This window comes from Cydia fagiglandana, chromosome 2 (assembly GCF_963556715.1).
Source record: "Cydia fagiglandana chromosome 2, ilCydFagi1.1, whole genome shotgun sequence".
Lineage (NCBI taxonomy): Eukaryota > Metazoa > Arthropoda > Insecta > Lepidoptera > Tortricidae > Cydia > Cydia fagiglandana.
Genome location: NC_085933.1, coordinates 25,801,261 through 25,873,349, shown reverse-complemented (window position 1 = coordinate 25,873,349; position 72,089 = coordinate 25,801,261). Strand labels below are relative to the sequence as shown.

At 38.2% G+C, this 72,089-nt stretch overlaps 2 protein-coding genes and 1 pseudogene across 4 annotated transcripts; 2 read left to right on the top strand and 1 right to left on the bottom strand.

The window, feature by feature from the left end:
- Positions 1-28,998: 28,998 nt before the first annotated feature.
- LOC134679534 (uncharacterized) lies at positions 28,999-46,332 on the top strand. Of its 3 annotated transcripts, none has more exons than XM_063538491.1 (4): positions 28,999-29,404; positions 44,016-44,092; positions 44,304-44,340; positions 45,180-46,332. In XM_063538491.1, the coding sequence occupies exons 2-4, from the start codon at positions 44,016-44,018 to the stop codon at positions 46,245-46,247; spliced, it is 1,182 nt and encodes a 393-aa protein (XP_063394561.1). In that variant the 5' UTR covers positions 28,999-29,404; the 3' UTR covers positions 46,248-46,332. The 3 variants fall into 3 exon arrangements, with proteins under 3 accessions (XP_063394561.1, XP_063394560.1, XP_063394559.1); XM_063538489.1 differs by lacking the exons at positions 44,016-44,092; positions 44,304-44,340; positions 45,180-46,332 and adding exons at positions 31,499-31,621; positions 33,061-34,092; positions 35,070-35,191 and having other exon boundaries at positions 29,295-29,404; XM_063538490.1 differs by lacking the exon at positions 44,304-44,340 and having other exon boundaries at positions 44,016-44,129; positions 45,180-46,331.
- Positions 35,925-39,179, top strand: LOC134679535 (uncharacterized; annotated as a pseudogene).
- A 1,071-nt stretch (positions 46,333-47,403) lies between the features above and the next one.
- Positions 47,404-60,686, bottom strand: LOC134679324 (protein SAND). The gene is made up of 9 exons (XM_063538230.1): positions 60,322-60,686; positions 59,467-59,621; positions 58,531-58,731; positions 57,565-57,725; positions 56,571-56,829; positions 56,050-56,220; positions 55,339-55,468; positions 54,247-54,423; positions 47,404-53,220 (listed from the first exon to the last, which is right to left on the bottom strand). The coding sequence occupies exons 1-9, from the start codon at positions 60,598-60,600 to the stop codon at positions 53,080-53,082; spliced, it is 1,674 nt and encodes a 557-aa protein (XP_063394300.1). The 5' UTR covers positions 60,601-60,686; the 3' UTR covers positions 47,404-53,079.
- Positions 60,687-72,089: the final 11,403 nt, after the last annotated feature.

The window sequence follows — 72,089 nt, the reverse complement described above, 5'->3', positions numbered from 1 at the left end:
GCTTTTTAAAATTCAAAAACTATTACTTACGAAAGCAGTAGAATATAAATGATTGTGTTAGATTCATAATTGTTACATATTTGCCGTAACTTATTTAAAAATTTGTTTTTCAATTAAAAGACACGTCAAGATTGTTTACCTAATTTCTAATGCTAAAAAAAACGAACTATAGGGGTAGGTACAGTCCGAGTCCGAACTCGGCACGGTGTAGGGAGTCGGCAATTCCCGCTTGAGTGATATTGCAACTGTTGCTAACTACAGTTAGCGGAGCATTTAGCGTATCACTCGGGGTAATCATGTTAGATACTGTATAATAATACTGATGATAAATAGGCCAATAAATAAAAACAGAACAATTTTACACAGATCGACCTAGTCCCTCAGCAAGCGCTCAATAACAGCCGTATTCGAACAATGAGATACGTCAAATACTAGATATTGAAACGATATGGATTACACTTACACTTGGACTTACAGCCATATTCTAACAATGAGATACGTCAAATACTAGATATTGAAACGATATGGAATAGATATGTCAGTGTCAAACAAGTGTCAAATGTGACGTTTTTGTTTGAAGAAATGTCAATTTTGACACTTGTTTGACACTGACATATCTATTCCATATCGTTTCAATATCTAGTATTTGACGTATCTCATTGTTAGAATATGGCTGTAAGTCTTGTGTTGTGGGTACCTACTAAATAGACGACGATATAATATACAGTGGAACCTGGATAATTGCAATCTCAAGGGACCGGCCATTTTTTGTCAATTAACCAGGTTTTTCATTTAAGCAGGTCATGTCAATTAACGAGGTTCAAAAAATAGTTGTGTCAATTATAGAGGTTCTCATTAATAGAGGTTGCGTTCTGACAAATTTCTTTTTGTTGCAAATATTTTATATATAATTTGGTGCAAATAACCTTTGAAAGTAGATTTACACGCTTACGTTCTGGGTATTTGGTCTATATATTGCTTATGTCTATACTTGTACAGTCAACAACAGAGCTATGAACACAGGCAAAGTGTCAAAAATATCTATACAGTACTTTATTGCCTGTACATTAAGGTCGTACATATTTTTGGCACTTTGCCTGTATTCATAGCTCTGTTGTTGACTGTACTTTTGTACTACATTAATTACTACTTTATTTTCTTATTAATCATTTGGGTTTAAAAAATTCCCTTGAATTCTAGAATAACGTTTTATTAGAATGTAAAAAGCATACTTTGTTTTTGATTTAATCAAAAGTATTTCACCTACTACAGGCTGTGATAGATACCCAATAAATAAATTGAATTCGGGATGAAGATATAAATAAAATGATCATTGCAATTAAAATGTTTCTGCTGTCTACAACTACATTATTTCAATTACAGAGGTAATAAGTAAGACTCGTTTCAATAATAGAGGTAAAAAGAAAAGCAAAAATAACGGATTTTTTTAGCAGTGTCAATTATAGAGGTCTTTAGTTGCGATGTGGTCAATTACAGAGGCAAAATTACGAAAAGCACTAAAATCTAAATTGCAATTATAGAGGTTCCAAAATTTCAATTATAGAGGCCTTGTGGTCTCAAGGGACCGGGACCGGACTTTTGGTTGCAATTATTGAGGTTTTCCATTTATCCAGGTGCCAATTAACCAGGTTTCACTGTAACATAAAAAAAAGATTGCTCCCATACAAAAATGGGCGTCCCTGTATTTTTCAGCTGCATCACCGTACAAAATTTAAGTTTTATCTGATCAAGTTGTTAATTATAATGTGTCAATTAAATACTTCATCATCATCATCACCTCAGCCATAAGACGTCCACTGCTGAACATAGGCCTCCCCCTTTTTTGGGGGGTGAATGACATAATCGCCACGCTTGGCAGGCGGGTTGGCGATCGCAGTCGAGTACACCGAATTTGAGGGACGCTGCTGCCCGTCCACCGGTGGTCTTGGACGTGGTTTAAGGACATATCCGGGTCCAGGACGCAGTTTAAGGACATACCCGGGTTAAATACTTATAGATCTAATATTGCCCGTGTAAACAAAAAAATTAAAAAACATGGTTTTGAAAAAAAACGATTATTTCTTAGGGAGTCTAGGGACACGAAATCAGTGTTCTAAAAGTTGATTCACCCACGTACCTACACCTAATGTAATCGTACTAGTGCTCGACATCCTTATGCCCAATAGATGACACGCTTGCTGTCACCTCTATTGACAATCACTTAAGTTTCAAGATGACATGTACTAGGACTGCGTCGAGCACCAATTAGGGTCTCTATTGTTTCCCAAATACTTAGTTTTAAGTCATAATGTATTGTTTGTCCGAATTTTCGTTAGTCATAATTGGTTTTTCTCAGAAACGCTTAACTTTTCAGGATTGCCATAAAACAAACCTGACCTAACATAACCCATCTATAGAATAACCTTACGAAAATCCTGAAAAGTTAACGGTTTCAGTTTTATGATTACCTAACGATAATATGACAAACAATACATTATGGCTTAAAACTTTATGGGAAACAAAGGGACCACGTTTACCTTATATGAAAACAATATTTTTCCCAGCCTCATTCAATATAAATATAATTTACATTTTAACATCACACTTAACCTTCAATTTACCCTTCACACCCTCACAACACTCAACCTTTTAAACTTAACGTTTAAGCCCCTAACCTTCTAAACTTGTCCTAACCTGACCGCACTTTAAGTTAAGTACTAGACTAATTAAGTTTAAATTAAAGTCAGTCTATGTACAAAAGGGTACGTCCTTAGAGCGTACTAATGAATGACAGAACGTTTAGGCCCACTTGCACCATCCCACTAACCGGGGGTTAAGCGGTTTAACCGTCAACCCAGTGTCAAACTGTACTGGTACCCATGGTAACTCCAGGTTTAACCGGTTAACCCCGGGTTAATAGAATGGTGCAAGTGGGCCTTAGTCTAATACCGGGTTAAGTAGCGGTAGAGTTTATAATATGCACACGAAGTTAGTATAGGTACGTTTTTGATTTCAAAAAACCGTTTTTTACTGACACTAATCTCTTATCACAGTGTTACATCTTCTCCAAAAATTTACTCAAATCTATGACTAGTACAAAGATTTATTATATGCAAAGTATTATTGACTAAAATGAAACGCTACGTATTAAGTATGTCAAACATCTTGCGCAGCATTACAATATATATTAGCAAGCATTTTAAGCTTAATACTATTTTTAAAATTAGGTTACCAATCGGACCCTCCCCTAGCAAGCCGTGGCAAAAACTCATCACCAGAAGCGGTATCATGATCGCATTTTCATCACCTGTCATGCCATGCGTCACTTTCTCACGTAGGTACAGTCGACGTCAAAGAGAAATTTACAGCCAAAGTAACAAAAAAATGTTTACACGACCTAAATGCTATGACAATAAAGTCGTGTAAATAATTTTTTGTAACGTTAGTCGTAAAGATCTCTTTGACGTCGACTGTACATATTTGTTAGAACGTGACAGGCATGGTGACAAATAATAAAGAGCCGACCATCTTAGCCCTACAGAAAGCGTTTTGAAATCAAACTTACCGGGAAACAAGCCTAGGGCCTCCTGCTTCGAAGGCAAGGGTTAGAGCATTTAGTATCTGGCGACGTCATGGCTGTCAAGCTGTCATTTTGTGTACGAAACAGTCTGCCGATTTTTGCGGGAGAGAGGACGTCAAATGTATTGCTATTTCTACATGATTTGCACGTAGCGTACAAATAGCCATGTAATTCCATACAAAAGTTTGCACAATTGTGCAAGTTTTTCGGGGTAAGCTTTTAAGGGGCCCACTGATTAACAGACCACCGGACGGTATCAGCCTGTCAGTTAGAACAAAATTTTAACAGTTCCGAACAACTGACAGGCTAATACCTTCCGGCGGACTGTTAATCAGTGGGTCCCTCTAAAGGCGACTCCAGTTATTAAATGCTCTAAGAGGCAGGGTGTCTATATAGGCTAGGAGACCGTCAAAGATGATGTAATTTTGTATCACGAATTCTCTGCAAATGTACAGAATAGCTGATGATTGCGGAGTTCTTCTCCAGAGTCTCGGAGTTGATTCGGCGAACATTTCGCATCCAGCTAATTTGATTCGCCGCTTGATGTATAGCGAAACGGAGGTCTAAAACTACAGATGAGGCATTTGTTTTTTTATGATGTGTAACCGAACATCATACTATCTTTGTCTTACACTGGAACTAGCACCCAAAAGAAAAGGATGAGTATAGTTTTCCTGGTTCTTACTGATACGAGGATAAGCAAAGACCGTTGCCAGCCGTTGAGACAGTAGAGTTAGACCAAGAAATGTCTGCAGCGATTTTGACAGAACACGCAGTGCAAGTGTTATTAATACGTCATAATTTCGTAGAAGTTTGACGTTTAAAATAACACCTGCACTGCGTGGGTTATCAAAATATCTGCAGACTTTTCTTGATCTAACTCTACCTATATACGCTCTTTTCTTCCATATCGGTCCAGATGGAAACACTACGGGCGACAGTTTATTATTATTAACTTAATGTGCATGTGACCTTCTTCGTACCTCTCATTATCCCGGGCCCCCCTTCCCCCGATCCTCAGTCCTCAAAATCACACCGTACGACAAAGACAAAACATCCTCTAGAGCATAGTCGCGCTACCCCCGCTGCCACGCATACAGTAATTTTACTCCATGTTCGAGTCGAAAGTGTGTTTGTGTGACGTCCGTGAACTCGTTCGTCGTTTGAACGGACCAATCACGGCACGGGACTTCGCTCACCTCGTCCCGCGCACCCCCGCATTTTTGGCAGCATCGGTTGCATGAAATAATTGCTCTAAACTCCGTCTAGAGGATTCCTAGTCTATGCCGTACGACAAAGTTTACCAGTCGCACCTGGGTTATAACCGCGAAAATCGAAGTTCACAAATTGCGGGCACTTTTCTCTGTCACTCTAATTACGCCTTCAATGGAGTAAAAGAGAAAGATCCCCGCAATTTGCGAATTTCGGTTTTTGCGGTAGCCCCTGTACCTCTAGTGTAAGTTTCATTCGATAGCGTGACGTGATGTTCGCGATTGCGTTAAGTGTAGTTTTGTATGGGATTTTGAGTTTCCAAAAGAAGTTTCGCGGGACACCGCTTGCGCGCTGTTCACAATCCCCTACAAAATGATGGCTCCTCTACACGATGGGCCAACGCCGGCCACTCCAAGGGACGCAGCCATGCGGTAGAATGAGATAGCAATATAACTTGCTCCCTCTAAAGCATAAATGCGTCCCTTGGAGTGGCCGGCGTTGGCCCATCGTGTAGAGGAGCCATTAGACTTAACGCAAACGCGAACGCACGTCACGCTTTAAAATGAAATTTACACTAGAGGTTCTTAACGAGGACATTCGAGTTAGTTTTGGACCATAAGTTGGAAGCTTGTATAGGTACTACTTATACAGATGTAATGTATAATTGTTTTCCACCGTATTTTCTCGAAAACGTTCATATTTGTCATGCTACTTCAGTCAACGTCAGTACTTTTTGTACCGAGACTGACTGAAATAGACATGTTAGTAAGTTTCCGTGAAAATACGACAGTAAATAATTATGCACTACTACTGTAGCTGGGTTGTTTTTCGGTTCCCAGTCCACGCGTAGGAAATACAATGCTAAAGTAAAATTCAATACTAATAAATGTTAGCTCCAAACGATTCTTACATCCCACCTTATTTGCATCGCCCTATCCACTTTTCCGAGCTCTCGCCCCGTCTGATTGCCGTCTGGAATATTTATTAAATAAATATTGAACCGTCGCATTTAGATCTGCGAAGGCTTTTATGGAAAAAAGTTCTGTCAACACGGAATTGGACTTGCAGCGTCTGTTTATTGGAAAACGGAGGATATTTAAATAAGGGAAGTCATTTTATAAAGGGAAATAGAGGTGGAAACTAGAACAAGATAAAGAATATTAAGGTTTAGGTTTTTTACCTGAAGATAAATTGAACATTATTTTAAGGAAACGCTGTTGGTTTACGTAGGTGTGAAATTATTTATTTACATTCTTATTATTCGTACATTTCCATCATTTATATTTTGTTGTCGATTCAGTTTTTAGATTTTATTAAATGTCATTTCACGGCGACTAATGGTAACATTCCATTTCTAACCGCAGCTGCACTACCGGTACTGAACGCGTCGCTGTCATTGTCAATTTCCATAGTAAATTTGACAGGGTTAGAAATGGAATGTTACCATTATGGTAACATTCCATTTCTAACCGCAGCTGCACTGCTAGTACTGAACGCGTCGCTGTCAATTTCCATAGTAAAATTAACAGTAATGCAGCTGTCGTTGGAAATGGACTGTCACCTTAAAGCTAACACAGCCGTATTTAGGAAAGGTTTAATGCTAATTTTAGGATGACGTTATGTGACGCTGTAACTCATGTTAGACCGGGCCGTGTCCGGGCCGGAACTTCCGGAGCTTACTTTTCTATGACATGACGAGGCGATCACGTGATGCGTTCTATATAAAACGATGTGCCGGGATCTCCGGCCCGCACACGGCCCGGTCTAACGTGAGTCATCTTTTTCACTGATGTCTTATCACTACCTGCTTATTATACTACAGAAAAAAATAAACCCATAACAGATTTTATTCCTGTATAAGTACTAATCCAGCAGTGTAAGAAAATAATTCCAATACGTACCTATTTTATTCCAGAATAAGTAATACAGCAGTATATTAGGCAGGTTATTTAGTTGGGATTTCGGTTTCGTTCCGCGTCGGGAAATGTTCTAATTTCTTGCGTTTCCCTTAATAGGCAATCTTTGAAAGATTACCAGTGGGTGGATTTATACCTCACGACCATCTTACGTCTACTAAATTGGTCAGAAAATGAAATATACAACGGAGCTTTTTAGGAAGAAAGGCTGTAGGTAAAAAAGGTCTACCTACACCTTTACACACGGAAAATAACTCAGCTTCGCTTTTGGATGAGAAAACAGTCGTGAAATAGAACTTTTATAACGTTAATGTATGTATTAACTAAATGCTGGTTATTATGTAGACATGTAAGCATTATATTTAGAGCGTGGGTTCTGCATTTGTCAGAAAGTTCGAAAACACTTAATGTGACCCACGAATAGTCACGAACTATATAAACGACAATCTGGTGCGTCGTGTATTTGTATTGTTTGTTACGGTCGTCGTTCCTACTAAAGGCCGAGCCACACCGGCTTGCGTGTGCGTGACGTGCGCGTGTGCGTGCGCTAAAATGTTAGAGCAGCACACGCACACGTCACGCAAGCGGTATGCCATCTCTCATAAGGATCTGTATACTACAACGCCGCACGTGCACGTGCACGTCACGCACACGCAGCCGGTATGCACAGGCAATCTGGTGCACCGTGTATTTGTTTGTTTCCGCCGTCGTTCCTACTAAATAGTAGTGGTACCTACTCCACTCTCTTTTTCACCTCCCTACTGTTGAAATACAGAGTAACGCAAAGTCTCGCGCGTAGTACCCTCTGACCATTATAATCTGATTTTTTTCCTGTTTTACTGAGGAGTTTGCCCAACCCAGAGGTCAGAAACGACTGATTTTATTTGCAGTAATTTCTTTAAGACTTTTCAAATGTTGAAAACTGTCCGCATCGTGTAAATGCCCCCTTGTAATCCGCTATTAATACGCAGCCGTCCAGAAATGTTTTTCAGCGGCAATTAGAAGGATCGACGGCTTTTGAGCTAGCGCCATCTTGTTCGGCGATTGCTTTTTTATAAAACGAAGATTCGGGCTGTTGGTGATTTTTGGGCACAGATTGATTCTGAACTGAAGTGCTGGCGGCGATTTTCTGGAAAATTATAAAAAGATTCGTACAAATATTCGTACGTTACTGGACTATTTTTAGATCTTTTTGTTTATTTTTTGATTTTACGACTACAAGAATATTTGTGACGTTTTCAATTAAAAGGTACCACATTGTCGGTTGTCGACAAGGTTGATTAAAAATACTATCTTTACGGAAATAGCATCCTGTTGACAAGCGACAATAAGTACCCTTTAAAAAAAAAATAATAGTATTTTATGCAACAGTTTTATAAGAGGGGTCAAAAAATGTGAGTGGCGTGGGTAACAATGTGAGCCGAAGGCGAACATTGTTAATAAATACGCCATGAACATTTTTTGACTACTTATACAACGTTGCATACAATGCTTTTTCTATGAGTAGGCAATATTAAATAAAATACAAAAAATTATAAACAAAATTTTATTTATGAAAATGTCAATGTAAGTTTTGGATAGTAGGTATTACTATATGTATGTAGCTCTTGTCTGCGACAAGCACCCATCCATAATACCAAATATTACTGCAACCTGTAACAAGACAAAGGAGAATTAAATAATATTCAGTTTCAATGCAAAAATATAAAATGTACAATAAATATAGCTCGTTGTACTGTGTACCCTAAATCAAAAAAAATTATAACATATACCAACCTTGCTTAAAAGATAGATCTGATCCGGAGCTTCCAAAGTCTTTGAAAATACACCAATAAGACGTTTTCAGAGAATGACGAAGTTTTGTGCTCCAATCTCCACGCCATGAACTTCTCATAAGATTTGTCGTATAGGTGCTGCGATTTAGTACTTAGGCAACAAATTTTCGGTCGCTGCTTGTGCTGCAGCGGATATTTCTTCAGGTGTAGAAACAATGTTGTCCTTTTTGTCCATATTCAACACTTTTTATGAACGCAAAACAAATAGTAACGCAAAATACTCAAAAAATCAAGAAATTACCGGGAAAGGCGGGAAACGTAAAAACGAACGAGTAATGTCTATGGTTATGTTTTTTTTTAAAGCCGTTACACACTACCGCACCTCACCAGGGTTGTGGTCAAAGAATATAATACTCACTAGGAGAAGAACGGTAACTCCATACAAAAAAATGTCCCCAACCGTTTATACGTTTATACTAGTGGCGCCGTCTTTGTGTACCAATGGAACTAAAGTTGACAACCGGTTTAGCCTGGCGGGTATTGGTAGGTAGTAATTCTGTTGATAAACATATTTGTTATCTTCATATCACGAAATATATGCAAGATGCAAATATTACCCCTTGTTTGTGGTATTATCAATTGATTTAAATAAAAGGCATGTTTATGTTTATAACATTATATGTATTATTTATTAAAAAATGTTTTACATATAAAAATATACACTGAAAACTGGCAACTGGCAACTTAATAAAAAAATAGACATTAATAAAGCGGATTCACAAAGTTTTCAGTACCTTTTATACAAATAACATTAGGCATGCCTATCTATTACACTTTACACACAGATACACTACACTTTACACACGGCATTTTACACAGATTTCCAACTTGTATTCATACATTTCTTCACGGTTAATTAATACGCTTTCCAGATGCGTTATGACTCGGTTCCTTCTGAACCCACTAAAGTTGTAAATTTCACTCTGGCTGCTTCAACAGCCGTTGCTCCGCATTTAGCACATTTTCTATGTGCATTGCTGTAATCCATGTAGGTACAGACTTACAGTCTTAAGTGGTACGTAGCGGTACACGTTGTATGTATTATTTAAAGAGTTAATAAATAAAATTTTCGTTATGAACTTTAACCACAGCAGTTGGACAGAGTCATTGACAAATATATTTTTTATTATGGTGGGTAGACGTACCTACCCTCCATATATTTTATGAACATTGATAAAGACAGTTGGAAGCAAATATTCATTATAAAACTTAATCGCATGTAATTAAGTTTTAAGCGTTTTAAGTCCCGTTTTATGATTAATATTGTATAAAATTCGTGATAATTTAAATCAGAGTTGGGAGCAATGTTGCTGTAGAAAAATGTTTTTATTTTTATTACTCGCAGCTTTTTCCCGGAGGCCAACGCACACATAGAAGCTTAAGGCGCACACATGCGCAATTATTTGGAGACATAACTTTCTTAGGAAGTGAACAGGCCTTGCACCTGCTACCTTGCACTAGCTTACCGTATCGTAATGTCTCTAAAACGACACAAGTGCTTTTTTGGGCAATAGACTATAGACTTTTAAGGAGTATTAATAATGTATGCCCTTACATGTTCGTTCGTGACTATGTAAATGACAGATAAAAGTACACGAGTAGAAAAATTCGTTTATTTCAAGCTAATTAGGTATGCACATATTTTTTTTTTGGTAGAATGGCACATTTTTAGATTTATGTGCCGTTTTATTGAAAATTGTGCAACTACACTTTTTTCAGTACCCCTAGCGTGAATCTCAGTCAATAACGTGACGTGACGTACGCGTTTGCGTTTACACATTCATTGCAGACGCATTACGATTAAATAGTTTCGTGACGCGATTTCGCATCATCAGCAATAATTAATGGGTTAAGACTCATTTTGTATGGGATTTTGAGTTTCCAAAACGTCCCGCTTGGCACGCTGTTCAAAACCCCATACAAAAATAGACATAAGTACCTAACGCAAATGCAAACGCTCGTCACGCTATCGAATGTAATAAACCTTTTTTTCACAAGACGACAAACTCATAATAATATATTTCACATGATGTCTCAACAGTCATTAAAAACCCACGTTCCCCCACAAACTCAGGGGTGCTACTAACAAGGTTCACTATAAAGGTAGCATTCGCAGGCATCGTAAACATCTAGCTGACATGTTTAGCACCTCTGGAGTGTAATAGATTCCGTCCATAGACAGTAGGTACATAATGTGTGGTGTAAACTAAAAAAGGTGTCGAAAACTTGACGGTTTGTTAATTAAATAGGTGTTCTAAGTAATGAGTTGTTATACATTATAATAATATTATGATGGTAATGATGGTGGCTTACTTAGTTATTGCATATTAACTTATTAACTGTACTATTGTGGACATCTCTGTTATTGGCTTTGTTTTTTTCTCACTGTGCTATGTATTATGTACTTTTTGTATTGCTGTTAATGCCTCAAATAAAAAAGAGCTGCCAGCAGCAAGTGTAATAAAAAGTTTAGTTAAAAAATATCCCGACTAAGTTTATTTCCTAAACAAGCTTAAAACTCAAATTTAATTAAAATCTCACTTAATCCAGAACTTTTATTTAATTACACATCTCAAGAAACCCGCGAAATGCAAAAAATCTTTGTTTTGGCGCGAAACTACGCGAAATCCTTGATTCCCGCCTTCAAGCAATATGGCTGACTTGCAAAACGCCACCATAATTTTACCGTTTCAACCAACCTCTAACTTTACTCTCAACCTTAATGCTGATTAATAAGGTTGTTGCTAGCATGTTTAGGTAGTTGCAGGTGTAAAGATAAGTTGGTGTTCTTGTACAAAAGACTGATTGTGGCGACGGAAGCCTCGTAGGAGCGCCTTTGTGCGCTGCGGCGTGTGTAGGTTAGGTTCTGCTTTTTCAAAGCGGATTGTTGATTCTCGGGTCCCGTGTTAAATGAGGTGGAATATGCTGTCTTAGTAGAGAGTAAATACGTATGCGTTACTGGCATAAGAAACCTAACGAACATAATTAGGTATCCTATCTATCAATTAAGTAGGTTAATAATGTGTCGACCGCCAAAACATTATACAGGAACATTACGATTTGCCTGATCATATGATCGGCCGCGGACATTATAAACGGACCGTTTTCGAGCAAAAAACTGAAAAAGAGCAAATATTTATGCACACCTCCTGGGATTGAGCAAACTCGAATGGCACGCATTAGGACCAAATAAAGGTACAGTGGCGTTCAAAAGTGCATGGATAGATGTTGACTGTAATGCCTTAATATTACGGTTGAAACATAACTTACTCCATGCACTTTTGAACGCCAGTGTACCAGTGTACCTATTAAAACGATATCCATGCTTGCTGGGAAAAATGTTCGAAAAAATCTAATTTGATTGGGCTATTTCTAAACTTTACCAAATTGAGATTCATAGTAACTGGGCCACGTGCAAATATGCAAATACGAGATCCCAGTTCCGAATAAACTTCACCGTCAAAGTGTAAAAGTTTTGCTTTTTACACGGAGCCGATACCTATTTGCATAATTCGCGGGTCACTCGTAAATTCGTTATCTACATATAATATAGGAAACTTTGACGTTTTGGTTTCGAAGTAGGTAGTCTTAAAATTCTTACAGGCCAATTCGAGTTTTAGTTATTCGATCTGTTTCCAATATGATACTGATCGGTCAGTTTCAAAAGTATTTAGGTACCCCTCATGCTAAAACCCTTTCAATCTTATCCCAACCGTGTAGGTATCTATTCGTCTTACATTTGTCAAGTTTGGTACTCTATGATACATAAGTGCATGATTGTATAGACAATGGTCTTAAGGACTGTATATGTACTCCGATTACAGTGCAGTGTTTGCATTGACCACACAATAGGGGTGACCCAGATAATAAACGTATGTATATAATATAACATATAGTTCAGCTTAAATACCATCTACATCTAGGGCTGCCTCGGTCGGCATTTAGTTAATTATAATAACAATGGTAAGAAATTTATCAATTAAATTCAAATTCCAGACATTCTCTGCCAGTCAACCTTAAGGCTAAATTAATTTAGTATCAAGCAGAAACGTCTGCGAACGATAAGTCTCCCCGAGGCTCATAATATATGTTGGAAATATTCGCTGTATTTGGTAAGGTCTTGGTAGCTCAGATGGAAGAGCAGGGGGCTAGCGATCCGGTTTGGGTTCAAGTATCGGCCAGGACAGTGATTTTTTCCACTTTTAATTTGTTTCTAAGCTTATCAGCATGGCAAAGGCTTAAAACTTAGGGCTTAGGGCTTAATTAAGGCTTAAGGCTTAAAATGCTTAAGGCTAAGCAGAGAGGTTGTGTATGTTACGAGTAGAGTATTAGTGATAACCCTGTGATATGTGTTAAGGTGATGTGTGGAATATGCGATAATCTGCGACATCTCAATACCGGGCATTCACGATATTCCAAGCCAACTGTCTTAGTGTTATATCATATTGAACCATTATTATTAACGTATATAGAACCGGCACAGAGAATCAGTATTTTGCGCTATGGGTTGATGTTGTTTTGACAACAAACCATAGAAACGGAGCGTGAATCTTGCGACCTAATAATACCGGATGTTGCCTGTAATATGAGCAGAAAATTTAACTGTAGGCTGTCTCATACTGATAAACATTTGTTCAGCGACTTTTAAAAATAACTTGTGGTTTGATTTTTAATACACTTTAAAGTTTATTCTAAGACGCAATGTATTGCGAATTTTGTTATGTTTAAGGCGTGACAAGCAACGTCAACCTCAATGATGTGGCGTGGCGATGGCGTCCATTGAAGATAATATTTATTTTGTATGAAAAATAGGGAGTCAAAATACTTCATCATTTTTAAAAGTTTTTAACAAAAATGTCACCGTTTGAGGAGTACAATCTATGTTTTAATTATTTGCTCGTGTTACAGGCCACACCCGGTAAATGCGTAAGTGCCATGAATTGTATGGCATTTACGACGTTTTGTTCGCGTGGTACAGGTTGAGATTGCAACGATTTCATTATTTGGTATGGCTTCTATATACCTACCTGGTATTACTAGGTATATAGAAGCACGCACTAAAAACACATTTTGACTCGTCACCGACGACGCTCACAGCGACCGCTCCCTGTGACGCTTGCCGCTCATAGAGCGAAGGATCCTGAACATCATATAGGCGCGTGGTCCGACATAGTCGAATAGTTTAGGATTGGGAGCCCGAATTCGCTTTGCCTGGGGTGATCGCTTTACCCACCTTCCCCTACTATAGGTAGGACCTTGGGCCTTAGGAGGCTATACTTTTATTTTCACTACACCAGCTCAGAAAGGCTTACTTTGCACTTCAAAAACGAATAGCAAAGTTGCATTTTATTCACCCGGGTATGTCCTTAAACTACGTCCAAAACCACCGGTGGACGGGCAGCAGCGTCCCTCAAATTCGGTGTACTCGACTGCGATCGCCAACCCGCCTGCCAAGCGTGGCGATTATGGCATTCACCCCCCATCCGGCACGTATGGAGGGGGAGGCCTATGTTCAGCAGTGGACGTCTTATGGCTGAGATGATGATGATGATGATTTTATTCACATGTGACATGTGAGGCAAAGTAATCAAATGCAAATTTTGAGTTGTTTTCTTATGTTTGCTGGTTGAATTGACTTTTAAATGATGATTTCGGATGATAAATATTTAATAACATTCATTTGGATTTGATTTGGTTTGATTTTGTTTGATATTTAACATTTAATATTTGCTTCGGGTTGGTGTGGTGAAAAATTTTGTGTTTCTCTCGGGGGCAAATTTTGTTTAACCCTCGTGCTTTGAAAGCCTCGCAACGCTCAAGATTCCATTTTTTGAACCACTCGCTACGCTCGTGGCTGAATTTTGGAATCTTTCGCTTGCTCGGGTATCAATATTAGCACGAGCGGTTAAACAACAACTTTGCCCCCTTGTAAAACAAATACTTAACTATTCTCTAAAACAAATATTAACCTACATCTAAATCGTCCGAATTCCCGTGTCCCAGAAATTCTCGCTATATTTGCGGTAATAGGTATTATTAGGTGTAAAAAGATGAGCGCGGGAGCGCCGCACCTGGTATCGACAGGTGTGAGGTGAGGCCCGCGGGGACCTAAGACTTGGGAAAAGGATCATATTCTTCTGGCTTCTTTATATTTATTTATATTTTAAAATAAAATTTGATATTCTTCATACAGTTTCTATTGTCTGCGAGAGGACACTGACTTTTGTAACCTGTGTTACAGAAGTCAGTGTCTTTACCTAGCTCAGAAGTAAGGGACTTCAACACCTACCTGTAACTTGTTTTTGTCAATATTTTTTTTTTATTCAGGCAACAAGGCCCATTACATAATCCTTATAGATTAACATACTTACATATTTTCATAAACGTTTTTCATAGTGACCAGTATGGTTGATGAAATCATTTATTATATTTAATTTAATAAATGAATGTAAATTTACAACATGACAAGCAAAAATTTTAAAAACCTAAAGTTGCCTGGGGCATCGTCTCCAGGACACTTGCTGCGTTTCCACGCTGTTTGGCCAAATTGTGAAATATTACATCAATAATATTTATAAACTATATTTCATCAAGCAGACACAACTGATACAACAATGCTATAAATTTTTGAAATATGGCAAATACCTCTTAAGAATTAAAAAAAATAAGAAAATTGCGTTCGAGCGCCAATAGTTCGACACTGAAATAGTGCCTTTCCCGTGTTAAACACTCTACTTTTCTTTTCGAATACGAGGAAAGTAAAATACATATGCATTTAAAAGAAACATGACATAGTATAAACTTATCAAATACAAAAAAAAGTTGATCGGCCCAATTAACAATTAAAAGTATTTTGCCCTGCAGTGGCACCAAATAATAATAATTAGGTAAGTAGTAAGTAACTACGTAAGAAACCTTATCGTAAAAAAAATATAAAAACATACCTACTTGGAATTGAAAATGCTATAGTGCAAAAAAGACAAATCACTAAAGAAAAATTACTTTTCTCAAACATGCAATGAAAATATTGATGTTATGTTCCTTATAATAGGCTGCGAAGTATGACGTTTCAGGAGCGGCTAGGACAAAAGGTCGTTAATGGAATTTCATACACATCTTGCAGGCCTAGGCCGGCAAAGTCCTCTTTTTTAATTTTTATTTCACAGATATTTGTGACACAGCATCGTGTCATTCATCCATTAAAAAAAACTAGAGGCAGTATTTGCTTTATGGTTCGTAATGACACTCTGCCACTACGCCTATAAAAAAAAACAATGTTTGCTATAATTTGCAGTTTTATTTGTATAAAATCAACATGAACTTAATAAATAATACAATCTATAATTTTATAATTTTAAATTATTAATTTAACTACACAAATAGAAACATTTAAAATATTTCATCTAAACGTTAGCGGTAAAAAGGTCTACTCAAACACGCGTAGTTATATTTTTTAAATTGTTATGGAGGTAAAGTTGAAAAATATTCATTCTGTTTTATTGGATTTATGGTGCGTTGTTGATTTTTTGACTTTAATATGAGTTCCGACGAAATAATGAAATTAATATTAATTGTAACCGTAGGTGTTGGAATTGGCAGCGTAAGCAGAATTGATTTTAAATAACTTGCTGACTCTGCCGCCAAGTCAAAGACGAAGTATGTACATGGTTGCTTATGGCAATTTTATTATTGGAGAAACTAAGAAAAATGGCTTACAGTTTATTAGAAACAGTTTTGTGGCATATTTTAAATGAATGTAACTACAAATTCGTCAACACTGTGGAAATTATACTTATTTACTCCATGCATAAAGCAACGATGTATGTGAAACATGATATCAACATGAAAGACTATACTGGAGTCAGTTATGTAACGCTGCCATACATGACCCAAAAAATTTTTATTAAGCTATGAGCTTCATCACATCTGATATTTGAGTAATTCTAAGCATTTCTAGCCTGAAGTGGGGGGGAGGGTGGGGTACAAAGACGGCCGCCATCCGTCATCTTTAAAAAAAATCTACTCTGATCCTGGTGGGTACTAGGGCAAGTTTGGTATCATTTTCGTATAAACCAAAGACGTAGAATTCATTTCTGATATTTGTTTTTTCAATTTCATAGTAATTTTACAAGAAAAACGTAAAAAGGTGAAAAATTTGGTTGGAGATTTTTGCTACGCGGAGCCGAAACTACAAAAGATAGAGAGTTGAAATTTGCACACTAGATTACATTTATAAAGTGTACAAGAGATAAGAAGCGATTTTGAGAAATTCAACCCCTAAGGGGGTTAAAAAGGGGATGAAAGTTTGTATGGGGTTCAAGTTTTATTTTAAGCTAGGAATTTGAAACTTCGTAAAACGATATATTATTAAAATACAAGAAAACTAATTTCAGCGTTTTTGAAAATTCATTCCCTAAGGTGGTGAAAAAGGAGTTGAAAGTTTGTATGGATATCAAAAAAATTTTCGAACGCGGGACTTGAATCTTTGTATTTGGGGATATTATTAAAAGACAGGAAAAGTAATTTCAGCGTTTTGTAAAATTCATCCCCTAACAGGGTTAAAAAGGGGTTGAAAGTTTGAATCCATTACAAATCCGAGTAGACACACATTTCTTATTGCCTCCCAGGCTTGAAATGCTTAGAATTACTCAAGGAACATATGTGATGAAGCTCATAGCTTAATAAAAAATTTTTGGGTCAACTTTATAACTGCTTCCGCTACTATGTAAACTTATGTGACGAAAACGACAGTCAGACGGATACAAGGCGAAAAAATCAAAGATACATGAAAATATACGGGTAGTAAAAATACACGACTCGTGTAAAACATACGCGTGATAATGATATAGGTACGTGTTGGTTATATTTTGGCTGTAGTTTACTTTTAGTTTTTTCTATGAATAAAACTTGGATTTCGTGGATTTTTTATTTTATTTATTTCATTGCATGTTTGAGAAAGGCACTATACATACCTCGGCGGGAAATGGGGTTGCCCGCGCTCAGACCTTTCCGGCCTCGCTTCGCTCGGCCGTCTTTATGTCTTCGGCCGGCAACCCCTTTCGTCCCGGCCTCTGTAGTAATGTACTATTCTGCACACCTTGTAGAACAACAACTAACCATTTTTAGTGCATGAGAAATGAAGAGAATTGAAAAATCGCGTAAGTCTCAAGTAGAGTGGTCGCCTAGTATACAACTTTGACACCAAATACTGAGCGGGTATTTCCTCGGCCCCGAGTAACTTTACAATCTGACTTTGGGCCCGATTCGGATTTTGAAATAGACATCTATTAGACATCTTTTAGACATCACCAAGATACGATAACGATATGTTTAAGATCTTACCTGTCAAATTTGATATTTGCGCGATTCTGGAGATACTCTTGAACGATTTCCATGACTTAGATATCTAATTCACATCTAACAGATATCTTATACTCTATCTAACGTAAAAGTGACATCTCGTCCCTTGTGAATATCTTGAAGTTCGAATACGGCAGTCTGACGGCGCTCCTCAAACCACTACAACCTTGCAGGAATTTAAATTTCTCTGAATAAATTCTAGGATTTTTAATATAATTATTTTTAATATTAATTTTTCAATAATCTACAAGGATCTTAAATTTATTAAGGACGTCGTTTCGACCAAAAATGTTGCGTAATAATTGTACCTACTGAATGTGTGTTTGCATTCTACAATTACGTAATTTCAAATTGGGGGGGGGGGGGGTCTGGACATCGGATGACGGTAACATGATGTAGGAGGAAACGGGGTCATTCGAAGCATGAGTTTTGGATGATTTTAGGGGGGGGAGGTCAAAAATCGTCAAAAATCGATGACGTAATTTATGGACCGCCCCCTAGACGTGTAGGTATGGGTAAACGCCGAATACAGATTAATGTTGTTTAAATTTTCGGACTTTACCCAGAAGGCTCGAGTAATACTAGCTATACCACGGGTAATGTTAGAAGGTCAATTAATTTCAAGTTTACCCAAACTTGAGATTAATAAAATTGACCTTCTAAAAAAAAGACTCGAGTAATACTAGCTATACCACGGGTAATGTTAGAAGGTTTACCCAAACTTGAGATTAATTGACCTTCTAAAATTACCCGTAACATATATCAAGTAAAGTTGAAACGGCATTCAATTCTATAAACTAAGGTAGGTACTCACCAACTTCGTTGACTACCTTTCGGTCTCAAGACTGCACCATTTAAGTCACAACCCACACAGCCTTACCTGAAAACTATCAGATCTTGGATTTGTACAATACCCGTGCACCTAGCATAAAACCATCTCAATTTGTGTATTCTGTATTCAAATTGCTCTTTACCTGTTCACCATTGAAAACTTAATCTTATTACAAAGGTTTAGGGTTGCATTTAGCCTGTAGAGTATAGATAGGGCTAGACATTGATACATAGTTTAATCAAAGGGTTTAATTGAGTGGAGCAGTCATTTAGCGTTGGGACGTTTGTCTTTCAGTAACATTGAAGTGTTTGTTTTGTTACTCGTGAAATAAGTTTAATAAGCTGGTTTAAAATATACAAATATGTAGCTATCCAAATTGATTAATTTGAAGTGAACATAAAACAAAAACTTTATACAAAACTATGACACAAATAATTGATGTTTAAAATTAAATGATACAACATAATAAAATTAAATTTTAAAATTTAATATCATTTATTATCATAAGAATAAAAACTTGAAATACGTAAGATAAATATTTAAGTATATCTTTCTTACGAGTAAGTTAGGTAAACGCACTGGTGCTCGACGCGGTCCCAGTGCCTACATGTCATCTTGAAACTTAAGTCATTGTCAATAACTTAGAGGTGGTCAATAAAGATGACAGCAAGGTGTCATCTATTGGGCATTAGCATGTCGAGCACTAGTACGTTTACCTTATATTCACATAAGGAAACTGAAAAATTACAATTGATTCTCAAAACGGCCTGACCAAAGTTGTCGGTTAGACCAAAAGTTTAAACCTCCAGAGTCAAAGTTAGGACGGCCATGCTTGTATTTGTCACGTTCGGCTTTCGGTACAAACATTTTTATTTGAATGCATCTGAAATAAATTATAGGTCCCTACTTTCACATATATGTTTGTGCAGTCACCTGCAATAATATGTGACTCTTCGAAGGCCGCAAAAACATGTGACACGCTCTTATGGCTCTACAAATAGGATCGTGTCAGATATTTTTGCGGCCTTCAAAGAGTAACATATTATTGCAGGTGACTGTACCAACTGCTAATCATGGAGATAATACGAAACATAATCTGAATCAACATGTGTCAAGAACTTTAGTAGCGCAAAATTATTAATAATTAATTGTTATTTCCGATTCAAGTGCGGAAAGTAGGAAATTCGAAACGAGTGGTGATAATAATGTGTGTTTATGTTTTATTTATGTTTGTGGTTGTTATCGATATTAAACTTTAGTGAGACATATTTTAAATTGTATATTTTTTTGTGGTTGTTTGTGGTCTTATAATAAACATGACTGAAGGGAGTGTTTTAAATCGACACGAGTTGCGAATTGTCTATTCGCACGTGTTTCGTACAACGTTTTACGGTACATGTATATGGCACTTTAAATTTTCTACATATAGGCACGGAAAGTGCTTCTTCCCGCACTAGAGTGGGGGAGAGTAACACCATAATATATTATGTAGGTACTGTAAACATATTTATTTACTTCTTCAAGAGAGAGTGGCAGATAGTTTTGGTGCATTATTCTACCCATTACTATTGACGCTAACTGTACATTTAAGTTAGAGTACACTTAACACCCTCCACACGTATCACATTCCCATACAACCTCGACACCTGATACCATACCCAACATACCGCCTTACCCCTATATTCGCCGCGTCATTGCCAACTATAAACTCTAAGGCACTTTATAACCGACGTTTCCAAATTTACCCAACCGAACCGATTAAGTTTGTAACATATCTTTAGCAACGTCTTAAACACCATTGGATAGTATGGCACTTACGCCCTTTTGAAAACTATAATCCATCCATCAAACTGAAGCCCTCTCGAAAACAGACGCGTATTACTGAATAGGGAATTGAAACCTACCGATATTCTCCGTCTCGCTCTGGCTCGGGGATCCGTGTATGGGTATCTCGCTCTTTAATTAAGCTCGTCAAGTCTGTTTAGGTGGAAGGACACTTGACGTTCCCACAGTGACGCTGCCAATTTGACGTCAAACTTGTGAAGAGATGCCTATTTGGCTTTATTAAGTGTGATAGCGATTGGTGAGTGAACTTTATCAATTGCTATGACCATGGGCGTTGCCAGGGGGTCGCAGGGGGGGGGGGGGGTGTCTCTTATACGCCAATACAGCTCATCCTATAAAACATCAATAAAATTTCAGCCAACATGGAAAATCGTTGTCCAGCCTCTATATGTGACGTCCCACGGGTAAAGGTACCTTATGGCGGTTCGCGCTTACGCTAGGTATTATTAATGTCGCTCCAATACTATTGCGGCGCTATGCGACGTAAGCGCCAGCTGCCATAAGGTACCTTTTGTCGTGGAACGTCACATATCGCTGTAGTGCATAATTGTCTGTCATCGTATTTTCACGGAAACGCACGAGCGTATTATGCTATTTCAATCACTTTCAGTACAATGTACTGAGGTTGACAGAAGTAGCATACAAATACGAACGTTTCCGAGAAAATAAGTACGATAGTAAACAATTATGCACTATTTACATCTGTATTCAAGCGATAGAAATACTGATAACGATTTTAGATTGTTCGATGATGGCGGTAGGCCCTCCGTGTTTCCTATCGGAATCTCCTTAACACGGAACACGACAGTGCAGTTTCGCTGCAGCGTTCATTACTGAGCTCAGAGCTATTTCGGCTATCCCGGGAGCGATCGAGCTTCACTCTATCCTAATATACCTACATATATGCTGGCCTTTTCGTGACATGATGACTTAAAATAACTACAGACATTTTAATAAGTTTCTGACAAAAATTTTATTTTAATTTTTTTGATTAAGTACTTAGGTACTATACCGACTGTAAGGTACTTAGCCATGGGCGCCGGCAGCGGGGTGCAAGGGGGTGCACTTGCACCCCCCTGGCAGGAAAGAAAACACGTAGGAAAAGATACAAAATATGTGACGTCCCACGGATAAAGGTACCTTATGGCGGTTGGCGCTTACGCTATTATTAACGCCGCTCCAATATTATTGCGGCGCTATGCGACGTAAGCGCCAGCCGCCATAAGGTACCTTTTACCGTGGAACGTCACATATATATTTTTTACCTGACTGCGCCAGCATTATTATGTTATTGTTTGAATAAAATTGCATATTAAGTATTTGTTAATAACATTGACACGTACTTAAATGACGGCATCGAGTGCTTCTATTACACACATAATGCACCTCCCTGAAAGTAATCCTGGCGGCGCCCATGTACTTAGCCGTTATTTAATAAAGATAAATAGAGTTTCCTATTCTGTACAAAATAAGCGCAATTCCACTGTCTAATAAAAAAAAATTCTCTGAGTTACGAAAACGTATAGTTGGTTTGTTGGTATGGCCGCTGAACGACGCCAATCTTTTTGTGCCGGACACAAATAAAACCGCGCTGACAGCAACACAGAAATATCGCCAAGCTCTAACAAACTGTAAATCCTCGGCATTCGGCCTATGTTTTAGCTTTACCGCTTTTACAAACAATTCTTTTGTTTGTGCAAGCCGATTATAATATTGAGTCTGGGCCGATTCGGATTTTGAAAAAGACATCTATTAGATATCTTTTAGACATCACCAAGATACGATAACGACATGTTTAAGATCTAACCTGTCAAATTTGACATTTGCGCGATTCTGGAGATACTCTTGAACGATTTCCACAGGATATGACTTAGAGATCCAATTCACATCTAATAGATATCTTATTCTATCTAACCTAAAAGTGACATTGGTTGCCCGAATTGCGCTGCAAAAGAGAACTAGTTCATAACTAAACTATAACGTATCTAGTACGTGTCGTCTCTTGTGAATATCTTGAAGTTCGAATACGGCAGTCTGTAACATGCGTTTTATTTGCGTAGCTACCTACCTACCTACACAAATAAAATGCTAGTACCTACTAGCGACCCGCCCGGCTCCGCAAGGCTAGTTCAACCAATTTACACATAACCAAATTATACATTTACCCATTAAACCTTCCTCAAAAATCACTCCATTTATAGATGAAAACCGCATGGAAATCCGTTCGGTAGTTTTTGAGTTTATCGCGAACATACAGACATACTGTCAGACGCGGCCGGCGGGGGACTTTGTTTTATAAGGTGTAGTGCCTAGTTATTTTCCTTCGTATAGGTATTGCCCACCGGATTAGCAAGCTGAAGTGGCAATGGGCAGGCCACATTGCACGCAGAGAAGATGGCCGATGGGGTCGAAAAGTACTCGAGTGGAGACCACGGACAAGCGCAAGCGCAGCATAGGACGTCCACCGACAAGATGGACAGACGACCTTGTCAAGGTCGCCGGAAGACGCTGGATGCGGGTCGCTTCCAACCGGCATGCATGGAGGTCCAAGGGGGAGGCCTATGATCAGCAGTGGACGTCTTATGGCTGAGATGATGATGATATTTTCACGGAAACGTACGAACGTATCTTACTATTTCAGTCAGACGGTAAAAAAAGTAGAGGTTGACTGAAGTAGCATGAAAATACGAACGATTCCGAGAAAATACGAAGGAAAACAATTATGCACAATATCTGTACAGTCGCCATCAGATATATCGGAGCAGCTAAGGTGCTCACAAATATCTGAACACGCCTCTATTGTCAGGGCGTTAGAGTGCGTGTTCAGATATTGTGAACACCTTGGCCGCTCCGATATATCTGATGGCGACTGTACCTAGGTATAGGTATAGGTACTCGTACAGTCGCCATCAGATATATCGGAGCAGCCAAGGTGTTCACAAATATCTGGACACGCCTCTATTGTCAGGGCATTAGAGTGCGTGTTCAGATATTGTGAACACCTTGGCCGCTCCGATACTTCTGATGGCAACTGTACTAGTCTCTACTACGGGTTGAAAACAACCAGTATAGATGTTACCGCATATTTTTCAGTCATGACAATGCCACGTAACAATACCGATGATAACGCAATTGTCACAATTTTTATTTTTGGTCTGAATGCGGTTTCTGCCTCGTTTCCCGACGAGGCAATATTTCGCTTCCGCCTCGCCGGGCAAAGCTACAAATGGGGGCTCAGTGGAACTGCAAAAAATAACACGCAAACCGAAACATACCTAATGGGCTGTTGTTTTCACGTGTTTGTCTATAATTAGTCAGAACTAATCCCCTTGTTCATAAACGCACGACAAACCTCAATTAGCTAATAATATTTTGTCTTTATCTGTCATTTTGACTTATGTATTTAACTTAATTAATACCCGTAAAGTTTTATGAATTAGGGGGTAAGTTTACAATATTCAATGGCGTTAGGATGCATAATTACATTAATTACCGCCATCTACACTACCTATCTCACAAACACATCCATGCCGTCCATTTGCAAATTTAAAAATTATCATTTGGTTTTTTTTTGGGGAAAAATCATTTATTTATTTCAAAAATTTATACATTGTTAATATACTGAAAGAAATTAATAACTAGCTTAAATCTAAAATGGGCCCTTGAGGCCAGGGGTCGGAAACCGGTATTTCCTCCATACAAAAATACCGGTATTATTTAGTTCTTTTTCGTTCTTTCGTTTATTATTTCACTTTTAATGGGACAATCTAATAATACAAACGCGTTACCTAAATACTCGATTCAGTCCTACGTAAAGAGCATAAAATAATTCAAAATATTGGGCTATTTCGGGGTTTTTGAAAAATACCGGTTCCGAGCCCTGCTTGAGGCATTGTACCAAGGATGCTGGCGGCATTTTTTCGCTGGATCGCAATGCAATCAGACGAATTTTGAAGGCAGGACTTTCGGGCATTTTGTGAAAGGACGTTTTTTGATAGTGGCAGGAACAGAACAGACGGTAATTTTACTAGTGGGACAAGTACCTATAATTCTTATATTTTATACACATACATATTCAACAACTCTACTGCAATTATTATCACAAAAGAATAGTTCGGGCGAGAGAAATTCATCCCCGTTTTCGGACAATTTATACAATTGTATCCGCAATTTATGAAATAACTCTGGCCTATTTCTAGTTAAGCGTGTAATGCTTTGCAAAGGCCGTGGATTCGTGACATTGCCATAATGTAGCAAATTTTACCGACATTTCATTATGGCGTTAATAATTATTTTGCTACCAGGCTCCCACACAATTGTTATTATACTAACATCATAACATGATGACTAATTTATATATCATATCATGTCAGGGATATTTTATTGAAAATAAAGATTTTCAACTATAGGGTCATTGCGTCAGTTCACGGTCCAGTGCCTGTTTATGTTCACTTGTCGTAGTTCCCACAAAGAATTGTGTATAATTTCAAGAATTTTTTATGGCAACTAAGTACGCCAAGTGGACGGAAACAAGCACTGGATGGTGAACTGACGCAATGACCCTATTCAGTTCATAACCTAAAATAGATGGCATTATGGGATAAACCACCACACAGACAGACAGAGGCCATCGAGTGGCATAGAGAAGTAAGTACTTAAGCTAAGCTTAGTTATTTCGCTATGCTAGTTTCGAACGTCAGATATTAAGTAAAATAATTTGATCCGCAATCACGAACAATGTAAACTGCGACGAAATTTCGGAAATAAAGGTAACAATATAAATTCGCGATAATTCCGATTTAAGGAAATATGGTTTTAATAATTAATTACGCGTAAAGGGGCCCACTGATTAATAGTCCGTCGGACGGTACGGCCTGTCAGTTAAGGGGCCCACTGATTAACAGTCCGCCGTCCGCCGGACGGTATCGGCCTGTCAGTTGTTCGGAACTGTCAAAATTTTGTTCTAACTGACAGGACGACTGTTAATCAGTGGGCCCCTTTAGAATAAAATTTGTCAGTCAACTGACAGGCCGCTACCGTCCGGCGAACTGTTAATCAGGGCGAACTGTTACTTAAGTAAGTATATATGTGTTCAAAACGCGACAAAGTTAACACAGTATTAGGGTCAAAATCAAAATAACTAAACAAATTCCCAAGTCTGCCTTCTCTCGACGTCCAACTCCCAAGTCAATGTCCGAGGAACATCGTAACAACTGGTAAGTTACGAGTAAAAGTCTGAAAAACACCCATTTGAGAACTTTAAGGAAAATTGAGTTTATATTGTCTTAAAAATATTAAGTAAGTACCCGTTTAAAAACTTTTCTTAACAAAATTTATGTTTTATTTCGTAAATCCTTTTATTTAGGATCTTGTTAAAAATTTACTCCGTAATCACAAGAATTCAAGTAGGTACCCCAATAGTTTGTGCGGGAAGAGAAGAGTCGTGGAATGTATGAGGGGCCCAGTGATTGACAGTCCGCCGGACGGTATCGGCCTGTCAGTTGTTCCGAACTGTCAAAATTTTGTTCTAACTGACAGGCCGATACCGTCCGGCGGACTGTTAATCAGTGGGCCCCTAAACATTCCACGACTCTTCTCTTTCCGACTCTATAGGCGTTGTAAAATAGAAGTCCAGAGTCCGCAGAACGTATCGATTAATTTTTAGTGTTCCGTACAAAACTTTGTTCACGGAACACTTATGGGATCACTTCGGTCTTGCAAATCAGTTATTTTAAATGGCAGGTACAAAAAAATTATCCGTAAGCATGATATCCGCGCTTCCATCTCGCTCACACTTACGCTCAGTGAGCGTGAGAGAAGAACACGAACTTATTCGGCCTGGAATATTCCAACTTTAGGAAAACTCCCATACTTCGTACATCACTGAAGTACCTGCAACGAACGTTGACATTTCCCATTTCCATTCGTTCATTTATAATTCACCAGTTCACTCACGAACGGTATTACCCGCCGAGAATACGTCTATAATGCTACTAAATTGTAAATGACCATTTCGACTTTGAGTGAACTTGGAATTTGGGGCTCTTTAAATTATGCATGTTATATTGGCTGCGTGCTGCGGCTGGGGTGGGTATGAATTTTTTAATGCGAAACCTTTGGTGACAAAATATCTGTGGTAGGATCGCTATTGCTCATGACGAACATTTTTCACCACACCAACGCGAGAAAAATGAGAAGATAGGTACCTACTAAAACATTGCAAATTAAATCAACATGAACGTTATTAAAAAATATTTAATTTTATCATTCTAAATCATCACTTATAGGTAAGTTATAAAAGTCAATTCTATCAGCCAACATGGAAACAACTCAAAGTTAGTCAACTTACTTTGCCTCTCATGTGGGTAAAATACACCTATCTCATTAGTTTTTGAAGAATAAAGAGAGCCTTTAGTGTGGTGATTTTTCAATTTAAGTACTACATCAATCCAAACACGCATATCTATGCACTAAGGAGCTGTATCGTTACCTTTGATAGCGTTTTGATTTTGCAGGTGTGAGCCTTTTAATTTACCACGATCCCTTTCCAAATTGGACTCTATGTATTTTCTACTAAAGTTCACATTTAGGTGTAACTTTAAAGGTGTTTCCACTGTTTTCTTTAGATTAACGCGGGTACTTTAGCCTGAGGGCCTACCGCGAACCGCGTTCGACGTGTTGCCTCCCTGTCACACTTACGTATGGATTTACAAGTGCAACAGAGAGGCAACAAGTTGAACGTGGTTCGCGGTAATCGCGGTAGGCCATCTGAAATCTGGACCGCACACTTACCCATTTTGTCGTAATTGAGCGACTACTCAGGTGAGGTCAAATATAAGACATGGGTAAAAATAAAACTACCTAAGTTTTTTTTAACACTCTAAAACATTTATATTTCATTCCTATTCAATTTAAAAAGAAGTCGTCACACAAGGCTACTTTTTAAATGGAGTAGGACAAGTTTTTGAGAGTTAAAAACTGTCTTAGTAATACATATTGACCCGACCTGAGCTATTACCGCGAAAATCTGAATTCGCATAGCGCATCTTTCTCTGTTACTCTAATACGCCTTCATTGGAGTAAAAGAGTCTTTCTCGCAATATGCGAACTTCGATTTTCGCGGTAGCCCCCTCTGACCTGATCGACGAGATAATATATGATCCATATTCCATTGTTCCATAGCCACCGCACGACGCGAGGGAAATATAGTTTGTCAAAAACTGTCTCATTTTAAATAGACAGAGAGAATCATACTATCTTTGTCTTGCACTAGTAGGTACTAGCACCCAAAAGAAAAGGATGAGTATAGTTTTCCTGGTTCTTACGACTGACAAATTGGTTTGACCAACTATAGTAATTGTTACATGAATAATCTGTTCGTTGACACGTTGTTTAATAATATAATAACTATATTAACAAACAAATTATTTTAACAAACAGATGAGTATCATTTCAAACTTTTAAATGGTTACATGATAGGTTAATATTTACATAAGTACCGGAAACTCGCGCCTATTATAATATCTAAAAATCTTATTTATCTATATTTTACGTAAACAAGATAAATATTATAATAATAAATATCAAAATTCCACAGCAAAACGTTAAACGCGGCAATTTTCGCTGTCGAACGGTGATTGGTTGATCACTTGAGTCTACATTCGCGCTTCCGTAGCGTTTTGTTCCTGCATTTTTTGGACACGTCAATTGCTACCTTTTATGAGGCTTAAGGTTATTTTTGGAGGAAATCATATAGATACAAATAAGTATTTAATATCTAAATTTAAAACTGATTATCAAAATTATGCTAAAATTAAAATAACCTTCATAAATGAATCATGTATTTACGTCATATTTTATGTATTACGTGCAATATCAAAACGCTTTTACGTCAATGTTGCCAGTGGTATACAAAACACAGAGCTTTGGATATTTTACTGATAGCAGCCGAAGGATTAGTTATAAGATCGTCAAGCAAATCTTGTCAGTAGAAAAAGGCGCGAAATTCAAATTTTCTATGGGACGATATCCTTTCGTGCCTACATTTTTCAAATTTACCGCCTTTTTCTACTGACAAGATCTGCTTGACCATCAATATTTACTTACTTGAAAAGTTAGACGGATAATTTTATTGAGTATGAAATCTATGAATATTAAATGTACCGCGAGGGGTTGACCTGCCATAGAGAAAAAATAATATCGCGCCTTTCTCTACTGACAAAGTGAGTGTGTCAGAGTATAGCTATGCTAATAAATCCAAAAGTAGGTACTCAAATTACTTTGTATACAACGGATGTTTTTATCATAGTCCCTAACTTAAAACTAAGTAAAACGAATGAATAAGTACTTTCCTTTTATGATATCTTTTTAAAATATGTTTATTTTTACGTAAATAAATCTTCCACACTATTATAGCAACCCTGCCACGTCATCCTTGGTTACGTCATTCCCGCTAAATCAGCGTTTGACATTTTAAGAAAATACGACCGATTTCAAAACGCAAACTGCCTTCCAACAAAACGTGAAATATAAGACCACTGCATTTGGTCAGATTACCAAACAACAGCAGACTTCCTACTTCTTATCAAGTCAATATTATTATTTTCTCGACGTAGGCTTTGAGTTTCTGTCTCTTCTTTTAGCGTTCTCTTTACTGTAGTGTGAATGAGATAAATACTGGTGTCGAATTTCGGTGTAGGTATACTTAATATAAAAAGATGAGCCGGTGTTGACGCTGACACATACTTAGTACACATACGATTCGTTGTTTGACGCATCGCAGATAAAGTTGAGTCCGAGTAATTTAAAGATACGCGCGCTTACGGTAAGTTTTGAACTGGTTTTTATTAAATAATTAGATAATTTTATTAGCTCTCTATCTCTGGGTCTTAAAAAAAAATTGGTAAGTAAGTGAGATAAATTTTACAAGAAAATATCCTGTTAATTTCACTTATTTACCGATTAAAATAGTATTGTTTGTTAGTTGAGTTAGTAGTAGTTAGTATAATTTACCTACTTCCTAAAAAATATTTTGGTGACTAAAACTAATAACGAAATGTTCTAATTTCTATTTACAAATCCTAACTACATAAGTACCTAGGAACTTGCAAATTATCTTGATAATTACCTAATACTTAATATTAAGACGTGTACCTACACTACACCAAACTAAAAAAAATAAATAAACATAATTTTCTGTGACAAAAGTGAAAAAAATTATAAGAATTATTATTTAATGGGGTGATTCATTAATGTCATTATAAATAAATATTTTAACACTTTATTAACAATCTAACTTAATAAATGCTTACCATTAACATGTTGCCATAAATAATATTAACTATACCCTAAAAACATTTTTTTACAAACTTGGAGAAAATTATTGTTCAGTCTAAAAAGTAAAAATTTTAAACAGTATGTCACTTTAATGTAAGGACTTACTTTTTGAACAAGAAACATCAATAGTTAAACTTTTCTCATAATTATCTATGTCCTCCTTGCTAAAAATAGCTTATTATTAGATGCCCCGCGCTTGATCAAATAAATTCTCTTTTCTCAAACATGCAATGAAATATTGATGTTATGTTCCTTATAATAGGCTGCGAAGTATGACGTTTCAGGTGTGGCTAGGACAAAAGGTCGTTAATGGAATTTCATACACATCTTGCAGGCCTAGGCCGGCAAAGTCCTCTTTTTTAATTTTCATTTCACAGATACTTGTGACACAGCATCGTGGCATTCATCCATTAAAAAAAACTAGAGGCAGTATTTGCTTTATGGTTCGTAATGACACTCTGCCACTACGCCTATAAAAAAAAACAAAAAACAATGTTTGCTATAATTTGCAGTTTTATTTGTATATAAAATCAACATGAACTTAATAAATAATACATTCTATAATTTTAAATTATAAATTTAACTACACAAATAAAAACATTTAAAATATTTCATCTAAACGTTAGCGGTAAAAAGGTCTACTCAAACACGCGTAGTTATATTTTTTAAATTGTTATGGAGGTAAAGTTGAAAAATATTCATTCTGTTTTATTGGATTTATGGTGCGTTGTTGATTTTTTGACTTTAATATGAGTTCCGACGAAATAATGAAATTAATATTAATTGTAATCGTAGGTGTTGGAATTGGCAGCGTAAGCAGAATTGATTTTAAATAACTTGCTGCCTCTGCCGCCAAGTCAAAGACGAAGTATGTATATGGTTGCTTATGGCAATTTTATTATTTAAGAAACTAAAAAAAATGGCTTACAGTTTATTAGAAACAGTTTTGTGGCATGTTTTAAATGAATGTAACTACAAATTCGTCAACACTGTGGAAATTATACTTATTTACTCCATGCATAAAGCAACGATGTATGTGAAACATGATATCAACATGAAAGACTATGTAAACTTATGTGACGAAAACGACAGTCAGACGGATACAAGGCGAAAAAATCAAAGATACATGAAAATATACGGGTAGTAAAAATACACGACTCGTGTAAAACATACGCGTGATAATGATATAGGTACGTGTTGGTTATATTTTGGGTGTAGTTTACTTTTAGTTTTTTCTATAAATAAAACTTGGGTTTCGTGGATTTTTTATTTTATTTATTTCATTGCATGTTTGAGAAAAGCACTATACATACCTCGGCGGGAAATGGGGTTGCCCGCGCTCAGACCTATCCGGCCTCGCTTCGCTCGGCCGTCTATATGTCTTCGGCCGGCAACCCCTTTCGTCCCGGCCTCTGTAGTAATGTACTATTATTGGTCTTGATTCGCCGCTAGCTGCGCCGCGCGCCGATCGCGTTCGCGGCCTATAGGTACATATAACTTGAGTTAGGCAATAGCTTCTTATTAAAAGGATTAAGTATCCTTATTTACTTATTACCTACTGTTCTCCACCTCTCTGTTTCAGAGCATCATGACTTCCGAAGACTTCAGTACCCTGAGCGGCGTGTACCCCGTACTCACTGACGAGAGACTCAGCAAGGCTCTCTCTGACTGGTTTAAGGAGAACGTCACCTTTACTCGGTGGGAGGTATGTATATAGGGTAACTTAACATTGGGGACAACTTCAGAACCCTGAGCGGCGTGTACCCCGTGCTCACTGACGAGAGACTCAGCAAGGCCCTCTCTGACTGGTTTAAGGAGAACGTCACCTTTACGGTGGGAGGTATGTATACAGGGTGCTTTAAAATTGGGGCCAGTATCTATTGGTTATTTAGTAGCTGTGAGCGAAAATTTATTTTAAATGAATGGAGATTATTGAGATACCTACCTACACGTGATTTTCGGAATTTTAATAATATGAATTTGTATAACATCTCTGCAGCTTTGACAATAAAGCCGTGTGTAATTATTTATGATTAATGATAACCGCCTTGTTATTGTTTCTACAATTTTTGTCCTTGATTAAAATAAATAACAATGCAATATGCGAACATTGCGAACCCCCGCGTTTGTCGCGTTATGCTATTTATCTCTCTCGCTCTTCCATTTGTATTTAAAAAAGTAATATTAAGGTAACTTGTTAGCTATTGGTCACGTGGGAAATTCGGAGGGAAAATTATGATGATGAGAAAATACAAGCAAAGTCAAAGCAGGGTGTGGTAAAGATGTGTATTCATGGGACATCTTTAAAGAATTTGCCAACAGTAAGATTACTAATGGCTTCCGCATCGTATCACAATAGTTTCGGCCACAGTTAGGCACGGAACGGATATTCTGCACAAACACGATCATTATGTAGTTTGTCTAATGTCAACGCCAAGGCCAATAATTGCCTATAGATAGCCGTAGGTAGATACATGTATTTCTACCGCATACACGCTATTTATTTTCTATTTTTAAACGAATCGTATCTAATCACGACTGATTTTATTGTTATTCTACTATGTTCTTTATTGTGTATTATTTTCTTCAGAAAAACGTATAGGAACCGAACAAAAATTGATATTCATGACTATCTAAAACTCTCAGTAAGTATACAAAAAATTCAAATTCTAACATAGAAATTATTAAATCTCACGCATGACGGTGCCATATGGCTTTTATCGTTTTGTAAATAACATATAAGTAGATACTTAAGAACTGCAATTAAAACTGAGTTAAACAGCCACTTTACAGGCAGTTATTGTATAATGATAACATAACCTTGTACCTATGCATTATGATTGATAAGCATGCCATTTGATATAAAAGTGCTTAGAAACAGAAGCATAATATCATAATAATTATGATCATTCGTGATTTTGTGAAGTTGTTTGTCACTTCCTGATAATGTCTTAAGATTTCCTATAGACGGGCATAGTTAAGATATAACAGTTTTAATGGTTCACGGTTAGTTTCGGAGCTCAAAAACAATAAAAAAGATAATCACGGTTCATATCCTGGTCGATATAAGTATGTATAGTTAAGATAATATATGCCTGCACGTTTTAAAATGTAATCTATTTAAATTTATCTGTTCTTTTTCAGTACGTCGGCGAAACAGGCAAAGGCGATTCCTACTTAAGCGAACTGATGCGCATCAATGTCTTCGGCATAACAGACTCCGGTGACCTTAAAAGTATCAAAGTCATTCTTAAGAGTATCCCCAGAAGCCTTTCTCGTCGTCTTACCTTCAGGAGTGACGAGTTCTTTAAAAACGAAATCATTTTCTACACCGAAGTCCTGCCAGCCATGCTAAAATTCCAATCTACCAAAAACGTATCGGAACCTTTCAATAACTGTCCTAAAGTCTTCCTAACGTATTGTGATGGAAAAAACGACATCATTTGCCTCGAAGATGTCTCTATTTACAACTTTGCACCATACCCTGTCAGGCAAGAAGGAATAGACTACGAACACTGCAAGCAGACATACAAAACTATGGCTAAATTCCATGCGTTATCTTTCGCAATGAGAGACCAGGAGCCAATAGAATTTAACAGGATAAGCAATTTAATATTTGAGACTTACTTTGATGAGCATCTCTGGGAGTGGTACGAGACTTTCTGGAAGCGCTTGTGTGGTATCGCCATTGACGCTGTAGAAAAAGAATATCCTAACTCCAAATACGTCGAAAAGGTAAAGGAATTCGCTGTTCCGGAGAGGTACATGGAGATGATAAAGGCAGTTAGAGACCGCAAAAACGGAATCATCTGTCACGGAGATTCCTGGACCAATAATTTCTTATACAAATATATGAACGGGCGACCTGTTGACGCTATGATGATAGATTTCCAAATTACTAGATGCGCTTCTCCTGTTTTGGACACATCTTTTGTCATATACGGGTGTACTACAGAAGATATGCGGGAGAAACATTATGATGAACTATTGGAGTTTTATTACGAGGTCCTTTCGAGCCAGATACGGGCGTATGGAAGTGACCCCGATAAGGTTTATTCACGGGCGACCTTTATGGAGGAAGTGAAGAAGTATTCATTTTTTGGTCTGGCGTTTAGTATTGAATCGACGCCGCATATTGTACTGCCGCCCGAAGAAGCTTGTGATATGAACATGGAGGTAAATAATTTTCTTAGATGGTTGACATTCCTCAACTGTGTATTCTCCAGAAATGTTCTGCTGACAGTGCTGACACAGCTAAACTGTGCAATTAAAGGTAGACTTCCGAGCACAGCGGCTCCGGCGACACTAACGCAGCGACACTGACGGTGCGACAGAGCGACAGTATTATGCAGTATGGAAATGTATGAACTTACTTCCGAGCGCAGCGTCACTATCGCAGCGACAGTGGCGCCGCGTCAGTATCGCTCGGCGATAGCGGCCGTGCTACGTCTGCGCAAGCACTGTCGCGTAGTCGCTGCGATCGTACGTGGTTTTGAGGCTATGTCAATATTTAAAATATCTAAAAAAATAATATTAAACCGACAAAAGCTCCTGAATTTGTCGTCATTCTCGTTTAAATCTTTTTTTTTTCACGTTGATATAAGTTCCTTCGTCTATTCTACTTTTGAAAATTGAATTGGGTAGGCTTCGCTCCATACTGTAAAAGTAACGAAGCAAAAGATCGTGATTCTCCTCTTCTTCTAAAAATATTTTTATAATTGATCGGTTTATCATAAGTATATCACGTCTGCACCGTATAGAATAACAACTGCGACTGTCGCCGGAGTCGCGCCGCTCGGAAGCGAATCTGCGTCAGGTAACGCTGCGACACTGACGCAGCGACTCATAACGCTGCGGCCGTTGCGTCAGAGCCGCTTTGCTCGGAAGTCCAGCTTAACTCTCGCCCACGGTAATTCCGGACCGATAATGCACGTCTTAGAAATGGTCCAATTTATTACTACCCAAAAATAACTAAACTAAAAGCGTGTTTCTTACACACACAGTCATACTTAATATGTACCTAATAGTATATTCATATTTGGATATCTGATTGAATGTTCTTGAGTTCTTTGTTTATTACGATGCATTTAATGGCAAACATAAAGAGATGTGGTTTAAAACTAGTCGCGAATACGAAAAACTCTTTTTTTCAGGGTGACAAAAAGCGTAACATCGACGAAATCTGGCCGATGACCCCATTCAAGACCAAGGAGGGGCGCCAACGAGAGGCCAACAACATAAAGCACTGCGTCGACCACGGATACATATAAACTGGGATGTTTATCTACAAAACCAACCAGTGAACTATTTTGACTATTACGCTTGAAATTAATTATTTTATTTACATTTTTTTACAAACTCGTACAAAACAAATATTATAGCAAACCAATTTGTTCCTATTAACATACATACAATACATGTATTTATAATTTTCGGTCTCATCTCCGATCTCACCCTGTATTATAAAATGTAGAACGAATAACCAAGTGTACCAATAAATCTGTATGTATATTTAGCTCGATTTAGGGTTAATTACGATTATTAGTAAATTACCTCACTTTAGACAATTTACCTAATCAGTATTTTATATTAGCTATGTAGATTCTGAAATAAAAAAAAATTAAGAACCATGATAACTATTGCAATTTCAATGAATTGGTAAAATATACAAATTTTATACATTTGTTTTACTGAAAATATAAACAGTTCATTCTAGTTACTTAGTAAATCTATAAGACTACCAAGGTATGATATTTATGATGTATATAATTTGTGATGTAATAAGTATGACAAATGATATTTGTTTTGATTATTAACAGGTGTTTATTTAGACAATAAAGAATAAACAAAACTTTTATGATTCTTTATTCCTAGTACCAACTAGCACAGAATATTCGATATCTCGTTATGTTTAATTCCCAAATAGACCAATTAAAGTACGAATGGTTTATGTGTAAAGGCCCCAGTACACAATGGGCCATCGCCGGCCACTCCAAGGGGCGCAGCCAGCGGGCGATGGCCCATTGTGTACTGGGGCCTTAAGCGATAAAATATATTGACGATTACACATAAACCAAAAATTGTTGATGGTAGATCTTTTCGAACGAATCATTTTTTGTGATGATCTATGCAGTATCAAAACGCTTAAATGCCAAGGTCAATGTTGCCAGTTTTTAACACGGAACTTTTTTTTCACACTTAGCAACACTGCCTCATCATCAAGCAACAGGAAAATAGTGTTACCGAAGAGATATTTAGTTTATTGCACTGCCGTCTCCCTTGGTTTCAGGGCACCATGTTGTCGTCTAAAGAGTTTAGTACATTGAGTGGCATGTACCCCGCGCTTACTGACGAGAAACTTAGCAAGATGCTCTCTGATTGGTTTAGGGAAAATATTACCTTTGCTCGATGGGAGGTAAGTAGGTATACAAGATGGTTTAAAATTGGGGCCATTAAATGTAAACAGTTTTTTTTTGCAATTACTATAATTTAATTTCTCTGGTGTGACCGCCTCTGCCAATTGATTATTGTAAGAGCGATAAAGTGGATAGAATTAGACCAGAAAGCTAAGTTGGCAGCGATTTTGGTAGCCCAGACTGTGCAAGTGTTATTTTAAAGTTCAAACTTCTACGATATTATGACGATTAAATAACACCTGCACAGTCGGGGCTATCAAAAGCATTGCCAACTTAGCTTAGTCTAACTCTAGGTGAATTTATCGGTAGGGGGTCTAATAATATATAATGTTTTCTTGAGAAACTGAAGTAACAGAAACTTTCTTTTTCAGTACTTTAGCAAAGCGGGCAAAGGTGACTAGTACTTAAGCGAAATCATTCGTATCCAAATCTTCGGAAAAACCGATTGTGGGGACTTCAAACACATCCAAGAAGTTCTCAAGAGTATCCCTAGAAGCGTCTCCCGTCGTATCACATTTTTTAAAAACGAAATACTTTTCTACACCGAAGTCTTACCAGTAATGCTCAAGTTTCAGTCTACCAAAAACATGTCAGAGCCTTTCGATAATCATCCAAAAGTGTTTCTAACGCATTGTGATGGAGAAAACGACATCATTTGTCTCGAAGATGCTACTGTTTTAAGTTTTGTACACCCTGTTAGGCAAGAAGGAGTTAACTTAGAACATTGCAGGGTGACTTACAGAACTTTGGCTAAATTTCACGCTTTATCTTTTGCAATGAGAGACCAAGACCCAAAAGAATTTAACAGGATAAGCAATATAATATTTGAAACATACTATGATGAGCGTCTCTGGGATTGGTACGAGACTTTTTGGAAGCGCCTATGTGGTATCGCCATCGACGCCGTTGAAAAAGAATATCCAAATACCAAATACGTTGAAAAAATTAAAGAATTCGCTGTTCCAGAGAGGTACAAAGAGATGATAAAAGCAGCCCAAGATCGCAAAAATGGCGTGATTTCTCACGGTGATGCTTGGACGAATAATTTCTTGTACAAGTATGTAAATGGATGGCCCGTGGACGCTATACTGATGCTCGTAGATCTCTTATTTCATGTATTCTTGTACTACCCAGGATATGCGGGAGAAACATTATGATGAACTATTGAAGTATTATTATGAGGTCCTGTCGAGCCAGATAAAGGGGTATGGAAGTGATCCGGGCAAGGTTTCTTCGTGGGACAGCTATATGGAGGAGGTGAAGAAGTATTCGTTTTTCGGTCTGGCGTTTAGTTTAGGGGCAACGCCGCATATGGTGCTACCTCCGGAGAAAGCTTTTGATATGGACATAAAGGTAAAGATTCTACTCAACACGGCCCTTTAAAAAAGTTTAATTTCTATTAGAATAGCTACAAGGGGTAGGACAAAGCTTTTTTTTCTCTGTCTACCGACTTATGGGGTTATTCATAAACGCATAACAAACCTCAATTAGCTAATAATCAGTTATCCAAGTCTGTCATTTTTACTTATGTGTTTGTAAGAAGGGGAAACGCCATACATTGACTGAGGTTTATCAATTTTATTAAAGGGGTTAGCGTTTATCTCTTGTATCCTCCGTTACTGAAGGCTCCGTTACCGAAACTGTTTTGGGGCCTAGTATATTATTACCCACTATCAAGTGATAAGCCTCCTCCACACTCGTGCGCGAATCGCGGCTTCGCCCGCGATTCACGCGCATAGTCTGGAGGGGGCTTTAGGAGAGTCTTGAACAGATAACTTATACTTCGACTTATAAGTATTTGGTATATTTTTCAGGGCGACAAAAAGCGCAATATAGACGAAATCTGGACGTTGGCAGTGTTCAAGACTAAGGAGGGACGTCAGAGGGAGGCCAACAATGTGAAACACTGCGTCGACCGAGGATACATATAAAATTTAATTATGTTAATATTATAAGTTCATAATTTAACAAGTATTTAAATAAGAAAAGTGGATCAAAACAGTATATGGAATCTCAAACAACCGTTTTATTTCCTGATTGCGTGTAGAAATTATCATTCATGTAAGGAAACGAATTCATGTCATTTTCGAAGAAAAAAGCCTGGCACGACTACATATATAGGTGTGTATATGTGTGTATGTTTAAATAGGTATGTTATATTTGGGGAGAATACTCCCGCATTCCTACTATACATTCAATTGTTATCAAACATAGTTCATGACAAGTCCAGAAAATGACAAAAATGATGTCTACCTTTTGATTTGGTTTTAATTACTATGCAACATATGATACCTATAATAGATTAGAATTTACATTCCAATCATTGTAAATTAAAATTTGACTTAACTAAAATTGTTTACTGTAAGTATCACTTTTCTGATGTCACCCTGTATGAAAGTTTGTACCTAGGTCCTAGGTAATGTAGGTATGTTCGACAAAAAACACAATTAACGTTTTGACGTTTCAATATAAGCCGACCATTTTTAAAACTCCATGCAGCGAAACGAAAATGCCGTCTGAATAGTCATTATTTTATTTTGTAGGTTTATCACCTTGGTAAACCAGTAGTCGGTACCCTTCGCACCTTAAGGAACTTACCGTTGATAGAAAGGGATACAAGATCTTGTCAGAAACCGACTAAAGTGAAGTACACAATACATGTGAAATTGTGAATTTGTTTGTTTAGTTTAGTTTGACATTGTTAATTGCTATGACAGCATGTGTGTGTGACTTTTGATCGGTTTTTGTTAACTTTATAAAACTTTTACGATAATAATACTTATTATATTGTAATATTTTGTAGAACTTAAATAATGGTTTTAGTTGGGTAAATTGGATGTTATAAAGGTAATAAATTCATTTTATAAATACAGTTGTGTTATTAAAAAGGTACACACAATTTTGTTGATATTGTTTCCTGTTTTAATTTTTGTTAAACTAAGTAAATTAGTAAAAAATAAAGGTGCGAAGACATTACAACAATTTATGTCGCAATAGGTATGCTGGGGTGACTCTAGTGGGTTTTTCCCTATAACAGGAAAACTTATATTTCTATTAACATATAGGTAATCCCTTTGACCGCCGTTGTCCGGTATACAAGACAACGATAGAACGATACGCTGGCGCCGTCGTCTTGTATACAAGACACAAATTCAACCACCGAGTTAATGTGAAAATAATAACATTTGCAATTTCATTTACACTCTTGTTCATATTTTAGGTCTTTGTTTTTTCATTTATTTGCTTTTTAAGCAGCTATATAAATCCATTCTTTTATAATAAGGCTTTTAAAAAAATTGCTCCAATTTTCAATGTTTTTCATGTTCCTCGTCGCCGTTGTCTTGTATAAAAGACAGCTAGGGATGGGAATGTTAACTCGATATGGGAATTTTTAAATTAAATATAAAGTCAGAAATATGTTTTTAATACAGTTGCTCAAAAAGTGCTACTTTACGTAGCTGTTTAGCGTGCGGAAAGTTGGTTATCTCGAACTAGTGCTTTTTACTTTTCCAATTTTTTTAAATTTATACTTGTTCCAATTCACGACTACTTATTGATGAGTGTTAATATTAGTTTCCTTTAAACGTCGTAATCAGCATAAAAACCTACCGTTAATGTAAGAATACGAAAAATATTACATATTTCATATTTAATTACTTACCTCTTCATCATTATAACACGTTTATTTTTTAATATTCAATATTGAAAATTCCGTTCTTAATAAGTTGACTGAATGGAACGGAATAGTTGCCAAACGCCCATAGATATAATATACTTAAAGACGACGTCTAACCGAGCTGTCACTGTTACCACTTTTGTTTAGTGTACGATTAACAATGTTTTCTTATTTTTTCGCAACTGTATTAAAAAACGTCGTTCGATACACGTGCGGAAATGTCATTCTTCACTCGTCCCGAGTCTTGCCACTCGCCTGCGGCTCGTGGCAAGATGTCTCGGTACTCGTGAAGTAATGACATACCTTCCGCACTAGCATCGAAATGTACTATTTTATTTAAGTATTTTAACACTTGTTAATCGCCAATTTTTTTTTAACGAATAGTAGGTAACTTACTAGAATACGTAGAACGAGAGTCAGATAGGCATAACTATATGTAAAGTTCAGGCAGCTTCTTTAGCTGTATAAAGTAGAGTCAGACAAGTAAATTTGCCCTTGTAGATTGTGGACTATTTAATTGCAGAAGGATAAATAAAAAAATAATTGATGTTATTTTATAGCTTATTGGGAAGGGATACACCGCAGCGACCGCTTCGCACAAGAGTGGTACAGATGGACATACCTGTTTATCAGACTTAAGTTTTTTATTATAACATTGAAATGAATGTGTATTTTTATAACAAGTCGTTGAAGGTTTTTTTGGTTAGAGTTTATAGATTAATGTAAACCAAACTGATATTATAATGATAGATTCTAATTCCGGAATAATATCTACACTCATAAAAAATTCAACCTACGTGTAATTTTTACTAAAACAGTTCCGATATATTGACTTTATCGATACATGATGCGCAGCTTTAACGTTACGCCAATAAAGTTTACGTACCGACAAGCGCTTACGCCGTTGACCTAGAGACTATTATTACTTAATCCGCGCGAAAACTGTCCTTGTCGGTCTGCACTGCGGGCAGTCCATGCGCGCCGTTGTCTTGTATAAAAGACTTCTCGTACAGCCTAGTGCGGCGATATCACGTCTTAAATCGACATTGTTTAGTGGTTGTTTTTTATGTTAAATCCCTATATTTTAAACATTTTCGAGTGTAAAACATATGTTTAATTTTGGCAATTTGGAATGAAATTAAAACAGGATAAGAACAAAGCTAAATTAAAAAGATTTTTACCATAAATTGTAAATATCGATATCACTATTTGCAATCCCTAAACTTTTTATTAGTTGTTTACTTAAAATTTGCTCTGGCGTGTGAGTGAGCGTCTTTGCGGACTAGGTCCGGCGGCCAAAAGGTTAAAATTAATTGACGACGAGTAACAACTTTTTAAGTAGGTACTTATGTTTAGGACAGGTTGCAAAGTTTACGATTAGGTACTTAACCCTTTGACCGCCGTTGGCATGTATACAAGACAACGATAGAACGATACACTGGCGCCGCTGTCTTGTATACAAGACACAAATTCAACCGCTCGGTAAATGTGAAAAAACATCAATTGTAGTATATTTTTACACTCGTGTTAATGTTTTAGGTCTTTGATTTTTTAAATAATTGCATTTAAAGCAGATAAATAAATCCATTCTTTTATAATAAGGCAATCAAAAAAATTGCTCCAGTTTTCAACGATTTTCATGTTCCTCGTCGCCGTTGTCTTGTATACAAGACAGCTAGGGATGGGAATGTTAATTCGATATGAGAATATTAGAGATGCAACGGATAGTTGTTTGGCCGGATACTGGATATTCGGCCTGACCATCGGCCGAATATTCGGTATCCGGCCGCCGAATATCGGCCAGCAGAGCTGCACCTACATTTCGGTTTTTCAGGTGCGCATTCTGCAGTTTTGACCTGTTTCTAAGTGAACGTTCGCGCGGACACATTTCTAGGTTCGAAATGAGTGCGCGTGCAAGTTAGTTGAATCTCTAAATTGTTTTAAAATAATAAACAAGTACGATTATGACCGTGACTGTTTCTTAAATCCAATTTGTTTACTCCAAAATCAAACAATGGTACTATCCGGTATTCGGCCGGATAGTAGGGCACTATCCGGTATCCGGCCGGATATTAAAATACTGGCCGGATAGGGCGGATACCGGATAGTAACCGAATATCCAAGTCCAGTCCAAGGATGATCCCCGCTGACGTATAGTTATTACGAATCTCGAAAACAAGTTAAACTGGGCCTTAGCTTACTGTCAACTGCAAATCGTTTTTGTACATCTCAAGTAGATGGAATGTTAACCGTACGATCGATGCACCACTAATCACCTTGTTTTGTGTGTCGGCAGATTTTTATTTTACTGTATGTTTAAATACCCTCCATGTTATTATTTAGTTCTTTCGCTAATTTCATGCAAAATAAATGTATTTGTGTAGTTTTAAGTTCTCATATAAGTGAATTGTCAAATTCTTAATGAGAATAAAGAATCTTAAACCTAAAATATCCGGTGCATCTCTAGAGAATATTCAAAATAAATATCAAGTGGCCAATCTGGTTTTATTTAAGCATTTGAACACCTGTTAAATGCCAATTGGTGATAACTATTAGTAACTAGAATACGTTAAACGAGAGAGAGACAGGCATAACTATAGCTGGAGTTCAGGGAACTTGTTCAGCTGTCCATAGTAGAGTCAGACAAGTAAATCTGTCCTTGTGGTCTATTTGCAGAACAAATGATTCATTTTGAGATGATAGTGTAGTGGGGAGTGATACCCTGCAGTGACCGCTTCGCACAAGAATGGTACCTACAGGCGGACGCTCGGACTAGTCAGTGTCGCCTAACTATGAGAATGTTATGTATTTGAAATTGACGAAAAATTATTATGGTAGGGAGGGTGTAATACGGGAACTGACAAACTCTTCTAAGGAACATGTCGAATGTGAAACATGCATTCCCGAACATTTCTGATCCCCACCCTTTTCCAATATTATTGTTCTTCACTCATTGACAATTCAACCCACGTGTCATTTTCCCCAATGCAGTTCCGGTACATTTATATTATCTTATCGACACACGATGCGCGGCTCTAACCATACGCTAATAAAGTTTACGTACCGACAAGCGCTTACGCCGTTGACCTAGAGACTATTATTACTTAATCCGCGCGGAAACGGTCCTTGTCGGTCTGCACTGCGGGCAGTCCATGCGCGCCGTTGTCATGTATACAAGACTTCTCGTAGAGCCTAGTGCGGTGATATTACGTCATGAATCGATATTGTTTAGTGGTTGTTTTTAATGATAAAGACCTTTATTTTTAACATTGTCGTGTGTAAAAAATATGTTAATTTTTGGCATTCTCGAAATAAATTAAAGTTGGTTAAGAACAAAGCCAAATTGAGAAGATTTTTACCATAAATTGTAAATATCGATATCACATTTTGCAATCCCTAAACTTTTTATTAGTTGTTTACTTAGAATTTACTCTGGCGTGTGAGTGAGCGTCTTTGCGGACTAGGTCCGGCGGCCAAAAGGTTAAGTAAAGTTATGATTATGAAAAAATTATTCGTTTTTAGGGTTCCGTACCCAAAAGGTAAAACGGGACCCTATTACTAAGACTCTGCTGTCCGTCCGTCTGTCCGTCTGTCACCACGCTGTATCTCACGAACCGTGATAGCTGTCTAGCCGCCTGGTTGAAATGTTCACAGATGATGTATTTCTGTTGCCGTTATAACCACAAATACTAAAAAGTACGGAACCCTCGGTGGGCGAGTCCGACTCGCACTTGTCCGGTTTTTTTACTTAATGACAATTCCAATCTTTTACTTAATGAGAGATTGAAACGCAATGACATTGGACCAAGAAATTGGACGGGTGGAATACCATTCTCATGGCTCCTCTACACGATGGGCCAGCGCCGGCCAGTCTAAGGGCGCAGCCATGCGGTAGAATGAGATAGCAATATGCTTGCTCCCTCTAACGCATAAATGCGTCCCTTGGAGTGGCCGGCGTTGGCCCATCGTGTAGAGGAGCCATCAAGCACGCTTCTTTTGGTTTCCAGATGGGCGTATTCTCCAGTAAAAGCCCGGACTATGGGCCAATCCTCAGTCACGAGTTTCTTTGCGATGCACTTACCAGGTGGTATGGAGAGCCGGCACACTTCGCACACTGTTTTGTAAGTACCTACCATACCATATCTGAGGGCCTACCACGGACCACGTTCGACGTGTCGCCTCCCTGTCACACGTACGAATTTACAAGTGCGACAGAGAGGCAACACGTCGAACGTGGAAAGCCCGGAGTATGGGCCAATCCTCAGTCACGATTTCCTTTGCGATGCAATTACCAGGTGGTATGGAGAGCCGGCACAATTCGCACATTGTTTCGTAAGTACCTACCTTACCTACCTCTACGCGGTTATCTGATACGTATCTGGCCGCGTAGCCAAGACGTCAATCGCTTAGGCTTCGTAGCGATCGAAACGCAACTGTCACTGTCACACTAATATGGAAGAGTGATAGAGAGACATGATGCTTTTCGTTGTCGAAGCGATAGCGATTGTAACCTTAGATCGGGCGGCTGAGCGTCTACCACAGACCTACCGCGAACCACGTTCGACGCGTTGCCTCTCTGACGCACTTGTAAATTCGCACGTAAGTGTGACAGGGAGGCAACATGTCGAACGTGGTTCGCGGTAGGCCCTCTGATAGGTATCTGAGGGTCTACCACAGACCACGTTCGACGTGTCGCCACCCTGTCACACTTACGTACGAATTTACAAGTGTGACAGAGAAGCCACACGTCGAACGTGGTTGGCAGCAGGGATGTTGCGAACATCCGCATCCGCAACTATAATATTCGACGTTTTCTAAGTACCTAATGTTGACATCCGCATCCGCATGTCAAAAAATCTGCATCCGCAACATCACTGGTTGGCGGTAGGCCCCCTGAACGCCGCGACCGCGAGCGAGATATCTTTATGCACGTATCGCCGTAAACCTAATTAGCCATGGGCGTCGCGGGGGGGGGGGGGTCTGTTTATGTGTTTATGGCAGATGGCCAAGGGGAGGGGGAGGGGCATACATTATTCTCCAGGGGGGACCGCTGCCCCCCTGCCCCCCTGCCCCTCTGCCTCTTGGTGACGCCCATGTATATCCGCATCCAATGTGCAATAAAAGTGATACTATTTAGTATACCTACTAAATTTCTTTTTTTTTATCTGTAGCACCTCGACGACCTATCAACATCTTTCACCAGCCAAGTGATCCAATGGAAGGTCAACACACAATTCGAAGAAAACAGACACACATACGCAGAACTCATGCTAAAACATCAGCCTTGGAGTAAAACTAGAAGCCTTAGTTTCCGAAGCGCAGATTTCTTCAAAAACGAGATTAATTTCTACGAAAAAGTTCTACCAGAACTTCTAAAGTTTCAAGATTCTAAAGATACTAATGAAAAATTCGACAACCATGTCAAACTTTGTTTCGTACATCATGATGGAAAGAATGATACGATATGTCTACAAGACATTAGGACTGACGGATTTAAAACCAATGAAATCATAGATTTAGAACATGGGAAATTAATTTTAAAAGCATTAGCTAGATTTCACGCTATCTCATTTGCGTTAAAAACTGAAGATCCTGATAAATATAAGACAATAACTAAAGAAATCAATGAAACATACTACGATGGAAGATATTGGAGTTGGTACAGGAAATTATGGAGTCAAATTTGCTCTGTAGCCATAAATGCTGTTGAAAACGAATATCCAAATAGCGTTTATGTAAAGAAAATAAGAGAATTCGCTGTAGCCAAACGTTTTAGAGATTTGACAAAAGCAGTTAAAGAAAATAAAGTTATTTTGCACGGAGATTGCAGATCTAATAACTATATGTTTAAATATATCAATGAGATACCAGTTGATGTCAAAATGGTGGATTTTCAACAAGTTAGATGTGCTAGTCCAGTACTAGATGTCTCTAGCGTAATTTATAGTAATGTGGCACTTTTAAAAGATTACGAAGGACTTTTAAAATATTACCACGGAAATTTGGCGATGAGAATAAAAGAACTTGATGGTGACCCTGATGTATATACATTTGATATGTTTATGGAAGATGTGAGGAATTACTCTTATTTTGGTCTAGCATTTAGTCTTGAAGCGGCGTGTACTAAACTGACGTATACGGAGATAACGAAGAAAGAATGTGATGAGGTGAGCGAATTAGAAAATAAGAAATTACACACTGCTCTTACATGGCTTAATTGTATAAGATATGAAAAGTGAAAAAACGCTTGTATGGTTTGTTGCCAAAACAACATCAACTCATGGCGCAAAATGAGACGTTCCTCGGCAAAAGGTACCTTATGGCGGCTGGCGCTTACGTCGCATAGCGCCGCAATAATATTGGAGCGGCGTTAATAATAGCGTAAGCGCCAACCGCCATAGGTACCTTTATCCATGGGACGTCACAAATACTGATTGTATGTGCCAGTTCTATAGTCTGTATCTTTAGGTAGGTACTTGAATAAAAGTAAACAAACGATTTTTAAATTTTCGGGTAGTTATTACATTAATTGGTTAACCAACCAAATACAAAACCTCCTAGATCTATCACTGAACGACCTGACTTTAACCTACATCCTACATTATTTGATCATGTTATGTTTTCATCTACCCTCAACTGGCTTAAAGAGCCATTTGAGGGTAGATATTGTTTACTTTTATTTAAATGCCTAAAGATACAGAGTATATAGGTACTTGGTAAAACTAGTTCAATGTCTTTAAATCAATAAATCTAGATTCCAGTTTATTTCTCTGTCCTTTCTTGTTTATTATATAGTTTTTTTTTTCTTTTCCAGTGGATATTATCGGCAGACGTAAACAAATATAAAATAGTCGACATAGCGGACGCCTACGAAATACAGAATCTGGAAAATGAGGACCGACTACATCTAGCCAATAGTATTGTGCACTGTACTGACAACGGTTATATTTGAAACAGTTCTACCACAATGGTTGCTAACTAGAACCCACCTAAATGGACAACGTACAGCTTGGCAATAAAGAGTAGAAATTAAAAAGTGGCAACACTGTAGTGTCGTCCCTTTCAAACCAACTTAAGTACTTATATAAGAAAACGGGACGACACTATTGTGTTGCCACTTTTTAATTTCTACTCTTTTTTGCCAAGCTGCGGCTTTCTACTGACATAGTGGGTGTGCCAGAGTATAGTTACTTACCTATTATATACTTATATAATCCGATAACAAATTGTAGAAAATTATTGAGGGCGCCACTACCTACGTAACTGTCTAATTTTTGACGTAAAATGCAACAATTTAGTATGTTTTTTTTTAGTTCTATATTATTTAATTTCTATTATGTCGCATTGTACTATTTTATACAACTTGACCATTTAAAAAAATATATAAACAATACATTGTTTTATAAGCTGCAACTTTATTATAAAACCATTAAATTATAACAAAATATAACATTCTAAATAATTTCATAGACAATTTCAATACTGAATTCAGAAATTCATCAATTATTCTTATAATTTACCATCACATTTGTATTTTTATAATATTTACAAATTCATAAATGCATTCTAACCACTAAATAAACCTTTTCAACTAGTCGTTCGAAATAAGTTAAAAACCGACCAAATGCCTGTCAGATTATATAGGTACAGTCGACAGTCGATGGCCATCAGATATACCAGGTGTGGCCTGCAACACGAGCAAATAATTAAAACATAGATTGTACTCCTCAAAAGGTGACCCTTTTGTTCAACAACTTTTGAAAATTATAAAGTATTTAGACTCCCTATTTTTCATACAAAATAAATATTATCTTCAATGGACGCCATCGCCACGCCATATCATTGTGATTGACGTTGCTTGTCACGCCTTAAACATAACAAAATTCGCAATACATTGCGTCTTAGAATAAACTTTAAAGTGTATTAAAAATCAAACCACAAGTTATTTTTAAAAGTCGCTGAACAAATGTTGTTCGGTATGAGGAGTACAGCCTATAGTTTAATTTTTTGCTCGTATTACAGGCCGCACCCGGTATAGGAGCGGCCGAGGTGCACAAAAATATCTGAACACTCTAGCGCCTTGACAATAGAGGAGAAATCCCTTTTTCCGTGGAAGTAATATTACTCCCTATATAATATATTGTTATGAACAATGGTTCATCTATGATCTTATCCCAGGCAAATAAGATGCTATGTTTTGAAATTATTGACAAAATAGATGACAGTTTTAACATATTATTTTATTGCTAAATTCAGAAAGTATAAAATATTTCTGTGCCTTTATTTTATAATAGAGATAGTCCAAGAAAAGTCTGCAACCATTTTTATAGCACACGCAGTGCAAGTGTTATTTTAAACGTCAAACTTCTGTGTGCTATCATTATCGTTGCAGACTTTTCTTGGTCTAACTCCATATAGTTTGCTATTCTTACTCGAAGTAAAAATGCGGAAAAACATGCCATAATAGATAAATACATCCACCAATTTGGCACGTTTAATTCTAATTTTCTATCTAGTTTTTGGATGCATATATTAAAAACGTTATCTTCAGGAACATAAGTTTTAGTATGTGCTCGAATATAGAAAAAGTGCTGTTGTTACCTAAAAGTAAATTAATTCCACAAACGGGGGTCTACCGCGATATAATTTCATTGTTTTTACCTTTAATTCCGACGTTTCAGCTGAGTTGCACCAGCTGTGGTCACGGAAAGACTGACTAATTTCGGGTAGTTTAGTGTTGTTTTAATAATATCTCCTTTGACATTTATTGGGACGTCAGTCTTTCCGTGACCACGGCTGGTGCCATTCAGCTGAAACGTCGGAATTAAAGGTAAAAACAATGAAATTATATAATATAGCAAAGCTATTTAAATTATCCCATTCTTGTCTATCTACATATTATTTACAATTTTTATATTATAAATATCTAATAATAATAAGGTACAGTAATCGAGCATCGTTTCATAAAACTACACGCTTAGTTAGAATATTATTATTAAAGAGAAATTACTATAGCCTCGTGCCGCCCACCATACAAAATTATAGCCAAGGAAATTAGAATCTTATTGTATATTCAATTGGGTTGAATTTCATTTGTTCGAAAATTTTAGAAGACAAATGAAATGCTGCCTAATTTGTTTTTCATTAAGGTTGACATTCCATCGAAACTGATTGTACATCCTAATGTACATTGGGCGGCACGAGGATAGAGGCGTATTGTCAAAGTAAATTCCATCTTTACGAGCGATGGCGCCATATCTTTGGCCTATACTCCTGTAGATGGCGACACATTTTGATATTTAACAAAAACACATATCAGTGAAAAAACAAGGATCAAAGTCAAATGGCGTTCTAAAAGTTTTAATCCTGTGTCGAAAGATGGCAGTCATTTTACTGTCACTACAAAATTTACTTTGACCATATGCCTCTATACTAAATTCTCTTTGTATAAATACTATAATATTATACATTTAACGTTGCATAGAGTATTGTACTGCAAACTTTTTGATTTTACTTTGTATAGTGGTCTACTATGTTTAGTTTAAGCATATACAGATGTAGTGCATAATTTATTTTCCATCGTATTTTCGCGGAAACGTACGAACGTGTCTTGCTTGCAGTCAGTCTCAGTAAAAAAGTACTGAGGTTGACTGAACTAGCATGATTAATACGAACGTTTCCGAGAAAATACGATGGAAATCAATTAGGTATAACTACATCTATAGAATATTATTAATTTATTATAAATAATTTAATGTTACACAAGGTCTAGCTAGACATTTAACGTTGAGTAGAGTTATGTTCTGCTAACATTGTTTTTACTCTAGGTAGAGGTTACTACTGCATTTAGTTTAAGCATCTACTTGTTCGAAGATCGAAGTTCACGTAGGTAAGATTGAAAAATATAATGGTAATAATAAAAGGCAGATTCATGCTACATTATCAAAAGATTGTCAGGTAGCTAATTTTTACTGGGCGTTTGGGTGAGTTGGGAATCATTGTTGACACGCCTGATTGTTGTGTTGTGTGCTTACGAAACCACCACAGCATATGCACAGGCTATCCACGCGTGTGGATTTTTAGGGTTCCGTACCCAAAGGGTAAAACGGGACCCTATTACTAAGACTTCGCTGTCGCCGTCCGTCCGTCCGTCTGTCACCAGGCTGTATCTCGCGAACCGTGATAGCTAGACAGTTGAAATTTTCACAGATGATGTATTTCTGTTGCCGCTATAACAACAAATACTAAAAACAGAATAAAATAAAGATTTAAATGGGGCTCCCATACAACAAACGTGATTATTGACCAAAGTTAAAAGCAACGTCGGGAGTGGTCAGTACTTGGATGGGTCACCGTTTTTTTTGTTTTTTTTTTTAATTATGGTACGGAACCCTTCGTGCGCGAGTCCGATTCGTACTTGCCCGGTTTTTATAATTACTCTGTAAAATTTAGTAACGTAACAAAACCGACCGAAAGCTTTCTAGCATTTTGAGAGAGCCTTTCAAAACACTCCAGAGTAATTTTCTAATGTGAGGTAATTCGCCAGTAACTGGCCACCCTAAACTAAAAATGAATTCTATTCACCTATAAACAGAATTCATTTTAGTTGATGGCTGGCCAGTTATTGAAACCTTATATGAATTCTGTTTATAGGTGAATAGAATTCAATTGGTGGCCAATTACTAACAGTGGCCAGCTACCCTATTTCTTAGCCACTCACATGCTTTTGATAACTGTAGCTACCAGCTGTCACCCTTATTTTATTAGGGTTCCGTACCCAAAGGGTAAAACGGGACCCTATTACTAAGACTTCGCTGTCCGTCCGTCCGTCCATCCGTCCGTCTGTCACCAGGCTGTATCTCACGAACCGTGATAGCTAGACAGTTGAAATTTTCACAGATGATGTATTTCTGTTGCCGCTATAACAACAAATACTAAAAACAGAATAAAATAAAGATTTAAATGGGGCTCCCATACAACAAACGTGATTTTTGACCATAGTTAAGCAACGTAGGGAGTGGTCAGTACTTGGATGGGTGACCGTTTTTTTTTTTTGCTTTTTATTTTTGTTTTTTTTGCATTATGGTACGGAACCCTTCGTGCGCGAGTCCGACTCGCACTTGCCCGGTTTTATAATCATAGAGGTCACTGAAAAATATCAAGCATGTGAGTGGCTATTAACACTCACGAAACTTAGTATACGGATACCACCATAACTTTCAACTTTAAAGAGTTTCATGTAGGTACATCAATAGTTTTCTACGTCATACGTCAAGGGGCTCCTAACCCTGCGCTGCGCGAGCTAGAACGTCTTTTAACGAAAAAAAATCAACATTGATTCAAATTTGACTGTCAATTTTTCTTTTGGGCCGCTAGAGGGGGGTAAATAATAGCGTTTCGTAAGCGACACTCGTGAAATATTCTAAAAAGTCTTTCCTATCCTCTTAACCCTTTGACCGCCGTTGTCCGGTATAGAAGACAACGATAGAACGATACGCTGGCGCCGTCGTCTTGTATACAAGACACAAATTCAACCACTGAGTTAATGTGAAAATAATAACAATTGCAATTTCATTTACACTCGTGTTCATATTTAAAGTCTTTGTTTTTTCATTTATTTGCTTTTTAAGCAGCTATATAAATCCCTTCTTTTATAATAAGGCATTTAAAAAAATTGCTCCAATTTTCAACATTTTTCATGTTCCTCGTCGCCGTTGTCTTGTATAAAAGACAGCTAGGGATGGGAATGTTAACTCGATATGGGAATTTTTAAAGTAAATATAAAGTCAGAAATATGTTTTTATCTAAGTATTTGAACACTTGTTAATCGCCAATTTTTTTCAACGAATAGTAGGTAACTACTTACTAGAATACGTAGAACGAGAGTCAGATAGGCATAACTATATTTAAAGTTCAGGTAGCTTCTTTAGCTCTATAAAGTAGAGTCAGACAAGTAAATTTGCCATTGTAGATTGTGGACTATTTAATTGCAGAAGAGATAAATAAAAAAAATAATTGATGTTATTTTATAGCTTAGTGGGAAGGGATACACCGCAGCGACCGCTTCGCACAAGTGTGGTACAGGATCATACCTGTTTATCAGACTTTACTTTTATTGTTATAACATTGAAGTTAATGTGTAATTTTTTTATAACAAGTCGTTGAACGTTTTTTTGATAAGAGTTTACCTATAGATTAATGTAAACCAAACTGAAATTATAATGATCGATTCTAATTCCGGAATAATATCTTCACTCATAAAAAATTCAACCCACGTGTAATTTTCACTAAAACAGTTCCGGTATATTGACTTTATCGACACATGATGCGCAGCTTTAACGTTACGCCAATAAAGTTTACGTACCGACAAGCGCTTACGCCGTTGACCTAGAGACTATTATTAATTGATCCGCGCGGAAACAGTCCTTGTCGGTCTGCACTGCGGGCAGTCCATGGGCGCCGTTGTCTTGTATAAAAGACTTCTCGTACAGCCTAGTGCGGCGATATCACGTCTTGAATCGACATTGTTTAGTGGTTGTTTTTTATGTTAAATCCCTATATTTTAAACATTTTCGGGTGTAAAACATATGTTTAATTTTGGCAATTTGGAATGAAATTAAAACAGGATAAGAACAAAGCTAAATTAAAAAGATTTTTATTAAATATTGTAAATATCGATATCACTATTTGCAATCCCTAAACTTTTTATTAGTTGTTTACTTAAAATTTGCTCTGGCGTGTGAGTGAGCGTCTTTGCGGACTAGGTCCGGCGGCCAAAAGGTTAAGGCCCATGGTCCTACCTATAGTACTTATTCAGTTCAATGAAATTTTAATCATATTCAATTGGAACAGAGTTGCTTTTGTTTTGTTTCGTTCAGTTCTATTTCCTACATTGTAGGTACAAATTTCTGTGGCAAATTTTGCATTTTTCATTTGTATGGCTGGGCCTTAGGAGGCTATACGAACATTCGTAAGAACATCACCTCAACATTAAAGAGTTTCATGTACATCATTTATTTTCTCTTCTACACTGTACCTCATAAAGGGGTTCCTGACCCTAAAAGGCGCGGGCTAGAAGGTCGGAGCGTTCATGATGAAGATCCTCTGTTCCTCCCGTTTGATCCACCGGAGGAGGCGATCCACCGCCTTTATGGCGTGGTCTTTATCCATCAGGGGATCGAAGGTCACGTATAGCTCGAAGCCGTTCGTTATCTGGAATGAAAGAAAAATTTATGTGAAAATGATACCAATATAGGAACATGGACTTAGGGCCCCTCTACACGATGGGCCAGCGCCGGCCACTCCAAGGACATTGACCTGCCTGTTCCTATTTCTGTCGCTCGCACTTAATTATATTGCTGTCCCGCCCATGCTGTCGGCTAAGACTGTGCGAGCGGGATAACAATATTGTCTTTATGCGAAAACGCATTGTCTTATGTAAAATTCGTGAATTAGGTACACAAATCATACAATAACGCCTAATTTCTTTACTGTTACTTGGGTCAATCAACTATTTCTTGTTTTTATTCTGTCAGCCAGGCTCCCATCAGCCAGGAGACAATAGACGCATAGTTTTTTAAAAGAGCTGCTGTGCCATGTTCTACAAACGTGCTTAGTAGATGTCCCATTATGGAAAGGCCTTATAATTACCAAAAGATTCAAGTTTGGTTCATTTAAATACGAAATAACTAGTATTTTAAGAGTGACCCAGGAGACCGTAACCATGGCAACTAGTGACAAGAAAAAGTTGATTTACCCATTCAGAAAAAACCTGTAACATTGTTGACGGATTCTTTATTCGGAGACTCGAGTCCTTTTGAGTTGCTCTTAAAAAAGACTCAACAAAGAACTCGACTCGGGCCTTGAAAGACTCAAAAGTTTTTTAAGCGCCGAGTCTCGTGAAAACGAGCCGAGTTCTTAAAATTCAGACTCACTGGACTCGATTTCTTACCAACACTACTTCTGAGCGGACAAGTAAATAGTATTATCAAACTGCACAACGAGACTTAATCGCGTATTTATTTAGTGCGGGTAGTTCGAAAAACTCGCGCGGCTAGAAGATGTTGATTTCAACTTGAGCCAGTCTTCTCCGAGACCGCGGGGACAACGCCGTCCTCGAAACGTCGGAGGTAAATTTTAAAACTTAAATACGCGATTAAGTCCCGTTGTGCAGTTTGATAATGTTTAATAATGGGGAAAGTTTAAATCAGTGTTAAGTAAATAGTAGATAAATCTTACCCAGGCCAGTATGGTATCTTGCGAATTGGACCTAAAGATCAGTTTGGCAGGCGTAGATGTACAATGTATCTGGCTGCAGAACTTTCTGTAGTTCCTCACGTAGTCTATTTCTGACATTTTCGTTAGCTTCCTCTCTTTGACCACGTCGCCGCCTTCTTTGTGCCGTAATCGGTAATCCTGTAAAACGAAGGTTAATAATTAGATTATTACTAGGTATTAATTACATTAAGTTAAATAAGCCTTTAATCCATATGAGAGACACTTGTAAATACAGATTCAGATATTTCGTTTATGAGATGTACGTTGTTTATATTATAGAATGTCTCTTACGGCCACTTGCACCATTCATTAACCCGGGGTTAACCTTTTAAGCCCGTGAGTTACCATGGTTACCAGTACAATTTGACACTAGGTTAACGGTTTCACTGGTTATCCCTGGGTTAGTGGAATGGTGCAAGTGGGCCTTAGTGTGGTGTGCCTGTCGGCATAGGCATCTTCCAACTCTCTCCAATGCTATCTGTCCAGGCCGCGTAGCCAAGATGCCGATCGCTTACGCTCCGTAGCGATCGAAACGCAACTGTCACTGTCGCACTAATATGGAAGTGTGATAGAGAGACATAATGGTTTTCGTTGTCGAAGCGATAGCGATTGTAACCTTGGCTAGGCCGGCAGGGCAACTCTGGTCCAGTGGGGTCCTAGAGTAAACAGTTTACTAAGGGTGGAATCACATCTGTCAGCATCGAGCCGCATTTTATATATGAGAAATTGCTCGTTAGTAATATGAGGGTGCGTACGCATTGGAAAGCAGAAAGCATGCGTACGCGTAATGACTGCAACTTTTGGAGCGATGGCGCCATCCCTTGGGCCTAATCTTGAGTAGATGGCGACACTTTTTGATATTTAACAAATTTAACACATATCTGTGAAAGAATATGGATCAAAATCAAATGGCGTTCTATAAGTTTTAAACATCCGTCGAAAGATGGCAGTAAAATCACTGTGACTACATAATTCACTTTGACAATCCGCCTCTATTTCAAATTCTCTTTGGTATAAGAGCGTTTCCAAATGTTCATAATTATATATACATACCTGCAACCTGTCTATAGATATAGGGTCCGAAGTGAACAGCTGCGCCGTGGATTTACACTTGTACATAAAGTGTCTGATCTCTGGTATACCTATGTGTTTCAGCGGATCTGTCGTTGGTAAATCTGGATGCCTGAAAAATACATATTTATTTATTATTAAACGGAAGGGAAACGAAATACAAATGTTTGTACAAGTAACGGAAAATAAGTAAAGTACCAATTTAGTGCGTCGTTGATAGTCCACAGGCACTTAGTTTTGTTTTGCTTCTCTTTCTCTTTAGTATCTAGGTACCTGTTTAGTGCGTCTTTGCCGACAATGTCGTAGTTTCTCTGATATAGTACATGTGTTTTGCCTGACAGAGAGTAGAAAGCTTCTCGCTGTATTGTCAAGAAGAAAAGGAAAATGGAATAATACCTGTTTAGTGCGTCGTTGATAGCCGACAGGCACTTGTTTTGTCGAATTTGATATGCCGGGCTAGCACATGATGGGCGCGACAATATCTCGCGGTAAGATAGACTACCCGTCTTTTTCTAACTATGCAAATAAAAGAAGACCGGGTAGTCTATATCGCCGCGAGATAGTGTCGCGCCACCTCTGTGCTAGCCCGGATGGTGTATTTCGAGGGAGAGGGCATCAGTCCATGCGTCTCGCTGTAAAAGTAGGACGAAGCATGACGATACTCCTCGTTTTTAATTGAGTGAAGAAAAATACCTGTTCAGTGCGTCGTTGATAGCCGACAAGCATTTATTTTGCCGCAGTTTCTCTGCTATGGTGTGTTTGGCTTGAGAGAGAGGGTAGAACGCGTCTCGCTGTACTGTTAGAAGGAGAAGGCATGCTTGGCAGTCTTCGGAGATGTATGAGACGTGGCCGTGGAGGAAACCACTGGAATTTAAAAAAAAACAAAGTTGTCAAAAAGCTGTCAAAAGCAGCAGAAATAGCAAAGCGGGCGATCAACTGTTTAGTTTTTAAATACGATGTTTCTATAAAAACTTTTTGACTTTTAATCAGATATACCACTTTTCAGTCAATCTAAATTCAACCTTCGACACTATACAACAAAACTCATACTGACGTAGTCGAATCGAACTCTTAGCAGTCTTAAAAGACTCCTAACTCCTCATCAATTAAGATTAACAAACTTATAAGAACTTTCTAGATTATTCACTAGGTATATCAATTCACAGTCAACCTAAAATAAACCTTGTATACTGAACAATAAACCTCATACTCACGTAGCATCAAACTTGGGTAAACATATCGGCGTCCAACTCTCAGCAGTCTTAAAAGACTCCGAACTCCTCACCAGATTAAACAACAAATGTATATCGGAGGGATGTAATGTATATTTCTTCATTCTCACTAAAGTGATCAGCTGGTTGCCTGCTATCAGTATTGCGAATACTAGGTCTCTTATTTTGTGGCAGGCTGTTATTATGGCGTGGGTTATGGATTCTCTGGATTTTTCTGGGAGCGGCAGGCAACGGACGGCACCTGGAAATTGTTCGACAGTTAATTTAAGTAACTATCAAACAAATAAGTTTCTTGAAAAGTCTAGTCCGATAAACAATAACTGCGTTTTGAAGGCGATAATCGCTTGAATCGATCTATAATAACTAATCGAGCTATCGAACAACATTCTGAGGGTCTGCCATCTTGTGGCCTGAATCGAAAACATAAACATGTGCATGGCACTTCACGCCAAAGCAAGTGCTGCCATCTACCGTTCTCGTACGTTTCCTTGTGCATAGTAGGTTCTGCCATCTTGTGGGCTACATCGGAAGCATAAACTTCACATTTAAGCTTCACGCCGAAAGTCTGACGGCTCGGCTCCTGCGTTGCGCTCTACAGTTCATGCACACCTATAAACGAACTATACGAAAATCGTATAGTTCGTTTTTTTAGCATTAGAAAGAACTTGCAAGAAGGTGAAGCGTTTTTCAATTAAAAGACATGTCAAGATCGCCTTGACATGTCTTTTAATTGAAAAACGCTTTTTAAAAATCAAAAACTATTACTTATGAAAGCAGATGAATATAAATGATCGTATTAGATTTACATTGTTACATATTTGCCATTAACTTATTTTTAAAATGTGTTTTTCAATTAAAAGACACATCAATATTGTTTACCTTATTTCTTATGCTAAAAAAAACGAACTATACGATTTTCGTATTCATATTTTTACACGGAAACATGCTTATCAAAAATTTAATATTTAAAAGTTACCAAGTAAAAATGCTGGGTCTTTTTCCATGAATATAAGCAAATGGTCTATAAGCCTTTCAGCGCCTGACAGCAATCTCCTTAGATCATAGTTGCGACGTTGCTCGAAGATCTTGTTGAGTTGTGTCAGTGTTAGAACTGACACTATTTGGTTGAAGGCGTATCTGAAAATACAATAAATTAAATCTTTACAAGTTCTACACTCATTAAATACATTCGAGTAGCGTACATTATTTTTTTTATTATTATTGATAGATCTCAGTGATATCTTAGTTGTGGTCTTCTCAATACTAGATGCGGTCAAAGGAATTTGAACCTTCTATGCTGTAGTTAGAATCCATATTTAAATGGCATTGCCACAAGTCGACAACGCCTGCGGTGCAATGCTGCCATTCAAATAAAAAACGTAACTACATTATAGAAGGTTTAAATTCCTTTGACTCTAGTGATAGACGTGCCTGCTGAAGCGGGAAGGTATTATGTAAAATTTTCCTGACTGTAGAACTGGTTGGCCACAATCACAATGTCACCTTAGGAATTCCAAGTGTCTCAGGGCGTAAGCGTTTAAAAAAACCGGGCAAGTGCGAGTCGGACTCGCGCACGAAGGGTTCCGTACCATAATGCAAAAAAAAAAACAAAAAAAAGCAAAAAAAGAAAACGGTCACCCATCCAAGTACTGACCCCTCCCGACGTTGCTTAACTTTGGTCAAAAATCACGTTTGTTGTATGGGATCCCCATTTAAATCTTTATTTTATTCTGTTTTTAGTATTTGTTGTTATAGCGGCAACAGAAATACATCATCTGTGAAAATTTCAACTGTCTAGCTATCACGGTTCGTGAGATACAGCCTGGTGACAGACGGACGGACGGACGGACGGACGGACGGACGGACAGCGAAGTCTTAGTAATAGGGTCCCGTTTTACCCTTTGGGTACGGAACCCTAAAAAGTAAGTTAAATAAAACTTACGTCAACTGTAAAACCAGCTGTGTTTCACTCTCATTGCTCTTAGACACAGCGACCAGTATCAAAGGTCCTTTCACCAAGAACACCGCTTTGCAGTCTTTAGTGTTGATGGCCCTCAGGATATCTTGGTTGTGGTCTTCTACTACGCTCACTAGCGCTTGGATGACTCCACAGAGGCCGGCAAGCTTGTCCTCATTTCCATACCTGAAAGTAGTTTGGTAATGATTTGTTTAAGTATGTCTGGTGCTCTTTAAGTGAATTGTATATATAAAGAACAATGTATGACTATTACTGAATAAATGGATATATGATAAGATATAAACATGTGAAGATATTCCTAAATTATTAACTCCTTTGGAGGAATAATTTAGATAAATTAATATGGTATGACTAATTTTACTGAAAATAAAAATTCATTTGTATACATAGGTTCGATATAGCTCTTAAATAATTTATGTTTATAATTTATGAAACCACGGTAATCCGTCAAAAGCCGGTTTTAGCGAGAATCTACCATATTGAAGCCTGGCCTGGCCTCGCGGAGCGCAGCGCAGATCACCGAGGAGCATACATTCGTCAACAACAATGTCAACTTCATGTGAGTAAGAAAACATTTCATAATAACTTTAAATAAGAATTTCTTTGGTGGTTTTGGAAACGGCTCTACCGATTTTGTTAACATTTGCTATATGGGCGTTTTCGGGGGCGAAAAGTCGATCTAGCTAGGGAAAACGCGCATTTTTGAGTTATTACATATTTTCTGAGCAAAGCTCAGTCTCCCAGGTACAATACAATAAAATTATCCTTTATTCACTGACTCATTTGTAGTTTTATTTTGTTCTTTTATCACTGTTTTTAATTGTTACTAGTCAGGTTATCAGGGTTTCCGACAAAAGCCTCTCAAGGTCTCCCAGGTACTAAATATAAATTGAAACTCACCTAGAGTATATAGGTTTACCAGCAGAACTCAATATAAACACATGCTTCTCCTTGTTGACGAGCTCCGGAGACTTCAAGTAATCATCCTGCTCACTTTCCACTTCCCCGTTCTCTTCCACCAGGTTGGAGTTGCTGGCTGACGCTGATATGGATTCCTGGAAATATAATCAAATACTATTTATTACATGACAAAATATAATCACAACTATATACCAATTAATATTAATATTTGTAAACAATAAATAATTGCTTAGCTATGAGTATGATGTTTACACACACAAAATCATTATCTTTCTTGCATTGTCCCGGCTTTTGCAACCGCTTCTGGGAGCCTGGGGTATGCTTGGCATCTATTTCGAAGAATTGGCATAGTTTTAACAAAATTAACTGCCATCTGGCCTTCCAGCCCTAAGGGAAAACTAGACCTTATTGGGATTAGTCTGGTTTCCTCACAATGTTTTCTTTCACCGAAAAGTAACTGGTAAAATCAAATGATGTACAAAAGTTTAAAAAAACTCATTGGTATGAGATAGTGTTTGAGCCCACAGTCTCCAGATTTATAGATACACATTAACACTACCAGTGCTTACTCAGAGCCATAAGTATAACTAAAATTATTAATACTTAGGCAATAGAAGGCCAATAAATGACATCAAATAACAAGAATAAGATATGTAGTGTAAACATAAAGATTTGTTACCAAATGGCTTTAAAGATAGTTTTACACACCCATAAAAAACGGTGGTGTCTACATATAGGTCTGGCCAATATGTTGATTAGCCAAAGTAAACATTTAAACCACTCATTATTACTAAGGCAAAGATAAGATTAACAAAACCAAACAAAAACACTTACATCTTTATTCCTTAAATCATCACTCGACTTTGCAGTCTTCATTTGCGCTTCTTTCGAGCTCTCTCCAATCTCACTCTGAATCTCACTGATAGTGCTGCTCTTCACAGTCAAAGAATCGTTCCTCTCTTGAAGACTCGAGCTCATCTCTGAAGCAAATTCTTCAAAAGAATCTGTGGGATTCAGTATACTTTCCGGACAGGCCCCAGGCTCTAAATCACTTCCTATGTTCACCTGGACATCACTTGTGGCCGGCACACTGTCTTTAGATGTCGACGCCATAGTTAATTATTAATAATTAGCAAGAAAAACAGTTTCTAATTAAATTTTATGCTGAATCCTTCATTTACAGTTTGGTTTGATGGGATGGGGGGGACGATCAGAGAAATGTCAAACTGACGTTTGCGTTTCGTTACTGCTACAGTGCGAATATTATTACCAAATATCATAAGTCCTTGATAGAAAATAATTGTAATAGGATTGGTCTGTAAATAAGAATGTGAAAACTATACTCATCTTTTTCTTTTGGGTGCTAGTACTAGTTTAAGACAAGGATAGTATGATTCTCTCTTTCTTTATTTGAAATGAGACAGTCATTTGATTATAATTATAACTACTGCTACTACTACTACTACTGGCCCTTCCTGCCAGTAATTTACAAATGAGTAATAAAAGTCCCTATAGCATATCTATAAGAATTTTCAACAATCTTCCTAAAGAAATAGCAGAAGAATTTAAATATGAGAAATTTGTAGGTCACTTAAAAACTTATTTAATAAGTAATTGTTTTTATTCTATACAAGAATTTTTCGATGATAATAAATACCATAAATAGGCATATGTATACTATAAACAATTTTTTTGCGACTACTACAGTGAAACCTGGATAAGTGGGATCTCAAGGGACAAGCAAATTTGTCTCACTTAAAGAGGTTTTTCACTTACCCAGGCTCCCAGTTAGCCAGGTACAAATAAATTTCTGTCTCATTTACAGAGGGTTCCATTAATAGAGGTGAGAATAGAGTATATTTCAGTTATAGAGGTGGTTAATAAGGTATTTAGTAATTATCTTTAAAAATAAATAAGGTAAAATAATCATTGTCCCTAAATATTTTTTAAGTCTGTTTAAATATTTTTTTTGTATTTATTTTGAATGATTCTCAAAAGGATAGATGTTTCAAAATTAAATTAAATTTGATACGGACTTCATTGCGTATTAGAAATTTAATAAATGAAAATTTATTTATTCGTGTTGCTTTCAAAATTTACTAAATCAAACTTGAAGTTGTTTAGACACAATTAGGCAAATGCGGAATTTGTGGATAGACTAAGAGTTAGTAAGGATACGGAAATTGTTCAATGAACTCCAGTTAGAGAGGTCATAGATTGACGTTATCTCAGATACAGAAGTCAATTCCCTATAAAATTCTAAAAAACAATTAGTAAAATGTAATCTTATAAATATAGTCTCAGTAAAAGAGGTAAAATACACTCTCTGTCTCAATTATAGAGGTAATTAAATGTGACTATAAAATCACAACAACGATTCCCAGTTATAGAGGTTCATTTTTTCTCAGTAACAGAGGTAATTCAGTGCTAAAGTGTCGGGACCGCACCATGAGTCCCAGCTATAGAGGTTTCTCACTTATCCAGGTCCCACTTAACCAGGTTTCACTGTATTTGTTGTGTATTCTGTAACTTGTATAATTGTTTTATGTGTTAGATAACATTGCAATACCCTTACAGGGTGTCATATTGTGGAACATTATTAGTTAAGAACATCTGTATAAACACCAATATGAAAGCAATAAATATATTATTATATGTCTTTCCCATCACGGAACAATGGTGTTCCGGACCTTTGGGAGGCGTGCGCGGAGCCAAAGCCAACACGTAGAGGCCCTTTTGACACTTTAATGAAATGTAAGGGGTACACCGAGCGGATGCTGCCCTTACCCGTGTCATGGGACGCACGCAGAGGCAGCACCCGCCAGGGTGTAAGGGCTATTGAGAGTTGATGAAATCTAAAATGAACTAGGTTATTGGGTGAAAGCGAAACATATTATTATTATTATTATATAAATAGATTGTTTTATATTCTATCAAGCCATTTCCGTCAGTAGAAAAAAGCGGCAAATTTGAAAAAAAGGCGAAAATCAAATTTTCTATGGGACGATTACTCTTGTTCGCGACTACATATTTTAAATTTGCCGGGTTTGCCGCAAGTTCAAAACCTTTGACCATTTTTTAGCCTTTTTTTCGTTAAAGTAAAATTATTCACAAAGTTTTTCGATGACTTTTGAACTCACGATCATCTGCGTTTTGTGTCGATTTATGGGATAATCTACTATTTCTCTGAATCTTTTCTATTCAAAATATTTCTAAGACACTCTAAATCCCTGTTCTATTTTATAAGAAATATCCGCTAGACGGGAGTTGGACACTACGACTCAATGTGTCTCGAAATTCGGAGTCAGTCAAGTGGAAACAACTGATAACTGCGTACTTTAACGGTGCAGATTCACTGGAGAGAGTGGAGAGTTGTCTTATAAAACGGACTTGAATGGAATTATAAAGAGTATCGCAAACTTTATACCTACGTTAGGATGATTCACTTTTGTATGGAGAAAAAGAAGTTGTAAAATTTTTCCTGACTTTGCTCACCAATGGAGTCTCCCCATACTAAAAACTATCTACTTAAGTTTTCAAAAGTATAGAATAACGTTTAGAGGTGCACTAGTTGAATAGGTAGAGTGAGAACCCCATACATTGCGTGAAAATTAACTATGTTCTAAAATGACAAAATATAATGAACTGATACTAAAATCGAACGAAACCTGAATTTTGCGTCTAAAACACGATAAAAGCACTTTTCCTTTGGAAAAAGGTGGAGAAACTGAAAAATCTTAATAGAACCGTTTTTCCCCCGAAGGGTAAAAAACGGATATTTAGGTTCCTGCCGAAGCTTGAACCACATTATGAGATAACACCCTTGTAACTCAGCCCTAATCAAGCGAATTCATCAACTAGTAGCGCCATCTATCGCGCCACTCAAGTACTAATGTCGCCCGGTTGCCAGCGCTCGGCTGCTTTCTCTTCAGTACCACATAAGCCGGCAAGGCCCTTAGGTGTGGTTCAAGCTTCTGCAGGAACCTAAATATCCGTTTTTTACCCTTCGGGGGAAAAACGGTTCTATTTAGGTGTCCGTGCCTTCGCTTGAACCACATTATGAGACGTGTTTAAACCTCTGCCGGCGCTGGTCCGGGCGTACTGTGACTGATAATATTTATTATTTATGCAAAAATCACATAATAAGAACGTGGTCTTGAAATTTATTCCATATAGATATACTAAAGGATTGTTTGCGTCAAACTAGATTTTCCTTATTTGAAATTACCGATAGATGAGACAATTGTTAGCACTGACTGGCAACATAAGTTATCCGTTGCGACTATAAAATTACTTAACTTTTTATATAAAACAAAACTGTGTAATTATTAGTTGAAAAACTGTCCCTAAAGTCATAATTAAAGATATAAGAAGGTACTTGTAGGTCGTACAATTTTTAAGTGTAACCACTATCTGTAGTAGTAGCTCTGATGCATGTAACGTGAACCACATCGAGTGAGTTTTACATTAAACCCGTCCAAACTACCTCTGATGCTTTCCTTACAATAGCCCACTAGGTGATAAAAAGGTTTTGTTGTATGATGTAATGATATTACTACTACTTATCTACTGCTTACCACAAAAATAGCACTGTCGGCCCATCAACTGTTTAAAATTTGTAACTAATTGGAAAAGCTTGGGTCCTCTCTGATCTCTGATTTATCGTATTTTCCAACAATTTAATATAAATTGGTAAGTTGCATCATATGATAGGCCAGATGTAATGTTATATACGTCTATGTGGACAAATAACCAAATGTTCGTAAGTATAGGTACCCACTAGAATACGTCATTGTCATTATTTAGATATAAATAGTTATTGACTAGGTATACCAGGTTTATTTGTTAATGGGCTATCATTACATAAGGACAACATATTCCGTAAACAAATGAGTAAAACCAAAAAATTATAAACATGATGTACTTATTTGTGGAAGCCATTGAGATTTATTTCGAATCGAGTACTCCTCTGCCTGAAAGTAGCGTCAGAAAGTGAAGAAGAAAATACAACACTTCATGATTTAATGTATGCGTTACTAACTAGTAACAACTCTCAGCAGTAGTTTCAACTGAGCCGATAATACATCCTACCTTACTGATTAGTTTTAGGCGAGGGTTGCTTTAAAAACAACCATATTAATAGTAATTCATGAATAGATATTAATTCTTATATGAAAAGGCCTCCTAGTCCTCCTACCTATTTCAAGTGTCAATTATGAATCACAGATAACTGGAAACATGCCAATTAAGCTGGTGCCGGGTCAACCAAGCTTTTGTATTATATGCTTGTCAGTCATGTATTTAACGAATGAACAAAATCACTGACACGCAGGTGACAATCGTATGAAGGCGATGATTATGAATTTAAAGTGATGCTGACAACTCCAGTTGTTGTGGATGACATCTCTCCATGATATTGTGCGTAGACTGAAGATCCGTCTACCAAGTAGAATATTTTAGAAGATTTTTTAATCTTTGAATAATTCCAATGCCTTCACCTATTTATTTACTTCACCTATAATTTTTAGGCTAATTATAACATAGGCTTGTAATTGTAGGTTGTTTAAAGTTCACTCTTTCTGGTGGCAAGCTGATTCCCAAACTGAAGATTTTATGGTTCGCGCGCTGGTAATGGATTGTACGATGCTTTATTGTTAGACTTAGCACGATTTGTGAGTTTTTAATGCTTTTGTATACATACAATATTCTATAAGAGTGTAAAAACCCCTTGACTGATGATGGAAGACTCTTTGACTAAGAAAAGAGGAGGTGGACCTATCCACTTTAAATTGTAGTGCAACCTTTACAAACCAATTGCGAAACTTTCGTAACACCCAGACAAATTAAAACATTATTATTATTTGTATATGGTGAGAACCAATAAGTTCTTGGCATTATAGCATTGTAGTTGCACAAACCACGGGTGTCTCATGATATATCATCTAATCTCAAGTGCAGCGCCAGCACCGGCGCGCGCGGGCGATGCTGTGGCACAATTCCTGTCAAACCTTAACATGTGTATACGCATTCATTACCAAATATTAATTTGATTACTTAATTTGTACTTTGAAGCCCCAATCCGCATTAGGCCAGCATGGGGACCCTAGCCCAAGCCCTCTCGCGAGTGAAAAGAGGCCTGTGCCCCGTAGTGGGACGTATATAGGCTGAATTATTATTATTAATAATTTGTAGGTACTTTGGTTAGAAATTTAGCAATACAAGGACGTTGTATGTTGTTTATTGGCTTTCGTGCAATTAAGTTGTGTATCAATTGATTTTAGACTGTTTTTATTGTCGTGAGGGAACCCTAGGGTTAATTAGGCATCATGATGCCCACAAATAAACAATTATTTGATGATCTTGGCCTTTCTGCGACATATTATATTTATGTCACTACCTTGACGTAATCATAGAATAAATAATAGTATGTACTGTAGGTACAGAAGGTTCACTCTCTAACAAAACGCGTCTATTACGACAGATTATGACCGCAAGGTGGCGCAAACGCGAGCAGGTGTCCGTTACATAGCGGTGCGCGGCAACTACTAGTGCTAGACACCAAAATTGGTGTGGGCCGCATGTACTTGGAGCGACGCGACAAAATCGCGGAGTGAGCTACGCCTGACGTAACACTGATATATGTCTACAGATATCTTATATTCAATGATGTAAGCATATTATCATGAATATATGAATATATGAATTGTAGTTGTCTTCACAACTAATGCTGTAATTCTATTAGCAGCACATCTGCCCTATAACCAAGATACGATGATTTTGTAGGGTACTACACCTGGAACTCTAATTGATTGCATTGACGATGATGTTTCCAATTACATGCCCTACTAGACTTGTTACAACAGTATGCTGTAAACCCTGGAGTCCCTGTACTACTACCTTTCAGCTAAGCTTGTAGTACTTAGATCTGGCAATGCTGCAATGTCAGCAGAACTAGTGTTGATTTTTAGAGTAAATTGCAGGCTCTATTTAATCGGCGAACATATTTGTAGTCATGATTCACTACCAGGATCACATTTCGGTTAGATCTTGCATTTTGCCTGAACCACCGTATGTTGTTATTCTTTATAAAATCATGTGAGTACTTCCTTATCTGCCAAGGAAGCCTCTCATCTGGAAATCGAAAGAAGGATATTTCTGATCCGTGTTCTTTCAGAATCCGGTATCTGCTATCGGTGACTGCCTGCAAATATTTTCTACATATTACGGATAGTATGTACGTTTACGTACGTTGTACATTTGTATGTATATTGGCTTGCTCCGCAGTCCACTTGGTTTCAAAGTTTCTGAAGTGACTTCATTTTAATTTATCTATTTGGAAAAATTAAACAATCATAATTTAGATGAAGGTAAAGCCGTGGACCGTGGCTGTTGGTTCGACAGTTTAGTCCCTTAGTCGGCCTTCACCTCTAATTCAATACGCGATTTTTCGAAACAGAATCAGTAACTCCACTCTAACTCAACTTACGAAAAATCTTTTCATAAATTATTTATTTATTTACATAAGTAATTTGAAGGGGCGCTTCATCGTCTACATAGGCATAACAATTACCACTAAAGAAGCCGATGTTTCACCTCCTATTGAACAATCATGGGTAACTATGCGGATTGCCATACTAAATTAAAATTGTACTATATAGGGTCCTTTTAGACATTATGTAAAAGCACCTCCTACAAATGCCGTCTATTTCCGATAGTTATATCACCAGTAGTAGTTCATTTCCTTTGAAATTGAACTATGTAACGTTTACGGTCAACGTTTTATGATGCATGATTGTTATACCGACGGCGCAGGTTGATTCACAACCCGCTGCTTAGATACTCTTCCGAAGTGGAGCTTGTTGCTTACAGCATTAAAAATGCCTTTGTCAGTTCGGTCTCTTGGACGGAATGCGATCCTGCCCCTGTGTTTTCAAGATATTACTCTTAGTTCAGTGGTCTCAGTTTCACAGCTACATAGTAGACGATTTAACCTAAGTAAAAGATTTATCTGTGACAGGTCGCAATTTTTTAGCTAATGGTCAATATTTAGAGATGCTTCAGTATTCCCAAAGACACTATTAAGTCTCATAGTCATTCATCATTTAAGAGAGGGATTTAGTGCGATGATTATACACTCATATATATCATTAACTCTTTATTTATTTTCAGGTTTAGAGCCGCAATAAAGAGATATCTTTTGTTAGCCTATGACAGAGCCGTTAATGAATTGGCATTATACGTGTATTGGTATTCCTATTTAGAAGAGAGAGTTTTAGTCTTCTTTCCTTCTTTAAAGCTAACGTCAATTTTTTCTTGCCTCCCCCTCTCTCTTTTTGGTATAGGATCTAGTTGGGCAAAGTATAACACACGGTTTTTCACTTTGTACTCTTCCCTTTTCACAGTTTCTTAACTGCTATTTTCCATGGCCAGTTAGTCATTCAGTTTAGGATCCTCAGAATGTATATTTTTGGTTTGTTTGGTATCTCACGGCAATTGAGATGGCAGTTATCGACCAAGACCAACATTTGTACACGACCAAGACGGAAACCGTCCTTTTTTTCCCGGCAGGTTGAAACAATTACTGTAACTACATTTCGTTATCAATTTCGCGCCAAACCCGCCAATAGAAATTCTGCTGCTCGTCGTTCTAAAAGGTTCTAAAAGACACACTGTACCGGTCGATGAGAGGTGTGGGAGAATTAAAAATGCAGCGTTCATGCAGATAGGTAGTGCAAGACAATTTATTGAAGTAAACAAGTAGGCTTGATGATTTTTAGGACCCGTAACGCCATCTATTCGAAGTAATGAGTTTTAATACATAAGATTGATAAGTTCAATGGTTCACATGCAAAATTAGGACTTTAAAATTATTGTGATTACATAGTAGATGGCGTAAACATCAAACCGTATATTAATTAACTTGAACATACTCCCCCGGAAAGGACGGAGTCCTTTACACAAGGCAAAACACATAATTTAATAATAGATCTTTGTAAAACACCAGAAATTGTCCGTATATCGTAAGTCCGAGTTAAGCCATCAGGGCCTGGATGTTTTCCTATAATACGACCCATCGGCCAGCTTCCAGGCGGGAGTCGTTGGTCCTTGACCAGTACCAAGTCGCCTATGTCAAGATCTTTGGTTACGCGGTTCCACTTAGGACGTTGCTGAAGACGGGTTAAAAACTCCTTCTGCCACTGTCTCCAGAAATCTTGCAACATCTTTTGCGTTAGTTGCCATCTAGATAGTTGGTGAATCTTAAAGTCTGTATAGTCCTCATCAGGGATACTAACAATCTGTTCAGTGGTCAAAAAATGACCTGGGGTTAAGGACTGTAAGGAGTCTGGGTCATCATTGAGAGGATATAAAGGCCGAGAGTTCAGACAACCTTCAAGTTTGGAGCTGCAGGAGGAATATACTTCCATTTAATCCTCATATTGTCCAACTGCGCTGCAAACTCGTCTGGGATTCTTGCTTGACCTTGGCGCCACATGGCTATCAAGTTTTTCTTGGCTCCTATGAAATTTGTGACATGGTCGCTCCACATCTCTGCGCATCGTCCTCGTCTAGCTACGAATCGTCTTAAAGCTGCTAGAAATGCATCTGTGCTTAAACTACTCACAAGTTCGATGTGGAAAGCTCTGGTCACCATGCAGACAAAGAGAGATATGTACGCCTTGGTGGATTTTTCCCCACGGCCTTTGCTCATACGCACGTTTATAGGTCCCGCAAAATCGACTCCGCTGATCAAAAAAGGCTTTGCGGGCTTTACTCTTATAGCAGGTAGATCTCCCATGAGCTGACTGCCGGTTTCTCCTCTTTGACGGATACACACGATGCAGTTGCGTACATATTTCTTTATTCTATTAGTCATGTTGATTAGCCAGTATTTGGATCGAAGATACATCACCATCAATTGCGGACCGCCATGAAGAGTGCTGCTGTGTGCTTCTGCTAGAAGAAGAGGTAACAGAGCATTGTCCTTCGTGATTATAATGGGGTGCTTCTGTTGGGCTTCTAAATCAGCATGGCGTAGTCGGCCGCCTACTCTCAACACACCCTTTGGATCTAAAAAGGGGGCGAGTGACAACAATCGACTTTTTCTTTTCAGCTGTCTCTTACTCTTTATATCATCAACTAGATTTTGCCCTGTGCGCGGGGCCCGAGGGCCCCGCGGTACGCGTGTTGTTTGCTGTTGGTGCTGTTGTTGATGTGTTGTTGTTGGTAATGTTGTTGTTGCTGTAGTTGTAGTTTGTTTTCCAAAGGGAAAATTAAATGAATTTCTACTTTTGCTAAGACGAAAAGATCCGCGTGCGAGCACTTCATTCCCGCAGCTCGGCCTTCGGCCTCGCGTGCTTGGGAAATCGAAAGGGACGCTCCGGGCCTTCGGCCCTACGCGGAGCTCGGCCTTCGGCCTTCGCTGGGTTTCGAAGCTCAGCGTCGGGCCTTCGGCCCGCCGCTTCGCTTATTAAAACACTTGGAGGGTTGGTTTTGCTTTGGGGCGTAAGCGGGAAGTTGGAGCTTAAACACGACCCAATAGGAAAAGTGTCTTAGACAAGCGAAACGGCGGGCCGAAGGCCGAAGGCCTTCGGCCCGCCGTTTCGCTTGTCTGAGACACTTTTCCTATTGGGTCGTGTTTAAGCTCCAACTTCCCCCTCTCGTGTGACGCTTCGGGCCTTCGGCCCTACGCGGAGCTCGGCCTTCGGCCTTCGCGAGCCTCGACGCTCCGCCGTCGGGCCTTCGGCCCGCCGGCTTCGCTTATCAAGACAGTTGACTTTGTAGAACGCTTGCAGGAACTGCATTCACGCAGCTCGGCCTTCGGCCTCGCGTTTTGGGAGTCGGGGTGGAGGCTCCGGGCCTTCGGCCCTCCGCCGGGGTCGGCCTTCGGCCTCCTGGCCTGTAGCTCGCCCTTCGGGCTCGCTTAACACACTTTTTGTATAGGATTTTGCTTTGTTCGTCATTCCCGAAGCTCGGCCTTCGGCCTCGCCCAAAATTACTGAATGTGGGGCACGCTTGGACATTCAGGGTGAAGCTCCGGGCCTGACGGCCCTCCGCCGGGTCGGCCTTCGGCCTCCCAGCCTGAAGCTCGCCCTTCGGGCTCGCTTAACCTACTTGGAAATTTGAATTTGGCCCATGTCCGCCGCCATTTTGGATTTTTCCAAAAATTTTTTTTCACATGGTAATCTTGGGCCCCCAAGCTCACCGCATACCAAATCTCAGCGCGCTCGGACCAACTTGAAAAAATTAAAAAAAAAAAGTCGGCCATTTTGAAAAATTTTAAATGCAGTTTGTTTTGTCTCGGGGCCCTCTATGACATTTAAGACGAAAAGATCCGCGTGCGAGCACTTCATTCCCGCAGCTCGGCCTTCGGCCTCGCGTGCTTGGGAAATCGAAAGGGACGCTCCGGGCCTTCGGCCCTACGCGGAGCTCGGCCTTCGGCCTTCGCTGGGTTTCGAAGCTCAGCGTCGGGCCTTCGGCCCGCCGCTTCGCTTATTAAAACACTTGGAGGGTTGGTTTTGCTTTGGGGCGTAAGCGGGAAGTTGGAGCTTAAACACGACCCAATAGGAAAAGTGTCTTAGACAAGCGAAACGGCGGGCCGAAGGCCGAAGGCCTTCGGCCCGCCGTTTCGCTTGTCTAAGACACTTTTCCTATTGGGTCGTGTTTAAGCTCCAACTTCCCCCTCTCGTGTGACGCTTCGGGCCTTCGGCCCTACGCGGAGCTCGGCCTTCGGCCTTCGCGAGCCTCGACGCTCCGCCGTCGGGCCTTCGGCCCGCCGGCTTCGCTTATCAAGACAGTTGACTTTGTAGAACGCTTGCAGGAACTGCATTCACGCAGCTCGGCCTTCGGCCTCGCGTTTTGGGAGTCGGGGTGGAGGCTCCGGGCCTTCGGCCCTCCGCCGGGGTCGGCCTTCGGCCTCCTGGCCTGTAGCTCGCCCTTCGGGCTCGCTTAACACACTTTTTGTATAGGATTTTGCTTTGTTCGTCATTCCCGAAGCTCGGCCTTCGGCCTCGCCCAAAATTACTGAATGTGGGGCACGCTTGGACATTCAGGGTGAAGCTCCGGGCCTGACGGCCCTCCGCCGGGTCGGCCTTCGGCCTCCCAGCCTGAAGCTCGCCCTTCGGGCTCGCTTAACCTACTTGGAAATTTGAATTTGGCCCATGTCCGCCGCCATTTTGGATTTTTCCAAAAATTTTTTTTCACATGGTAATCTTGGGCCCCCAAGCTCACCGCATACCAAATCTCAGCGCGCTCGGACCAACTTGAAAAAATTAAAAAAAAAAAGTCGGCCATTTTGAAAAATTTTAAATGCAGTTTGTTTTGTCTCGGGGCCCTCTATGACATTTGGTCGAGCACCCCCCACCCATCTCGCACCGTTTAAAAGTTGCCATACAAAATTAAAATGCCCATTATTTCCGCCATCTTGGATTTTTTCCAAAAATTTTTTTATTCGTAGGTATCTAGAGGCCTCTATCTCTCGCCATGCCAAATCTCAGCGCGCTCGGACCAACTTGAAAAAATTAAAAAAAAAAAGTCGGCCATTTTGAATTTTTTTTAATGCAGTTTGTTTTGCCTCGAGGCCCTCTATGACATTTGGTCGAGCA

Bases quoted from the DNA above. Each gene is read 5' to 3' on its own strand.
- LOC134679534 (XM_063538489.1), top strand. From the start codon at position 31,505: ATGACTTCCGAAGACTTCAGTACCCTGAGCGGCGTGTACCCCGTACTC. The intron at 31,622-33,060 runs GTATGTATATAG...GTTCTTTTTCAG, and splicing joins TCACCTTTACTCGGTGGGAG to TACGTCGGCGAAACAGGCAA. The intron at 34,093-35,069 runs GTAAATAATTTT...TCTTTTTTTCAG, and splicing joins CTTGTGATATGAACATGGAG to GGTGACAAAAAGCGTAACAT.
- LOC134679324 (XM_063538230.1), bottom strand. From the start codon at position 60,600: ATGGCGTCGACATCTAAAGACAGTGTGCCGGCCACAAGTGATGTCCAG. The intron at 57,726-58,530 runs GTAAGTTTTATT...TTGTATTTTCAG, and splicing joins CAGCTGGTTTTACAGTTGAC to ATACGCCTTCAACCAAATAG. The intron at 56,221-56,570 runs GTGAGTATGAGG...TTTAAATTCCAG, and splicing joins TTACCCAAGTTTGATGCTAC to TGGTTTCCTCCACGGCCACG.